At 34.7% G+C, this 72089-nt stretch overlaps 2 protein-coding genes across 8 annotated transcripts in view; one reads left to right on the forward strand and one right to left on the reverse strand.

Annotated features, from left to right (window-relative positions):
* The window catches only part of LOC141405295 (alpha-N-acetylgalactosaminidase), an 8871-nt gene extending 3856 nt beyond the window's left edge, over positions 1-5015 (forward strand). For all 6 annotated transcript variants that reach the window (XM_073989489.1, XM_073989484.1, XM_073989485.1 and 3 more), the window contains exons 3-10: positions 1173-1350; positions 1413-1682; positions 1753-1914; positions 2024-2163; positions 2223-2295; positions 2357-2509; positions 2579-2654; positions 4808-5015. In XM_073989489.1, coding sequence (XP_073845590.1) covers positions 1173-1350; positions 1413-1682; positions 1753-1914; positions 2024-2163; positions 2223-2295; positions 2357-2509; positions 2579-2654; positions 4808-4854 — 1099 coding nt within the window. In that variant the 3' untranslated portion in view covers positions 4855-5015. The remainder of the gene's footprint in view (positions 1-1172; positions 1351-1412; positions 1683-1752; positions 1915-2023; positions 2164-2222; positions 2296-2356; positions 2510-2578; positions 2655-4807) is intronic.
* A 21872-nt stretch (positions 5016-26887) lies between these two features.
* Positions 26888-54580, reverse strand: Hmgs (hydroxymethylglutaryl-CoA synthase). Of its 2 annotated transcripts, none has more exons than XM_073991988.1 (2): positions 54400-54580; positions 26888-29040 (listed from the first exon to the last, which is right to left on the reverse strand). In XM_073991988.1, exon 2 carries the CDS (start codon positions 28976-28978, stop codon positions 27593-27595), a length of 1386 nt encoding a protein of 461 aa, XP_073848089.1. In that variant the 5' UTR covers positions 28979-29040; positions 54400-54580; the 3' UTR covers positions 26888-27592. The 2 variants fall into 2 exon arrangements, with proteins under 2 accessions (XP_073848089.1, XP_073848091.1); XM_073991990.1 differs by lacking the exon at positions 54400-54580 and adding an exon at positions 43577-43754.
* Between the last annotated feature and the right edge of the window lie 17509 nt (positions 54581-72089).

Below are 72089 nucleotides of genomic sequence, written 5' to 3' on the forward strand. Positions count from 1 at the left end.
GCTAATGAGGTCATATCTAAATGGCCTATTAGTTATGTTATTATTCAAAAAAAAAAAAAAAATGTTTCAATCCATTCAGACCAATAGGTCTGTACGATAACTTCGCAAGTGAAAAGTACTTGCAAGTACTCAGCAAGTCCTCTCCACCAATTTTACTCTCTCGAAGCTAAAAATTTGCAGATTGTTATCGAACAGCAATTTGTAAAAACTTGCAAGAAGTCAGGTGATTTGAAGAAGAAGAAGAAGAAAATGTTGGCGGAAAAGATTAAATAAATAAATAATAAATTAAAAAAGTAGTCACCACAAACTACAAAATAAGTTATTTTATTACATTATCGTTTTCCAGAATTTATTTAATAATTTTCCCTTTTTAATTTCTATTTATTTTAATAACCAAACGTTTGTTTATGTTTTTGCCAAGAAGTCCGCCACAAAACATTCGAATTTAAATCAGCTGATCAATGTTGCAAGTTCTTACAAGAAAAATTTTCCTTGCAAAAACTTGTAAACAAAACTCTCCAAAATTCTCTCACTATTGTCTCCAAACTCTCTCTCTTTTACTATACAAGTCTGTTATCGACATGATGAAATTATAAGGTGGCGTAAAACGGCCAGCTGATTGGTTTCAATCTGTCAAATATTTTGTTATTGTGAATAAATTGTATGAAAACGTAAACAAACATTTTGACATATTGAAGAATTTTCGGCCAAAATAGAGTTGTTGTTGTGCTACTTACGTGACCTGTTAAATAGATCTTGGTTATCAAACAGCATTTTGCAAAAGTTTTTACAAATTTGTACAAACTTTTGGGTTATCGTACAGACCTAAGCTCTGTTCCTTTACGTTCAAGAATCTTCAAGTTTTACAACTTTTTACTCGAAAAGCGTTCCTTTACTTCAGACACAATACAATTCATATGAGAGCAGTTTTCAACTTATACTACTTTTGCCGGTTTAACCATTTTCAAGAGTAATGGGTACTTTACACGATATGTTTTTTACATATGAGTTGTCACTTTGCATATACATTTTGTATGGGAGAAGTGACAACTCATATGAAAAAACATATCGTGTAAAGTACCCATAAAGGAACAGACCACTAATGATTTACGCTTTTAAATTGCAATAAAGTGATGCCAACTCTTTTTATTTTATTTATTTTTATTCAACAGTGAAAACTTGTTTAAACGTGCCACCGATTTGTTGGTCGATGAAGGATACCTGGCAGCTGGTTATGAATATGTTATTATTGATGACTGCTGGTTGGAAAAGGAACGTGATAATGTTACCAACAAACTGGTCGAAGATCGTCAACGTTTTCCAAATGGTCTTAATCACTTGGCAGATTATGTAAGTTACCACACATTAAATAGCTGAAGAGTTGAAGAAAATAACCTATTTTCAAATTACAGATCCATCAAAAAGGTGTTAAATTCGGTTTATATCAAGATTATGGTACCAATACCTGTGCCGGTTATCCCGGTGTTATAAATCATATGGCCCTCGACGCCCAGACATTTGCCGACTGGGATGTAGATTATGTTAAATTAGATGGTTGTTATGCGGATATTAATCAAATGGATGAAGGTTATCCAGAATTTGGTAGATTATTAAACGGCACTGGACGCCCAATGGTATATTCTTGCAGTTGGCCAGTATATCAGGAATATGAAGGAAAATTGGTATGGTGCAGGAATAAAAAGACTACGAATTGATTTAAAATAATGACATCCGTTTTTTTTTAATTTTCAGCCAAACTATGAAGCTTTGAAGCAACATTGCAATTTATGGCGTAATTGGAATGATATTGATGACTCCTTTGAATCCGTGGCTCAAATTATGGATTATTTCTCTAAAAATCAAGATAGAATTCAACCACATGCTGGACCTGGTCATTGGAATGATCCCGATATGGTGAGTTGACATTTTGGCCGTTGATTGCTTAAGTGGCTAAACTAAGACATCGACTATATTTTTTAATTTAAATAATTCTTAAATTTTATAACAATTTTTATTATATCAGCTTATTCTTGGCAACTATGGCCTATCATATGATCAAAGCAAATTGCAAATGGCTGTTTGGTCTATTTTGGCTGCACCCTTAATTATGTCCAATGATTTGTCAGCAGTACGACCAGAAATCAAAGAAATTTTACAAAATAAGTAAGTCAGAAAGATAAGATTTTTAATGGGCCAAATATTTATGTACATTTCTTAATTAGGCATGTCATTGCTGTCGATCAAGATCCTTTGGGTATTCAAGGTAGACGCATTTTAATTAAAAATAAAATTGAGGTAAGGACATTTAATTCATTCAATAATTAAAAAAACAACATAATTTGAATATTTGGTTTAGGTATGGTCCAGACCTATTACACCTGTTCTCTCAAATGGTGAACATTCTTATGCTGTTGCTTTTGTTAGCCGTCGTGCCGATGGTGCACCCTACACAATTAAATTCAAGCTTTCCGAATTGAATTTGACAAATTCTCGTGGTTATTCCGTTACGGTAGGTTCAATTTTCAACAATGCTTAATGTTTAATGTATTAATGGTCTTGTTTTTTTTTCTTATATTAGGATCTTTTCGACAACAACAGATACCTTGGACACGTAAAGTCATCCACAGTGTTTGAGACACGTGTAAATCCTAATGGTAAGTTTAAATATCATTTCGTAGCATGAAGCGTTTTTTACATCTAAAAAGGCGTTTGCACTAGAGCTTTTTGCCGGGTTAATGGTTACTTTACACGATATGTATTTTACATATGGGTTGTCACTTTTTATATACAAAACGTATACGCAAAGTGACAACCCGTATGTAAAATACATATCGTGTAAAGTACCCATTAAACTTCTTTATGAGGACTTAGGCCATGTTTATATTATAGCCTTTTGCAGGGTTAACCTTCGTAACGAGGATTTATTTGACGCATACGCAAAATGCCTCGGCACATACGGCGCGTTGAGCGTTGCGTTACAACAACCACATGAAAACATGAAGAATAAACTTGGCATCACTTACACATTTTTCATGTGGTTGTTGTTTTCAACGCGCAACGCGTCGCACAACGGATCGTATGTATTTGGCTCAAAAGGAATTGACATTTAAAACCCAGTGGGTTTTTTAAATCCGGTTATATGTAAACGTACTATTATTTGACGTTTACGCTATGGGGTATAACAGGTTTTATAAAACATGTATCATTTAAGTTGTCAATTCCATGTAACATGTAAATGTCATATGACATGAAATTTTTTCCCGGTCCACACTAGCGTGAATTTCATTAAAAAATTTCATGAAATTAGGTGTTCTTAAATCGAATTCCCCACTACAGCAATTTTATGATTTTACTCTACTATGGACGTCGATCTAGAGACGCATAATGTCATATCAAAATTTCAGTGAAATTACTGTAGTGTGGCCCGGGACTAATATGTGCAATATTGGGGATTTTCCTTACACCATTTACTTTGTGCGTCCACACCAGCAAAATTGTAATAAAAGTACGTCTCCACATTGCCTGCGTGTGTAGATATGGACTGTTTTTATTTCGTGTCATATGACATTGCTAGATAGTGTAAACTACCTCCAATCCCATTATTCGTGTATGGAGAATAAGGATATGTTTACAATAGAATTTTTTGCTGGATTAAGTAAATCCAGATATATGTAAACCATGGCACAATTACCAAGGTAGTGGTGTCAAATTATCTGTTCGAATATTAATTGTCAAATCCCTTTATAACAAAATAAATTTTGTTGTAATTTCCACAACAACATAAAGAAATTTTTGATATAATAGTGCAATGATGTAAACGTACTGTAATACAATCAATTAACGTACGTTTACACCACCGCAAATCCATCATTATTTTCCTGACAGCTGTTTTCATAGATTTTGCGTCAAATAATATATAGTATATTTTGACAATAAACGCTACTGTAAAAATAGTTTTACTTCATTAAGTAATACTTATTATGTTTACATTGTGCTGAATTTAAGCGAGGTACACACGATCAGTTTTGACTGTCGATATTTCGGATATATCGATAAATGTCATGCTGTCCAGCAACCACAAAGTATTTTGTGGTTGCCTGATGACTGACAAAAATGAGCGGCCACACTGGCAAGCAACCGATTATTTGAGCAAAACTGACAGTCAAAACTGATCGTGTGTACCCCGCTTTTGTAAATACCATGGTGAAATAAGAAGGTGTTACATCGATAACAATAATCGGACCATTTATCAGACCAAACGTCAAAATTTGCGAACAAATGTTGACGTTTGGTGTGGTAAATGGCCCGATTATTGTTATCGATGTAACACCTTGTTATTCCGCCATGGCAAATACTGTGAATTAAAATTGTTGTTTCCATTGAACATTCGTCTAATAAGTCCTCAAGACGCATTTACACCAAAACAAAATTTTAATAAAATGACGTACTGGTTAAACTCTAATGTAAACATGCCATAATAATTTAACATTTTTATATGGTACGTTTGCATCGGGGCTTTTTATAATGCAAGAGTATGTTTTTAATTATTAACATAATGGTTATTACCATGATGATGGATACGTTTAATGGTAAAACGCGGTTTGGATTAGGGCTTTTTACCGGCTTAACTTTCTTTATAAGGATTTATTTGATTTATTTGACGTATACGTATTGACATTTGACACCCATTGGGTTTATTAACTACGGTCATATGCAAACCCACTATAATGGCTCAATCGTGACTTGAATGTACTCCTGAAATAAATAAATTTGTCTTCTAATCCCAAATTCTTTATTTTTCTTTCAGGTGTCATGTTCTACAAATTCACTGCTTTGCAAAATGGTAGAAAATAATTGACGTCTATGCAAATAATCTAAATACGAGTACATAAGTACATCATTATGTACTTTTATCCAAAGAATAAAGTAACCAAAAACATACATAATTAATTTATAGAAAAAGAATTTAGAATTGTTGTATAAATAAAAGTCAGCATTTTGCTTTTCATTTGAAATACGATTATTGTTTAATTTTTCAAGGTCATTGCAAAAAATGTAGTTGATCACTAAAATTTTTTGTTTACATTTGCTGAAATTTAATAACCTATTCCATCATATAGCTAAAGGCCTCGGCACATACGGTCCGTGGTGAGTCACGTCACGCGTCGAAAACAACAACCACATGAATAAAGTGTAAGTGTTGCCAAGTTTGTTTTTGAAGATTTCATGTGGTTGTTGTAACACGGCGCTCAACGGACCGTATGTACCGAGGACTTAAGTGTATGCCAAAAATATATGTATTTGACTGCACAAAGTAAAAACATGTTTACATTTAAGAAATCTAGGGCATTTCAACAGTCAATTGCATTGCATATTTTTCCCCTTTATTTATGCCAATTGGGAACATTGGATATCTACAGGTTCATGACAAATATTTTTTATTTCATTAAATGACACGTTTATTTTTGCGAACTTCGTTGTTAGCGTTCTTCGCCATGTATTCTTTGGAAGTCCACGTCTTCTGTTGCTTTGTGGATTCTATTCCAAATCAAATCTCGCAATCCTGTCGGTGATTTTACGAAGAGTATGGTCCACCTTCTTTTCATCAGTTGTTTGCCAATGGTTAGTTCTTTTGACTTCCTCCAGAGTTTGTTATTTGATATTGCATTAGGCCAGAATATACGCCAAATTATTCATAGGAATTTATTTAGTTGTGTTTGCAGTTTCCTAATTATTGAGTTGGACGTCATCCATGTTTCTGCCATCCACCCAGCAAAATTTTGAAGGAAGGGGTTCTTTGCGATGACGTGATCTTTTCATTAGGATTTGAACCAATGCAAAGGAAGTCGTGAAAGATCCGATCTTTTCATCAGCATTTGTACCCATTCCATCGATCCAATAGAGATGATGTTTGTGTTTTTATTTATTTATTTTCATTTTCGTATGTTCCAGTACTGCAAAAATCTACTAATTTTTACTATTTTTTCCGATAACATAAAGAAACAATTGTTATCGTAGTAAAAATTAGTAGATTCTTGCAGGTTCTGGAACAGACCAAAGTTGGTAGAAATGTCGTCGTGATGTTGTCTTACATTTCCTGCATATCAGACAACTAAAACTTCTAAACAATTGGTATTGTATGAAGCTCGAAATGTCTGCAATAAAAATGAAGTCCCAATCATCGAGCTAACCCTGCGTTTACAAATGACAGGACAGTTGACTTCATGTATTGATTGTCAAAATCCCACAACTTACATGTAGGCGTCCAGACAACTGCGAAAACAATTGTAAAATTATGAATGAAAATCACCGATTTCTTTTTGTTTTCCGTTCACATATTTTGTTTTGTACATATTCTTTTGTTTTCAGCACATTTGAATTATCATCTCACTTCTTTTTCACAAAAATGTCAAAAATTTGTCAACCCGGCTGTCTGTGAAAAACTGATGGACAGCTGAGAGACAAACGACAAATGTATGCATGTGTTATAGCTATATTACATTATGTGTATTTAATGTGTATGTTTTGCATTTTTTACATCTACATGTTGTACACATAGTGTGATCCATATAAAAAATTTCATCTATCAAAATGATGTGCGAACCCATGTGTAACTTTTTCGTTTTAGAGCCCTTCCTATTTTTGTATGTACAATAAATCGAAAACAGCTGATTTGTTTGTTTTGATGAAAGCAGGAATTTGCAAAATTTGCTGAAAGAAATAATTTCTTAACGAAACTTAAATAAATCGATTTGATAAAGGATTTGTTTACATTTATAGGTTATGTCACACAAAAAAAAAAACATATACTGGTGTAATAGCAAAAATTATAAATCATATGTAAAATGTCATTTTTCGCACACACAAAGAATTACACGAGGACAAAAAAATTCAAAACATACACATGAAATACACGTAATGTAATATAGCTATTAGTAAATCAGCCTAGTAAAAATAGAATCGGCTGCACACATTGCTATTTTAAAAGTTCCCTTATCTGTTCTAAATCTGACATAGAACGAAATCAATCAAATCTCGCTTCTTGGAATTTGGAAAAAGTCCGAAACGAAAAGGAACAATAATCTGAAAATAAAGAAGAAACGACTTTTGGAAGGAAACAATTAAAAATAAATTAATTAAGTCCCGGTCCACACTAGTATGAATTTCATTAAAAAATTTCATGAAAAGAGGCGTTCTTAGCTCGAATTCCCCACTACAGCATTTTTATGATTTTACTTTACTATGGAACTCGATCTAGAGACGCATAATTTCGTGTGAAAATTTCAGTGAAATTACTGTAGTGTGGCCCAGGACAAAGCATAAATGGTATTTTCCATAAAAAGTCTTTCCTCCCCGTTCGTTACATTTTGTTCTTAGAGATCCCTAAAGCAAGCCGGGTTGTAGATCCCTACATATTTCCGTCACTAAACAAAAGAGTATAAATATTCAAAATGTTGTTATAAAATAACAAAATTATAAAATAAAAGTAATTTACGAAATAAAAATACTTAAAGGAGTGCATTTGGAGTTAATGTCGAAATCTAAACTGGTGATGGGAAGATAATAGAAAAAACCTTTTGTAAGATGAAAGAATATCAGTTGCGGAGAACGGAGGAAGTAATCTTTTGCGTTGCAGCGGTGGCGATTACATTGCAATTTTGGATGTAAACTTTTTGCTGATCAATTAATTGTAGTTATTTCGTGAATTCGTTTGAATTAATAAAGAGTTTTGTTTGTCCTTATTTCAATAGAGCATTTCCATTTTCCAAACAAGACATGAAAATGTCATGCCAAGGGGTTGGTGAAAATTACATGTCAATGCATTGGTTAAAATGACATGCTTAGGATCCAAAAAAGAACGTCATCTTTTGGGGGTCGCGCTCATATAAAATTCATGAGTGAAAATGACAAAAAGATGACGTGCCAGATCACTTGCACCCATGATTCAACTCATGATTTTTCATCGAAGATTTTACTGGGTCAGTAATGTTCTTTTGACGCAGGCATTGAATATGCGTAGTTTAGTTTGGATGGGTATTTGCGGAGATCTACATATTTCAGTCAATCGTCTAAAGACCGATATAGCTTTGCCCAGCTTAAATTTCACATCATCCTCAACTCATCCTTGGGATGACATAATACATCCTAAAGGGGTGTTTACACTAGCCATCGATGCCATATGACCCGAAGTAAAAACATTCCATATCTGCCCGCACAGACAATGTGGAAACGTTATTTCACTGCATTTTTTTGGTGTGGACGCAAAAAGTAAATGCAGTAAGGAAAATTCACAATATTGCACTGATTAGCGATGGAAATTTTCAGGTCATATGCAAACTCTCCTTAAATAGTAGAATTGTTCCACAAAGACGATCTCTACATTATCTATATTTAATTTTCGAGTGTTGTTAGTGCTTTTATTTGCATGACTTTGGTTTAACGGATGTTGACGTCTAAGCCGATATATTTGCAGAGACCTGTAGTGCGATTCTGTAACTCCTTAACGACAGAATTAACGACGAATGTCGGTAGTTAACGATAATTTTCGGTAAGTGCTATTCTGTATACCAATTTTAACAATTTTTGTCGGTAAATTTTGTCGTTAATTACCGAAAATTATTGTTAAGTTAACAACCAAAAAAAAGTTGTTGTTAAGTCTTAACGACAGTACATTATTGCAATATTTTGCTGATTTCCTTTAAAAACTGCGTTTTTATATGAACATATGTTAAGTTAATAAGGAGGGTACACAAGGTAAATTCCGCCTTATTGAGAAAAATCTTCTTAAAGCGTTTACATAAGGGTTAACTATGTATGATAACATGAATCAGCTTCGCCACTATTGTGCTTTCGCCAGCGCAGATTTTATTGAAGCTGCACAAAGACCACCAAAGAGAAAGTTGTAGAACTTCGATTAACTCATAACTTTCCCTTGGAGGCTGCGTTGACCTTTGCCTTACTTATTAAAGAGGAAAATCGTAAGCTAACGCTTCAAAAGAACTCAAGTGTGGTACTGTTATGTAAGGCTTATACCAATTCCCTTAACACTATCTTTGTAAGAGGCGTTCGTTGGCTTTTATGCCGTGTTGAAGCCAAAATGCTATAAGTTCGGATTTCCGAACTATAGGTCATGAGAAATTCCATTTAATATGGGCGTGAAATGAATAAATGACTCAAATGGCGGTAACGTGGATCCACGAACGTCACCGAAGGAGCTTAATTATGTGAAACTTCAAAGTTGAATTTTTACATAGCTCTTCATATTATTGCGCTGTCCAAAATTACAGCGCTTTACATACAAATAGGAAGGATTTTACCAAATTTATAATTTTTAAATCATGCATTTATAAAATACAATTCACTACAGTAGGAAGTGACCTTTTGACCAATGACCCTTACATACATACATCTATTAAATATTTTATGCCAGTAATACGTTAAAAATATGAATCTGTTGTAAACATAAATAATGCAGCTTCTGTCGATTCACCTAAGACGGTGTAGATGCACACATGCATATTTATTTGTCTAAAAGACAGGTTCTTGTCCACTTCAAAACCGTAAATTGATAAATTGGGGATATTCTATATTTTGTTTCGCCGAGCTATTACGGTGGGGGCTAATGGTATATTTCTTCATATCCTGGAATAAAACCACCAAAATGTATGAAAATCGTGTATTGTTCCTTTACATCCTAGAAGTACTCACATACACACATGACGTTTTTGATGTTGTAGTTACTCCTGGGTTTCGCATTGCAAGTATCCCAACTTGCAGACACTAATTGTAGGCACCTTCCTTCCAAGAGAAGATATTTTTACTCCTTTGCGCGTTTTATATTCGTAATTGCGAAGAAATAATATTTTTAACTTATAAATACATTAATAAATACCAAAATATATTATTTGACAATTTGTCTTCCCATCGATATTCGTCGGTATGTGCTAACGATTTCTACAATCGGTAACATAAAGTTACAGAATACAACATTCGTTAACTCAACCGAATATTTTCGTTAACTACCGATGTCGGTTCGTTATTAAAAAAAGTTACAGAATCGCACCACTGTAGTGCGATTAACAACGAATGTCGGTAGTTAACGATAATTTTCGGTAAGTGCTATTCTGTAACATGGTACAAATACACAGGTAGCCGCATCGGCAATTGTTGGTAACATAAGATGTCAAAATTTGACATAAATTCAATGCAATTGACACATTATGTTACCATCAGCTGGCTTGATAATGCTACCTGTATTATTGTACCATGTTCTGTAACCAATTTTAACGATTTTTGTCTGTAAATTTTGTCGTTAATTACCGAAAATTATTGTTAAGTTAACAACCAAAAAAGTAGTCGTTAAGTCTTAACGACAGTACATTATTACAATATTTCGGTGATTTCTTTTAACAACGGCGTTTTATATGAACATATGTTATGTTAATAGGAAGGGTACACAAGGTCAATTCCGCCGTATTGAGAAAAATCTTCTTAAGGCATTTACATAAGGGTTAACTATGTAGGATAACAAGGGGCAGTTTCTCCACGGTTGTGCTTTCGCCAGCGCCGATATTATTGAAGCTACATAAGGATCACCAAAGAAAAAGTTTTAGATCCTCGATTTACTCATAACTTTCCATTGGACGATCTACATGTAGCATAAATTAAATCGGCGCTGGCGAAGGCGCAACAGTGGCGAAGATGCCCCATGCTACCCTACGTATGAAGACTGCGCTAACCTTTGTTTTACTTATTAAAGAGGAAAAACGTTAGCTAATGCTTAAAAGAACTCAAGTGTGGTACTGCTATGTAAGACCTATACCAATGACCTTAACACTATCTTTCTAGGAGGCTTTCGTTGGCTTTAATTTAGCATTGACGCCAACATGTGAATTGTATTACTATAACCTACTTTGTTCTGTGATAATCTTATAGATTTAAACTCAGCATCACTAACAATCAGAGTGCTAAAAATGGCCTATAAGCTTGGATTTTCGAACTTTTCATACTCTCCGCTATGAGAAATTTCATTTAATGTGGGCGTGAATTGAATATGTGAATATATAAACTCAAATGACGGTAACGTGGATCAACGATCAACGAAGGGGCTTAAGTCATGTCAAATATCAAAGCTGAATTTCCACACAGAGCATCACAACCCAAAATATGATCCCATCTTTTAATTAAAAAAAATACAACTGCGCTTTTAAAAAAGATTAATGATGGTTTTATCACTTTTATTACTTTTAAATCACACACACAATAAAAACATCTTAAGAAATCCTTCTTTACTGGCATCCGTAGTCATCCAAAAGACACACATTTGAGCCACATTCCTCTAAAAAGTCTGAATTGGTTCCTTCTTAAACGCGTTATGTTTTGTACTCGCGACGAAATAATGTTTTCAGCTTCAAAATATATTTCAATTAATATTAAAATATAATATTTGACATTTCCTTCCCATCGATTTTCGTCGGTATGAGTTAACGATTTCTACAATCGTTAACATAAACTTACAGAATAGCACATTCGTTAACTCAACCGAATATTTTCGTTAACTACCGATGTCGGTTCGTTATTAAAAAAAGTTACAGAATCGCACTACTGTTCGATAATTTCTACAAACTTTTACAAAATGCTGTTTGATAACAAATTTGTTCAATCAACGAGAACTGGGAGAACTTGCAAGTACTTTTTTACTTGCGAGGTTATCGTACAGACCAAGACACATTTATATAAGGTAGAACTGACAATCAGCTTTATTTTTACGTTCTTGTAAACTTGGTTTTCAAAGTGTAATAGGGTCTACTCATGAAATTTGTATCTTCGATATTTGTTACCTTAAAATAGATCTTTTTATGGTAAACGTGTAATAACAATGACCTACGACAATTCTGAATGTTTTATATTTACATTTTGATTCAAATTTGTTCTATTTTAGAGGATTTTCAAAATGTATTTATGATTTCCCTGAGAAATTTTTTAGAACGACCCCATTATTCAATATTTTCTTTGACATTAAATTTTAAATAACAACAATTTTGTTTTTGTGAATTTGTCAGTTGTTGTAATTCATGCATCTATCTTATATAAATATGCCCTTGGTACAGACGTATTGATTTTACTTTACATGTCGCTATGTTTGTGTAATATTAGGCATATATCGTCAGCAAAGTCTCAGTCTTCAAGATGAAGCTGAAATCCCATAAAATTCCCCTCATTCTCTTGCAGACTTCAACCATATAACAGTGTCAAGCACTAACGCAAACAATAGTGGGGATATAGGGCAACCTTGTTTCAGTCCGAAGTTTGTAGTAAACGTGTCGCTGCATATATTGTTGTGTGGAACTTTGGTTGATACATTCTCGTACATGGCTTTTATTATGTTAATTATTTTTTGTTGAACTCCATTATTTTGCAAAGCATTTCTATTACGCTGCGTTTTACCGAATTTAACACCAGGTATAGGGGCGCATGCCATTCGATGAATTGATCGATAAGTATTCGATTGGTCGATGCATCTGAGGTGGGGTCTAAATCCGGCTTGTTCGTTGTGTAATGAGCATAATGCTTGGTTTTCAGTTACGAAATCCACTCGATTTCAACTGTCAGTTCCTTTGCGTATACGTCAAATGAAAACTCATCTGAAATCCATTGGGTTTCATTTGACGTTTAAGCAATGGAATGAATTGACAGTTGAAATCGAGTGATTTCAAAATATCAATTCCACTGCTTAAACGTCAAATGAAATCTAATGGATTTCAGATGAGTGGATTTCGTAAATGTAAACCAAGCATAATATAGCATATCTGCTGGTATGCTGTATTCTCCCAATGATTTGTTTCTTTTAAGTGCCATAATCTTTTAAGTACCATATCGCCGTTTGTATCCTTGATTCCTCTGTTCTGGTTAAGTGATTGGTTAGATATTTAGTCAATCCTTTGGTATAATTTGCCCATACTGTGCGCGCCTGCTGCATGTCCTGCATTTTTTTGCCATTTCCTCTAGATATTTCCTTTTATCGATTTTCGGTGATGACCGCTTCACTTGTTTTGCGACGTGTTGTTACGTGATTGTATTTTAGGCGATTTCATTCCTGGATCAAGCTCCATGTATTGTCGGATATCCGATCTCCGTTATCATTTTCTGTTTCCATCCCCTGTTTGACCCTTATTTGTGTTATTCCTATGTGTTCCAAGTCAATTTTTGTATTGATGTCGCCAATGACTAGCAATATGTCCCGACTAGGGAACTTTGCTATAGCAGCGATCATTTGCCCATAGAACCAGTCTTTTTTATATTCTCAGGGTCTTATGTTGCTGCATAGCAGTGAACAATTGTAACTCATTTCCTCACTACAGTATTGAAGCGTGCCGTCGTAATCCGATCACTGATCGCTTCCCAAGATTTTAGTGCATGTTTAGTTTCTTTTGAGATACTCTCAACACCACCACCGACACCACTTTTCCGTCATTCCACTTTGCCGCTTAACAAAACTAGATTTTCTTTTGCTGTTATAAACTCCCCATTTTTAATCCTCTGCTTTTCACTTATCCCTAGGATTCCGATGTCAAAGATTTCCATTTGGGATTCAACCTTCGCACGTCTTGTAGAATCACTTAGGCCCATTATACATCCTTTCTGTAGTTAAATTTTTGCCGGTATCGGACAGATAACCTGTTTTTTGTTCTTACATGTTTCCTTTAATAATATGTGGCAATTAAAATAAAAGGAGGTTTGTGTTCCTTTTAAAAATTAAAGTGCGCCCGAGAGCATGCTTCGCCAAAAACAAGACAAATTTGAGAGCAAATCCAAATCAACCAATCAGATTTTAGTAAATTTAAGCTCTGTTCCTTTACATTCAAGAATCTTCAAGTTTTACCACTTTTTACTCGAAAAGCGTTCCTTTACTTTAGACACCATACAATTCATATGGCAGCAGTTTACAACTTTTACTACTTTTGCCCTTTTCAAAAGTAAAGGAACAGACCATTAATGTGTACAGTCTATTTTGCTTGATATTGCCATATTTTTACAAAATGTAACATTTATTTTAAATGACAGATATAATAAATCTCTGGTAATGCTAACATTTTCCCTACATTTCTAACAGTAGCGTACAACAAAAATGGACTTTAAAGACAAGATGTAAGAACGGGCCTTAGCGTTCTAACATTTTAAGTTGCTATTCATAAGTCCGTCTGGTTACTTTCCCAGCAAGAATTGTCCAGCAAGAACTTTCTCAGAGAGTAAGGGATTTTTATTCTTTTTTGCTAGAAAATTGTAAAAAGTAAACAGACACCTTCCCAGCAAAAACCAGAAAGCAATCAGCTGACTTGCCAAAACAGAACAATTTGTCCGCCAACAAAGGAAGCAAACACGTTGTATTTTATTAAAAATAAAAAAGAAAATGAAACAAAAAAGTATTTTTCCACTTTACCATGGTTTAATAAGAAAGGTTAGCCAAAGCTTTATGTCAATTTCATGGTATAAGTAAAGAGGTAGATTTAAATGAAAAAAATCTATAGAAACCTTGTTTTTCTTGAATTCCTAAAACTTCAAAATAAAAGCAACAAGTGGGTTTGTTTACAATGCATTTTTTGAGCATTTTATAAAAACCCCGAAAAATGAATGAAGAGTTAAGTTTTCTCCACATAATCGAGTTGTGAATACGATAAACTGATAGTTTCAATGCAAATCTCACCAATTTCTTCCATACAAATGGTCTAAAAACAATTTTAAAAATCATTGAATTCGATTGTTTTTAAAATTGTTTGGCATATTATTCAAACACCACACACACATACACAGTTTGTTTATATTGTTTTGAAGTTTTAGGCATACTCGATGTAGCAGATTAAGTAAATTCATAAAGAGGTAGGACAGATCTGCATTGTCATACTAATGGAATATTCCATACCCAGAAATACTATTGTTGTGCATTCATCACTCTCAAAACAAACCAATATATTCTCTTCATTCAGCTATGCATGGAGGAATCTAAGTGTTATATTTGATTGTAATATTACAAGAGCCAACTGTTATACTATCGAGTACAATGTATGGCATTTCATGTGGCTCTATTTTACAAGCCGTGGACAATTTTTTTTTAGTATGCAAATGTAGTCGCCAAAAACAATATGTAATGGTAGAAATCGTTTAACCACGACAAGACAAAGCTACAAAATTTAATAAAAAGAAAGACAAGAAAACCTGCTATGTTGCTAGGGTAATGAGGAATTTAATAATTCTGTTTCGATCTCTTCTATTCTGATCGTTGACCACTCAAGTTAAAACATTTTTCTAGTGGAACAGTATAATAAGCAACAAAAAAATAAAATATACTTTGAAAGAACTTTGAAATTAAATCATAAGCCTTGATAAACGATTTAAGTAACCAAAATACTGTTTTTGCAACGAACATTAAATAATTTAAAAGTACCGTGAAAATTATAAAGGAATTTTTATAAAAAAACTGGTATTTTCTATGGCTTAATTAATGCCAAATAATTCAGCGATAGTATAAAAGTTTACCCTTTTTTGGACAAGTGCATCATCCAACGTGGAAGCATCCAGGCTCTCCTTACCGTCTCGCTTGCATAGCGAATCTTCATAACCAACGCCCATCAGTAATTTGCCAATGGATACCCATAAGAGGGAGTGAGACATATTAATGGTGTTAATGGTGATTTCTAATGAGCTCTGCTGTTCCTGATATGTACAGTTTCTAAATAATGACAGCTTTTCGATGATTTTGATGATTTGCCGTCGGCTAAACAAAGCCAGCAATAATTTATAAAAAAAAACAACTTTTAATAAGTATTATTGTGAATTTTGTAATTTTTTTACGTGATTCTATTTTTGCCAATAATTAACTTAGCCTTCGCTAAATTTATTTTATCTTGATAATTAAAACATAAGAAACGGATCATACAATTTTGCTTAAAACAATGTGATTTTCACTTGTGTGAATGTTTCATTAATTAATTAATCTTAAAATGTTTAAAAATGTAATTATTTGTAAATAATTTCTATATAACTTGCATGTTAGAGTTTATTAAAGTAAATTCTTTTTATTGCACGGTTTACTCCGTGAATAAAAGGTATAATCAATGTAAGAATTTGCATCAAAATTGAGAAAAGAGGTTAGGGTTTGGATAGGTGTTAATTGTTTTTTTATATTTGCAGAATTATACAACACCGCATGTATTGAGCTCGATCCATCGGCAGTAAACCAAGGTAACATAACCTACAAATAATTCATCAAAACCTAAATCATCATCCTAACCTAATTTCATACCACTTCGTGTAAGTAGTCGTATAACATGCAGATTATATAATTTATGATAGACTTTGACTATTATCTTTAAATTAATCATTATTTGAGATATTTTTTTTTATAAAAAAAAATTATTTATAAGACACTAAAAGTGTAATCGATTTAAACAAACGATTTAATGAATTTCCTATTAATAAATGAATTGTATATTGTATTCAAAATGAACTAATTAGACCTTTTTATGGGAATTGTTGATAGTGATAACATGGCGGTTTAGTTGGTCTCATCAATGATTAGGGAAGTAGCTAACAGAATATCATGGACACTAGTTACTTATGTTTTATAGCGGGTGGGAACAATTTAAAAAGGTGTCCCAGCGAAAACATCACTCGCATACTCTTACAGTCTGTGATTCAAAAATTATAATATGTCAGGTACTAGTAACAAGTCTTGAAGTGGTTAATTTTTTTTTTCTCTTTGAACAGTTTAACATTACTGGTTTGGAAAGAACCTCCCCCAATCCGGCGAGCTCAGCCCGTTTCAATACCACTCAAGCACTCCAAACCGTAGTGGAAAATGCAAAAAAATTAACAATTATTCAAACAGACTGTTACAAAAAGAGAATGGCGCCCAACGAGATTGGCAAGTTTTAATAATTTGTTAATGTCGTATTTTATTTATTCATAAAAACGAATCCTCGTGATTATTAGTATTGGATTTAACGCAGTGCGTTCGTTTTTATATCTTTCATTGTTACTTACTTCAGGTCATATGTTTTTTTTTATGAATAAGAACATATTGTTGTTGTAGGTCTATTTCTTTTGCACATATACCTAAGTGTCTATGTATAGAATGAGTCTAGAACATCATATTTAAAACTGTTGATTTCTTTATAGCAATTCTTACGTGACATTTTTTTTTGCATAGCCTTAAACCATTAGTTGCAATAGTTTTTATTTGCAATTTATGTAAGTCATATATATACTGGATTGGAAATCTGGAGTATTATAGCGACATGAATTGCATATAAAATTTACAAATGAGGGGATTTTTGGAACACAGATTGTAATTTAGACCATACTATCCGTTTTTGTTTTAATTCACTATAAACAATTCCATATACATGAAAATTTATAGATTGATACGAGTAAAGCTCGCATTTAAATTTTCAGACTCAGTTTGAGTAATGCCAAGGAAAAGAAAAGTAGTTAGTTTGTCAGATAGCGAAGATCCACATAGTAGAAATACTGCATTAGAATATACTTTTGACGAAGATTCAGTAGTTCAGGCTACTAATAGACCTCGTTTTAATATAAGTCCTATTCGGACTAGATCTAGAGCTATATTATATCAGCAAAATCGTATAAATTATTCGGATATGTCGGAACAAAATAATCTACCGGGGACTTCCCAGCAATCGATTAATGCACCTTCCACAAACGGGGTAGCAGACTTAACTGCTCGTTTGGAAACTGTTTTCGTGACTGAGTTTACTGCTTTACGACAACTTTTAACCGAAAGTTTAAACGCAAATAGGAATCAGTCTGCAGGTAATGAAAATATAAACCTTCAAAGTAGAGAAACTATGTCTAATAATGATCCTTCATTAAACGAAAGTTTAAACACTTCTCGTTCAGGTGCACCTTCACCAAATATTTCTATCAAAGTTGATAAATGGAACATTTCATATGATGGAACTGAAGATGTGTCAGACTTTCTATTCAAGGTAGATACCTTAGCCAAACGTAGCAAATGTTCGGACGAAACTCTAATAGGCAGTTTTCACATTTTACTAAAAGGAAAGGCTGAAACATGGTTTTGGGCCTATTTGAGGCAAGTTCCAAATACCTCATTGCATGATTTAAAGAGAGCCATGAGGAAACAATTCGGTAGAGCAGAAAATGAATGCGATAAAATTGTTAAAATCATAGAGAGAAGACAATTACCAAAAGAGTCATTTGACGATTTCTTTACCGAGGTAATTACCATGAATTCTCGTTTATCTCAACCTATGAGTGATATGAAAATGATAGATTTGATTAAAAATAATGTGAAAGAGTCAATAGGGGCTTTATTATTTATGGATGATTCACTTGATCTGGATAGTTTGAGAGATGCAGGGAGGAAAGCAGAGAGATATGTAAAACGGCAATATCAGCATAAAAATCGCAAATTTGTATCTGAAATAGAAAACTCCACTGAATCTGAAACTGGTGATGATAATGATTGTGACGTAGAAGCATTTAAGTTTCATAAAAATTCCAGTTTTGGAAAAAAAGAGATGGATACCTCTCGATTTAAATGCTGGAATTGCGACCAGATGGGTCATTCTTATTATGAATGTCCATCCAATGTAAGAACTCTCTTTTGTTATAGATGTGGAGAGAAAAATGTAACGACTCCGCTGTGTCCAAAGAGACATCAGGAAAACAGAAAAGTGAACGAGTAAATGAGGGTACCTCGTTCCCAACTCTGTATCCCTCTATCGATATAGACTTAAAGGCAACAACATCAGCAACAAATTGTCACACTGACACAAAAACAAACAATTCGCAAGACTGTAAACATACAGCTAATCAAATAGATTCTCAATTATCGTTGCATGAGAGAAAGCTAAGGTACGAAGAAATAAGAAATCGGATTTTTAATAAAAAACCACTGTCTAAAAAAATAATAAAATGTCGTGAACGATTTCAGAAACGAAAAGCTTTTAATAAATTAGTAGCATCCACTTGCATAAATGAGAACCAAGACTCAAGGCCGTATGCCAAGATTAATTTGGGTGAAGTAGAGCTTTTCGGATTGTTGGATTCAGGGGCATCAATAAGTGTTTTGGGTAAAGGATGTCAAGACCTCTTAGAAAACTTAAAACTTGAGTTTACACCAATATTTAGCTCCCTGAAGACAGCAGATGGAGGTTCACAACGGGTTATTGGTTTTGTAGAAATTCCTGTTACTTTCAAAAACACCACTAAAAATATCGTATTTTACTTATCTACTTCTTTGCGACAACCAGTTTACCTGGGTGTTAATTTTTGGAAACGTTTTAATATAGCTCCAGAGATTTTTGTGTCCGAAGTATCTTTAGATAGCGAAGCTTTTATGACTTCTACTGAAAACATGCATACTTTAACCGATTTCCAATTATATGATTTGAAACGTGTCGTTGAACTGTTTCCATCTTTTCAAAAACTCGGTCTTGGTCGAACTTCGATGGAAATTCATAACATTGATACGGCAGATTCAGAACCTTTTAAAATTAAACATTATCCTCTTTCACCACCTCGACAAGAAGAGGCATATAAAGAGTTGGACCGAATGTTGTCATTAGGAGTAATAGAAGAGAGCAATAGTCCGTATTGTAGCCCGATAGTTTTGGTCAGAAAACCTGGAAAAATAAGACTTTGTCTCGACTCTAGGAAACTAAATTCCCTAACAAAAAAAGATGCGTACCCTCTCCCACATATCAATGGACTTCTGAGCCGATTACAGGATACTCATTTTATATCAGGTATTGACCTAAAAGATGCATATTGGCAAATACCTTTAGATGATGTATCCAAAGAGAAAACAGCCTTTGCAGTGCCTGGACGGCCATTGTATCATTTTACAGTAATGCCGTTCGGACTCTGCAACGCGGCTCAAAGAATGAGTAGACTGATGGATAAAGTTATCCCCAGTCGACTCAGAGAAAACGTGTTCATCTATTTAGATGATTTGTTGGTGTGCACATCGGATTTCAAAAGTCACCTTGAGATGTTGGAAGAGGTCGCAAAATGCTTGTCTAATGCCAATTTAACTATCAACGTCGAGAAAAGTCGTTTTTGTCAGAAAGAAATCAAATACTTAGGGTATATTGTTGGTCAGGGTTGTTTGCGTACAGATCCAAGTAAAGTTGAGGCTGTTGCCAAATTTCCAATACCAAAATCTCCACGTCAGATCAGACGATATATTGGTATGACTGGTTGGTACAGGCAATTTATAGCCAACTATGCTGATTTAGCTGCCCCACTGACCGATTGTCTGGAAAAGACTAAGCAATTCGCATTGACTGACGAAGCAAAACTTTCCTTTGAAAAATTAAAATATGCTTTAACGACAGCCCCTGTACTAGTTCAACCCAATTTTGACAAAATGTTCACGATACAATGCGATGCTTCTAGAGTAGCTGTAGGAGGAGTCTTAACACAACATGGTGATGACGATAAGGAACATCCGATTGCGTATGTTTCCCAAAAATTGAACAAGTGTCAAAAAAATTATACTGTCACGGAGTTAGAATGTTTGGCCGCGATAGTATGCTTAAAACGATTCCGACCGTATGTTGAAGGACTGCCATTCAAGATTGTTACTGACCATCATAGTTTGCGCTGGCTTATGTCGCAGAAAGATCTCTCAGGTCGACTTGGTAGATGGAGTTTGCTGTTACAAAGCTTTGATTTTGAGATAGAGTTTCGAAAAGGATCCACTAATATTGTTCCGGATGCCTTATCTAGGTTAGATGTAGACGAAGTTGGTATACCTGATGAATCAGTACCTATAGAAATAGATCTGGCGTCGGAATATTTCAAATCAACAGAATATTTGAAGCTTATATCAGTTTTCGAATCCGAACCCGAAAATTTTCCAGACACGATTGTTTCCGAAGGTTATATTTATCAACGAGTTAAGTTTAGAAAAGGTGTATTCGAGGACGAAGATTTATTGTGGAAATTGTGGCTTCCTTTGGAACTAAGAGCCGATTTGATTGAACGAGTCCATAATGTTGCATCCTGTCATGGAGGATTTAGTAAAAATTTGCACAGAATTAGGGAGAAATATTTCTGGCCAAATATGGCAAAAGATATTAAAAATTTTATTTCAAACTGTGAAATTTGTAAATCTGTTAAACCCACTAACCAAATATTGAGACCTCCTATGGGTAAGCAAATCCTAACCGAACGTCCTTTTCAACGAATCTATATGGATTTGTTAGGACCTTACCCTAGGACCAAATTGGGAAATTCGATGGTATTTGTAGCCATCGATCATTTTACAAAATATATATTTTTGAAACCTTTGAAAAAAGCGAATAGTGCTGCTATCATAAAATACTTAGAGGAGAATGTATTTCACCAATTCGGGGTACCCCAGTTTATACATTCCGATAATGGATGCCAATTCGTTTCAGCACAAATGTCCGAATTCTTGAAATCATATGGAGTCAAACATATTAAAACGGCCTTGTATAGCCCACAAGCCAATGCCTCAGAGCGAAGCAACAGAGAATTTATTATAAAATTGAGGATTTTATTAAAAGATAAACAAGACAAGTGGGATTTGCATGTATCTAAAATAGCCAGTATACTCCGAAGTGACTTTCATGAAGCAATAAAGTGCTCACCATACTTCGGTGCATTTGGATACAATATGGTGCTACATGGATCCTCTTATGCTGTAATGGACAAATTAGGGTGTATGACTGAGGGACAATTCAACTATACTTCAAACGATGTAAAACTTCAATTAGTACACGAAAAAATCAAAGAGAATCTCGTTATTGCTCACGAGAAAGCAACAAAAAGCTATAACACTCGAAGCAAAAATATACAGTACAAAGTTGGACAAGAAGTGTTTCGTAAAATGTTCCAACAATCAGATTTTAAAAAGGGAGTTAATGCTAATTTATTACCACCGTACTCTAAGTGTCGAATTAGGAAAAAGGTTGGCTCATCTTGTTACGAACTTGAGACGTTAAGTGGGAAATACATTGGCCTTTATCACGCTAAAGATCTGAAGCCATTTTAAATAGTTGCCCAGCTAACTTAATCTCAGGGTGTGGCCGTGTCCCACGTAAAATTTTAGCATTAATCTGTTTTCCTTATTTTCGTCTTCTTCCTACTCAGACTGCAAAGAAGGTTTGTAGCAGATTAAGTAAATTCATAAAGAGGTAGGACAGATCTGCATTGTCATACTAATGGAATATTCCATACCCAGAAATACTATTGTTGTGCATTCATCACTCTCAAAACAAACCAATATATTCTCTTCATTCAGCTATGCATGGAGGAATCTAAGTGTTATATTTGATTGTAATATTACAAGAGCCAACTGTTATACTATCGAGTACAATGTATGGCATTTCATGTGGCTCTATTTTACAAGCCGTGGACAATTTTTTTTTAGTATGCAAATGTAGTCGCCAAAAACAATATGTAATGGTAGAAATCGTTTAACCACGACAAGACAAAGCTACAAAATTTAATAAAAAGAAAGACAAGAAAACCTGCTATGTTGCTAGGGTAATGAGGAATTTAATAATTCTGTTTCGATCTCTTCTATTCTGATCGTTGACCACTCAAGTTAAAACATTTTTCTAGTGGAACAGTATAATAAGCAACAAAAAAATAAAATATACTTTGAAAGAACTTTGAAATTAAATCATAAGCCTTGATAAACGATTTAAGTAACCAAAATACTGTTTTTGCAACGAACATTAAATAATTTAAAAGTACCGTGAAAATTATAAAGGAATTTTTATAAAAAAACTGGTATTTTCTATGGCTTAATTAATGCCAAATAATTCAGCGATAGTATAAAAGTTTACCCTTTTTTGGACAAGTGCATCATCCAACGTGGAAGCATCCAGGCTCTCCTTACCGTCTCGCTTGCATAGCGAATCTTCATAACCAACGCCCATCAGTAATTTGCCAATGGATACCCATAAGAGGGAGTGAGACATATTAATGGTGTTAATGGTGATTTCTAATGAGCTCTGCTGTTCCTGATATGTACAGTTTCTAAATAATGACAGCTTTTCGATGATTTTGATGATTTGCCGTCGGCTAAACAAAGCCAGCAATAATTTATAAAAAAAAACAACTTTTAATAAGTATTATTGTGAATTTTGTAATTTTTTTACGTGATTCTATTTTTGCCAATAATTAACTTAGCCTTCGCTAAATTTATTTTATCTTGATAATTAAAACATAAGAAACGGATCATACAATTTTGCTTAAAACAATGTGATTTTCACTTGTGTGAATGTTTCATTAATTAATTAATCTTAAAATGTTTAAAAATGTAATTATTTGTAAATAATTTCTATATAACTTGCATGTTAGAGTTTATTAAAGTAAATTCTTTTTATTGCACGGTTTACTCCGTGAATAAAAGGTATAATCAATGTAAGAATTTGCATCAAAATTGAGAAAAGAGGTTAGGGTTTGGATAGGTGTTAATTGTTTTTTTATATTTGCAGAATTATACAACACCGCATGTATTGAGCTCGATCCATCGGCAGTAAACCAAGGTAACATAACCTACAAATAATTCATCAAAACCTAAATCATCATCCTAACCTAATTTCATACCACTTCGTGTAAGTAGTCGTATAACATGCAGATTATATAATTTATGATAGACTTTGACTATTATCTTTAAATTAATCATTATTTGAGATATTTTTTTTTATAAAAAAAAATTATTTATAAGACACTAAAAGTGTAATCGATTTAAACAAACGATTTAATGAATTTCCTATTAATAAATGAATTGTATATTGTATTCAAAATGAACTAATTAGACCTTTTTATGGGAATTGTTGATAGTGATAACATGGCGGTTTAGTTGGTCTCATCAATGATTAGGGAAGTAGCTAACAGAATATCATGGACACTAGTTACTTATGTTTTATAGCGGGTGGGAACAATTTAAAAAGGTGTCCCAGCGAAAACATCACTCGCATACTCTTACAGTCTGTGATTCAAAAATTATAATATGTCAGGTACTAGTAACAAGTCTTGAAGTGGTTAATTTTTTTTTTCTCTTTGAACAGTTTAACATTACTGGTTTGGAAAGAACCTCCCCCAATCCGGCGAGCTCAGCCCGTTTCAATACCACTCAAGCACTCCAAACCGTAGTGGAAAATGCAAAAAAATTAACAATTATTCAAACAGACTGTTACATCGAATGAAAAAATTTAAATTGACATACAGCTTTGGCTAACCTTTCTTATTAAACCATGGTCAATTTAAATTTTTTCATTCGAGTATGCCTAAAACTTCAAAACAATATAAACAAACTGTGTATGTGTGTGTGGTGTTTGAATAATATGCCAAACAATTTTAAAAACAATCGAATTCAATGATTTTTAAAATTGTTTTTAGTCCATTTGTATGGAAGAAATTGGTGAGATTTGCATTGAAACAGTTTATCATATTCACAACTCGATTATGTGGAGAAAACTTAACTCTTCATTCATTTTTCGCGTTTTTTTTATAAAATGATAAAAAAATGAATTGTAAACAAACCCACTTGTTGCTTTTATTTTGAAGTTTTAGGAATTCAAGAAAAACAAGGGTTCTATAGATTTTTTTCATTTAAATCTACCTCTTTACATATACCATGCACTTTACAAATTTGTTCTCCATAAAACAATACAATTAGACTATGCTATTTCCACAATAAAATTGTTTTTAATGTTCACAAACATAAATCAACAAAAAACTAAAAACATCTGATTGATTGTTTTCAGGAAGAAGAAGAGCTTGCAAGTGCTTGCTAGAAGAAATTTGTCCAGCAAGAATTTGCACACTCTCAGTGAAAGAACAGTCAAAATGTTTCTCTCGAATCGCTCTCTTTTGCTGGTTTTTTGTGTTAATAGCCCATTTAGATATGACTTCATTAGCCGGATTTAGCATATTATCAGGTTTTTGGTCTGTTCCTTTACTTTTGAAAGTGGTAAAACCGGCAAAAGTAGCAAAAGTTGTAAACTGCTCCCATATGAATTGTATGGTGTATGAAGTAAAGGAACGCTTTTCGAGTAAAAAGTGGTAAAACTTGAAGATTCTTGCACGTAAAGGAACAGAGCTTTTATTTGCTAAATCCAGCCAAAATCTACCACATTTCTCATACAAAAATAAATCCTCGTATTGAGTGGATTTGTTTTAAATCTGGCATAAATCCTCGTATACAACTATGTTTTTTGCAACATGTTGCTAGAAAATACAAAAGGTTGCAAGCTGGCACAAGAAACAAGGTAGATGCAGCGGTGAATTGCTACACTAAAAATAATTTAAAATGTAAAAATTTGTAAACAAGGCGGAAAAATTAAATTTGTTTTGATGTACAAAGTTGATTTTAATCAACCAAGACTAATATTTACGATGTCTAAACGATAAAATAATTCGTTTATTTATTTTAGATGGACAAACTGCGATAAAATAATTCTTTATTTGCTCTCTAGTTAGCATTAGTAGCATAATGTGCTAACATTTTCAGTATTAAACAATACATTTGTAATTTGACGTATGTTTTTGAGACGAATCCAATTTACAAAAAATTCTTTTGACGTTTCAAATTCGATCAGATGGGCTGATGCATCTACCTTGGTAATTGTGCTATGAACAAAAATCAGCTGACTGTCATTTAAATCCTCCAAAATGTATATCTAAAGTATAGTACACATTGACAAGCAAAACTGACAGTCATCGAGGTCTATTTCGTGAATATCAAAGCCTAATTGAAAAATTTCTTTTATAATCTCTAAATAATACCGTAAATATTGTATTTCAAACGTTTTTAGCTAAATAAAAGTTGTTATTTGCCGGAAAATTGTCCTTAAAGTACGTTGACTGTCAGTTTTGACTGTTAGTGTGTACTCCCCTTAAATGCAATGAGATTTGTACTGGATTTATTAAATCCAGTCGAGGATTTATGGCTAGTCTAAATGAGCTATAACAGACGACTTCCAGCAACAATTGGTACAAGTTGTTACAAATTTTAGGGTAACCAGACACAGCTCATGTCCTTTTACGTGTGCCAAAGTTCGTTAACGTTACGGCTGTTGTTGTTTCATTTCTTGTAGAGATTTCGAAAATCGATTATGTTTCAGGTAAGTGATTAATCCACTGTACCATAGAATGGTAGTAGGGCTGCCATCTCTAAGCCACCATTCTGGCTTCACTTGGTTTTTCACCCCGGGCCAATTATTCACCGTGTCCGTAACTCTTCCCCTGTAATCGCTAAGCTGTCCGCGACTGCTTATTTAATTCACAGCTACCTCAAGCTCAAACAACTCTGATTTTTATTGACATCAAAAAGGTCGAACAAAAACACAAAAATACCCAATATATCTATTGAGCTTTGCACTACCAGCAAACCGTGGACAAGTCCGTTAGCATTCAGCCATGCTTCCAAATAGGGGCGGATTTCCATTGTATACACGTCAATGAAATAGTCTTTGACATAACACTTCTTTGACAGATTGTATGCATATAAATATGTATGTATTTAGTTTGTATAAATGTCGTACGTGTTCATTGTGCGATATTTGGTCTGTTCCTTTACTTTTGAAAATGGTAAAACTGGCAAAAGTAGCAAAAGTTGTAATCTAATTCCATATGAGTTGAATAGTGTCTGAAGTTAAGGAACGCTTTTCGAGTAAAAAGTTGTAAAACTTGAAGATTCTTGCATGTAAAGGAACAGAGCTATTTATTTCCGTTGAAAATTTGTATATGATTGTTCAGAAACAATTACACCGTATAGCCTTATTTACATTAGCAGAATTCTTGGGATGTGAGGTCCGTGATTTAAGTGAATTACTGCAATTTCATTTACAAAACAACATTTGTTTTAGTTTTAGGTAAAATTAAATTTTATTTTTGTATAAATTAGACAAAAATAATCATAATTGTAATACGTTATTTCATAAGTAACCTAATTTCGATGAAAAAAATTGTTCATATTGAACTTAACTATGTATGTATGTAAAGGATGAAAAAGATAAGCGGAAAATAAAGTTTCAAAAAAAATAAATAATAATTTAGTTCATAGTATAAAGATTTGCATAGTTAAGTGAATGAAAGTATTCAGAAGTGGGTTCGTTTATTATAAATCATAATTCATTTAACTAAATATTTATTATCAGCAGCGCGCCTTCATTATTGTCAAGTACTTGTAGTTGTTTTGCTGGCTTTTGTATTGGTATTTCTTTTTAAGATTTTAAGCTTGATTTTATTAAATTATTAAAAATTGAAATAAATACATAGCTATATATGTAAATATATGTAATATATAAAATTGTATAGAAATCAACAGAATTTAAACTAAGTTAAACGTGCTCTCTTTTTGTTTTGTTTTTGCATTCGTATAAAACTTTTAAAGTTTTACTTAATGGAAAAAGTTTAGTTTTTTTTACGTTTCTTCCCCTCCATATATAGTACATTAATATTAACTAGATTAAGTTTAATTGTAGTTAAGTAAAGCTAAATTAGCTGGAGCTTTTCATTTCGGCTTCAATTTGTTGTTTTGTTTGTTCATAACACTTCCTTCTCAGTGCACACCATTTGAAATGGTGGGTGTACGTTCGTAGGTGCGCCGATGCATTTCATCAACACTCTTGAGGTAGTAGGTGCCCGGGAATAAAGCACTGATGCTGCCTGTGGGCGTATAGGGTGCAGCATGATTGTTCTTTTCACGAATTTCCATCAGTTCTGAGAACACTTCGGGAGCCACCTTTTCGCGAGAATTCAACAAAGGCATAACATAGTCTAGTTTTTCAACGAATTTCTTGAAGACATCGGAATTTGAGGTCACTTTAATAGAGTACATGGACGCTGCCAATCCAGATCCATATGAAAATACAGCAATACGTTTTCCCACTAGATTTTCAGGCTTTTCACTGACCAGCAGCGATACCAAACCTGAATATACCGAAGGTGTGTACATATTACCAACTTGGCTGGCCAGAAGCAACGACTTTTTGGTCTTTTCCTCAAAGACATTGGCAAATTGTGTCATGAATGCCTTTTCCACATCACGATCAAAGTAGGTGCTGGCCAATGTGTGGTTGTTAAATTTTTCCAAAGCGGGATATTTTTGGGCACGTTTTGTTTCGTCGGTAGTTAGCAAAAAATCATTGAAAACCAAACGAGCTACAGATTTTTGTACCAACTTGCAGAAGGGTGTGTGGAAGAGAATGGCATCAAAGTTGTCCAAACCTTCTTTTTCATTTTGAGGATTGATTTTTTCGAATTTCTTACGATACAATTGATAGCAGGTATCTAAGGCCGAGAGATAACATTGAATAGACAATTTGCCATCAACTGTGGGATATTCTGAACTTAAGTCTGGCTTATAGAAATCGTAGGCATGTTCCATGTGTGTTGCTCTGAGGCCTCTTTCGAAAACCAAAGGGGCATTTGGTCCCACCAGCATTGCAATGGCTCCAGCACCACCCGTTGGTCGGGCAGCACCCTTGGCATAAACAGCAATATCTGCACAAACGGCCAAAGCTAAACGTCCATCCCAGCTCGATGATTCAACCCAATTAATGGCATTGAACAAAGCAGCTGTACCACCATAACAGGCATTTGTTGTATCAATACCTTCCATGTCGGTATTACCACTGTCGGCAAACAGTTGCATGAGTACGGATTTTACAGATTTGGATTTATCTACAATAGTTTCGGTACCAACTTCAAGACGGCCAATATCGGCTGCTTTAATGTGATGTCTTTCCATAAGGCGGGTTACAACAGTCAGGCACAGGGAATTGACATCTTCACGATCCGAACAGAAACCCATTTTCGATTGACCCAAACCAATAGTATATTTACCGGCTGAGGCACCATCGAACTGTTCCAGTTCGGTTTGATCGACATATTGTGAGGGGAATAAAACCTCAATGGCTAGAATACCAACATTTTCGGGCCACATTTTTGTTTATTGACTATTTACAAACAGCCTTAAGAAGTTACGAAAGAAAATAAATGGTAAAACTGGAAAGAAAATAAGAAGAAAAAAATAAATGATTATATTATTATAAATAAATCTAGGGGGATAGTATTAAACTTAATCACTCTGTTATAATTTTAGCAAAATATCAAGAATAAGATAAATGGAATATGCCTGTCTGCAGACCTGCATTTAATTTTACCCTGACAGACGACTGTTTATGCATTTACCAAACAGCTGATTGCTGGTAAACAACTGTTTTGTTGTTGTTTGCAATGCAAATTGTGTTGTGCATAGCATGAATATGCTCTCTCTCTTACATGAATATCGGCTCTCTTTCACAGTATTGTCATATTGAAATACCTAAATTCACTTTGAATTCAGTTTGATTTTGCGCATTAAGAATGTGGATAATGCACGAGTTAATGTGAATTAAGGCAGTTAATATCCTTGGACACACTAGAGGGTTTCATTGCAACAATTTCATGAAACCAAGGGTTTCTGGGTCGAGTTCCATACCACAGTAATATGATGAAATTGCTGTAGTGGGCAACTCGATTTAAGAACACCTAAAAATTTCAATGAAACCACTCTAGTGTGACCTTCGACATTGCAAATTACGGCTTCCGTCCGTCTGTCTAGGGTAAAACATAGAACAAGAGTTTTATTAAATTAATCCGTTATGATCAGTTCCTAGTGTTTCCGGAAATGATCAACATAATATATAACCGTTTTCTATTTTTAAATATGTCTTTGTGTGATTCTTTTTCATTTTTGTAGCGAAATGCGTTAACATCGCACAGTGGATGCATTCCTTTAGGACAGTGCGATTAAAGATTTTGCGAATAAGGATTTTGATTAAAGTGAAAAAAAAATTTAGGAGGATATACCCGAAGGAATGGACGGATATATTCCATTTGTTAAGTGGATCTTATTGTGGGAGTTATTACTTTCGATAGATTTTGCAGCCACCAGTCATTGCAGTCGATAACCGTTTAATTTAGAGCCAATATACCAGGAAGCATGGACTTGCCCACGAAAAACATGATATCGCTGTAAACAGGATCAGAAGGACTACCTTCGGTAAAAATTTCTAAAGGATCCTCGAACAGACCGTAAACTGCACTTAAACAAAAATGTTGAACTTTTGTGAGGTAGGTACCCTAAGAAGTGGATCGATATGGCCTAGTTTCGAGTTTAAACTAAGTTTGGACAAAATATTACGAGATCCAACGTTTGGACCAAATCGGTTGCTCCATTTATGAGATATCGCGCGTTACATGTTATTGAATATTTTTGAACTTTAAAGGGGGAGGACCGGAAGGAGTGGACCGATATGTACCATCTTTGCTCTATCTAAGATTCGAAGAAATATTACGATATGCAATGTTTGGACCAAGGCAGTACCGAAAATTGTAGGGTTTTTTATACCCTCCACCATAGAATGGAGGTATATTAAGTTTGTCACTACGTTTGTAACTACTCGAAATAATCATTGTAGACCCCACAAACTATATATATTTCTGATCAGCGTGCAATTCTACATCGATAAAGCCATGTCCGTCCGTCTGTGGAAATCACTCTAGCGTCCTAACGGATTGACGTAGGTGGATGAAATTTTGGGAAAATCTATTATTTGTACGTAGGTGGATGAAAATTTGGGAAAATCTATTATTTGTACGTAGGACTTGTGGTATTGAAAGCGGGCTATGTAGGTCCACGCTTTCGTATAGCCCCCATACAAAATGACGCGTCGTCGTTTTAAGGAATTTTTGAGATATTTGTCCCATTTTACCACCGAATTGGATGTAATTTGGTATTTTGTGTCTCCAGAGGCCAAAAAACATTTCTACCAAAGTTGGTTTATATAGATCCACGTTTTGGTATAGCCCCCATATAACGCCCCATATAAAGTACGCGTCATTTTAATATATTTTGAATGTATTAGTCCCATTTGACAACAGAATAGGCTGCAACTTTGTATTTTGTGTTTCCAGAGGCTAAGCAACATTTCTACCATAAAATGTTTATATAGGTCCACGTTTTGATATAGCCCCCATAGGACGATATCTCACGATTTTCGGTATTTTAAAGGTTTTGACCTCATTATCACACCGAGATGGCTGAAATTTGGTATTTAGTCTTCGTTGGGGGTATAAAACTTCCCCCCAGAAATTTGTGGGTATAGGTCCGCGCCATCATAAAGCCCCCATAGAATGGTAACTTCCGATTTTCGGTATTTTGAAGGTTGTGGCTACATTAATCCACCGAAATGGCTGAAATTTGTGGTGGAGGGTATAAAAAGTTCGGCCCGACCGAACTTAACGCTTTTCCCACTTGTTTTTACAGATTTTGGGGCCTTTTCCAAATTCTTCATTTAGAGGTTATGTCACAAAATTGGTTACACAATGTTCATCCGCAAATTTCCGCAGCTAACCCAGCAAAACTTGACGGAAGGGGTTCTTTGCGATGACGTGATTTCATGTCATCTTTTGCATTGGTTCAAAGGAAGTCGTGAAAGATCCGATCTTTTCAATAGGATTTGAACCAATGCAAAGGAAGTCGTGAAAGATCCGATCTTTTAATCAGCATTTGTACCCATTCCATCGATCCAATAGAGATGATGTTTGTGTTGTTATTTACACACCTGTTTATTTTCATTTTGGTATGTTCCAGTACTGCAAAAATCTACTAATTTTTACTATTTTTTCCGATAACATAAAGGAAAAATTGTTATCGTAGTAAAAATAAGTAAATTCTTGCAGTTTCTGGAACAGACAAAAGTTGTTAGAACTGTCGTCGTGATGTTGTCTTACATTTCCTGCATATTAAACAACTAAAACTTCTAAACAATTGGTATTATATGAAGTCCCAACCATCGAGCTAAAAATAAAATCGGACTGCACACATTGCTATTTTAAAAGTTCCCTTGTCTGTTCTAAATCTGACATAGAATGAAATCAATCAAATGTCGCTTCTTGGAATTTGAAAAAAAAAGTCCGAAACGAAAAGGAACAAGAATCTGAAAATAAAGAAGAAACTACTTTTGGAAATAAACAATTAAAAATAAATTAATTAAGCATAAATGGTATTTTCTATAAAAAGTCTCTCCTCCCCGTTCGTTACATTTTGTTCTTAGAGATCCCTAAAGCAAGCCGGGTTGTAGATCCCTACATATTTCCGTCACTAAACAAAAGAGTATAAATTACCAAAATGTTGTTATAAAATAACAAAATTATAAAATAAAAGTAATTTACGAAATAAAAATACTTAAAGGAGTGCATTTGGAGTCCATGTTGAAATCTGAACTGGTGATGGCATGGTTTAATACCATGGGTGATGGGAAGATAATTGAAAAAACCTTTTGTAAGATGAAAGAATATCAGTTGCGGAGAACGGAGGAAGTAATCTTTTGCGATGCAGCGGTGGTGATTACATTGCAATTTTGGATGTAAACTTTTGAAAAACTAAACTGATAAATTAATTGTAGCTATTTCATGAATTCGTTTGAATTAATAAAGAGTTTTGTTTTTCATGAAAACCATATTTCAATACAGCATTTCCATTTTCCAAACAAGACATGAAAATTTCATGCCAAGGGGTTGGTGAAAATGACATGCCAAAGCATTGGTTAAAATGACATGTCAAAGCATTGGTGAAAATGACGTGTCAAAGCATTGGTGAAAATGACATGTCAAATCATTGGTGGAAATGACATGCCAAAGCATTGGTGGAAATGACATGTCAACGCATTGGTTAAGATGACATGTTTAGGATCCAGAAAAGAACGTCATCTTTTGGGGTCCACGCTCATATAAAATTCATCGATGAAGATGCTAAAAAGATGACATGCTAGATCACTTGCACCCATGATTGAATGTCATCTTTGCATCGAACATTTTGCTGGGTAACTTATACATTTTTTAAATCTTGACATCTAAAGCTAAAAAAAAATGCTAATGAGGCGGTAGCGATACTAGTTAAAAGCTTATGGGAAGTTAGTCAAAAAAGCAAAATGTTACATATTTTAACATATTTTGTTGGCTGTTATTATTAATATACAAGGATCACTATGCTCAGATGAAATGATATCGAAAATAAGCTCATATCTTGAATAACAACTTCCATTTTAGAAATCGCTATATATATTTGATTTCATTTATATTTTTGTTTTATTTGTAAAGCACTTTATTTTTTCCGTTTTCAACGCACTACTTTTAAGAATGAACACATATTTTTATGATGCTCCCATCAGATAATACCGTTATAAATTGTCAAAACATTGTTAGTACAGTGAATTTTGGTATGTTTATAACACTTTTACGCTCATAAAAGTGATATACGCAGACATAACATTTTTAATTTTTGTCCTATGGGCGCATCCACTGTGCATTAATGACAAACGAAATAATGAAATCTGGCAACGACCACTGCTTTATCATTTCGTCGTGTGTGGTTCATTCGTTCAATTTCATTAAGCCCGCGGCACACACGTTCCGTTGTGAGACGCGTTGAAAACAACAACCCAAGATCTATTTAACAGGTCACGTAAGTAGCACAACAACAACTCATTTTTGGCGGAAAATTCTTCAATATGTCAAAATGTTTGTTTACGTTTTCATACAATTTATTCACAATAACAAAAAATTTGACAGATTGAAACCAATCAGCTGGACGTTTTACGCCACCTTAATATTTCATCATGCAACAACCACATGAAAAATGTGAAACTGATGCCAAGTTTGTTCTTGAAGTTTTCATGTGATTGTTGTAACGCAACGCTCAACGCGCAACTAGTAACACACTAACGTACAATGTCAGAAAAAATTTAACAAGTATTTTTTTAATTGGTCCGTTTTGTTTGTTGTTTTTCCGGAAATTACAAAAATATCAAACGAAATCTTGTTTAATCTTGTAATATGTGTCTGTGATGCTTCTTCTTCTCCATATTTCGTGGTACAATGTATTCACATTGATGACAAACGAAGTAATGAAATCTGGCAACACCCATTGCTTCATCATTTTCGTCGTTGATCATTTATTGTTCGGTTGGCTCGGTTTTCATTGGTGTATTGTGAAATTATTTTATGATATAAAAAATGTTTTAAAATAAATTTTATTATTAAAAAACCAATTCAAAAATAATTACCATAAATTAATAATGGGTCGATAATGTAGACACTAAGTGAAATAATTGTAAAAAATATTTCGGCAAAGTGTTTGCGAATGGTAAAGAGAAAGGATTGACACTCCTTGCTTTGACGCGGAAATAACACAACAAAAAATGTGTAAACTTTTTAAAGCCATTATACGAAATTGAGGGCAAATATGAAATTAATAATAAAACTATTTTTTATAGAAAACAAGGAAATATTAAGCGGCGTTTTTTTAACTTTTTGACAACCGACGAAGTTGCATGCAAGAATGAATAAGAGACACATAGTAGAAAAGCATGTGCGCAAAGAATATTTTTTTCATATTTTCACAAGTTCATGCCAAATCAAAACGGGTATTGTAAATCATAAAACTATAAATGCCCCTAAAACAGGACTGCACAGATACATGGACATTATAACGTGGCGATGTTAAATCCTTAAAGGGTTAGCTCTATCACAAGTATTCTTTTCCGGTGAAAGTGAACAAAGTTGTTTTATATAAAAAAATAAAACATAAAATATTATTGTTGTGAAAACATTCCCATGAGTGACAATTTATTACAATTAAATAATATCGCTTTGTGGGCAAAATCAAACATGTATGTATTTTTTTTATTTATTTATTATTATTAATTTAACAAAAATTCAACAGTTGCAGTCCTTAGTTTAAAAGAAATAACGCTTGATTTCATTCTGAAAGGTCATCTCTTTGGGAGAGAGGCCAGATGAACGAAAAATGTTTCTCACTAGTTGTTTCTTCTATGAGGTATGTTCAGTGCTTTAAAATGCTTTATTGTTTTAAAGCTAATTGAATGAATGCAATTGCCACTGTGGTGCAATGGTATGCACGCCCGCCTTGCACGCTGAAGGTCGTGGGTTCGATTCCCCGCCCAGGCAACATCAAACGTTTTTCAGCGGTGGCAAAATACCCCTCAGTAATGTTGGCGATAAACAGTAGGTCCCATATCATTGAGCTAATATGAATCGGGGTGTACTCATTGATATGAGAGAAGTCTCCCTTGTCCCTTCAGGGATGTTTATGGAACAATTATTATTATAAGTGAATTTGAATCTATGTATTTCGTTTCCAAATCTATTTCGCTTCACTTGATGCTTAATTATGTAGCTCTTCTTCTTCTTCTGTGCATACATTCGCCGCCACATGTAACAAAACTGTCTTAGTTTAGTCTGTTAGTAAGTTTAAAATATGTAGCATACTTTTAGGCGAAACATATTTCATTTCTTCATATCAGTGTGGTCAATCGAAATGATATTTATAAAAGCGGCTATTTCTCAAAACACTGTGTGAATGATAAAAACGGTGTTTTTTATGTGGAAAAAATGGAATTTGGTGTTTTTACCATCTTAACGTGATTATCTGATTAAAATTAACATTAAAATAATCTTCTAATAGGCAAAATTTTCAATTAAAAATTTTAAATCTATATAAAGTGAGTGTAACGACTTCCAGAAAAAAATCTTCGTAAAGATCCACGTTTTCATATAGAACCCACAGAACCATACCGTCAAATTTTTGGTATTTTTGGCAGATTTAGTTTCAAAAATTCATATTACAAACAGCAGAAATTTGATCTTTATTTTTTCCTATATATAAAAGTCTAGTTATTGAACATTTTCGATAAAGATTCGCCTTTTTGTGTGATTTTGGACATTTCATAAGTTTAGCCAGCCTAACTAAGTACAATCTATTATAATAGAAGATTTTTATTTTTTAATATACTAGAGGGTGCAAAAAGTTCGGTCCGAATGCTTCTATCTAATATTTTTAACAAATGAACAGGCTTTCCAATACATTATTAAACATTTAACATATTGATTTAATGCCAAAACATGTCTTAATTTAAAAAGTAAAAAAATCGAAAACTATAAAAGCCACTTTCTCTGCGTTTCTGTTAATAAAAATGACCATGAATTAAATATAAATATGTAATTCTTCAATGGTTGTTGTAATTTGTTTTCTTTTCTGTTTATAATTTTCAAAACCCAAATCTTTCTGGCCTGGTTTAAAAACAAAACAGTAGATGTTAGTTTTATGATTGCGTTATTGACTGACTAGCCTCATCTTTTTTTGTTCGTTACCATGTAAACAAAACACAATGGGTAAATAAAATCATGAAGAGAGTAAATAAAATCAGATTGTTTGTATGTGGGGTTTTAATATGTTGATGTTGACAATATAAAGATTTCTCAATGGGGTTTTGTAATATTTGTATATGTAACACAGTCCATTGGAAATTTTGTAGGTGATTTCCGGTTTTTGATGATACAAACAACTAATTTTGTAAACATTCCAATTTAATATATAACGCTAATATACCAGCTAATCAAAAGACAGCTTCAAGCTTAATATTCTTATTGCTTTGGATGGATTTTCATCAGCACTGTTTGTTGCTTAAATGAAAACAACAACAAATCCTAAGCAAAACCAAATCTTTGGTTATTTTTATGCAATGAGGTAATATAACATTTCCACTAAAAGCCCATGCTCTGATCGCACACACACTTGTACACACCTCAACAACTTTCTCCTAAAACTGTAAAAGAAAACAATCTTTAAATCACAATGAGCTGCAATTTAAAAAACCATAACAGCATAATTTTTGTCGGTACCAGAGATATTAACCAAACATACATATTTTCTCTTTACAAAATGTTTGCTGCTGTGTTGTTGTTGTTGCTGGTAGAGTGCAGCAGTCTTCATTGTAAATGAAATAAGCCCGTCAGACTTTCTGACTGGAATATAAACGAGAAGTAAAACAGCGACGACGTTTGCGCATCGTTTGTCTGTTGTGTCATATAAAACACGGAAAGACCGGCACAAGCCTCACTCATTGGCTGTGTAGAAGACCCGACCACTTAAGCCAGTTTTATTGTAAACGAAATATTAAAAATATTTTACATATTACGAGGATGGCTAGAAAATTACCATAACATAAAGATGTGTGTTATTGTTGACAGAAAAAAAGGTGTGTGGATCAAAGTCAAGTTTTGACTCCAAGTATGCGGTCAGGTGATGACAATTTCGAAATACCAAACGATGCTGTTTTATGTGATAAATTACATATGTAAACGCCTAATAAGGGAATTAATTGTCAATTCAAATGAGGAATTTAACAAAAACTCATGTTATGTAATTGCACAATAAAATCTTGCAAAATATAGACAAGTTTTTTTTTTAACAAGATTTAGGTCAAAGTAATATTTAACTTAAACCGCCATAACTTAGCAAAAAACACTCTCTTTTTTAGCTTTAGGCATAAATCTATTTGACTAAATCATTCTGAACATAGTTTTTATTAAAAATCATTTAAAAAAAATAATAGAGAAATAAATGTTTTCAACACCCATGCCCACATAGGATCACTTTTCTTGTTCTTAAAGTCGTCCCCAATAAAAATACCAATTTATAAATATTTTGTAATAATTTCCTCATCAAATGCAAGGCATTTTAAAGAAGGTAAAAGTGCAATGGTATCCACCGTGGTGCAATGGTATGCACGCCCGCCTTGCACGCTGAAGGTCGTGGGTTCGATTCCCCGGCCAGGCAACATCAAACATTTTTTAGCGGTGGAAAAATACCCCTTAGTAATGTTGGCGACATTTCCTGATTATTTCAGCCATGTAAAACTTCTCTACAAACTGGTGTCTTAAGACACACCGTTCGGACTCGGCGATAAACAGTGGGTCCCTTATCATTGATCTAATATGAATCGGGGTGAACTCATTGATACGAGAGAAGTCTCCCTTGGCCCTTCAGGGATGTTTGTGAAACAATTATTATTATTATAGAAGTGATAAATATGTGAAGGAAGCGCTAAAATACAGACAGTTCCTAATAAATGAATACAATTATTAATATAATAATACTAATATAATACTCAATACTCCGGCAGACGGTTTAAGTAAAAACCATGCTGTAAAACTTTATATTTTTCTATCATTTTATATATCCATTTTCTATCATATAGAAGTGATAATCAGTTCGCATAGAAGTCGATATGTCTGATGATCTGCCTAAACCAACAGCGAAAACAGGTCACATAATTTGGTGGTTGCGTGGGTTCGAATCTTCGGGTTTCCTTTTTCACTTACAAAAAAATGATCTTGGCCCTAACAGGCAAAGTTTCAAAAATAAAAATGTAATTGTGTTTTTCCTAAGAACATTTCTTAAATGGCCCTATTAATTAATATTTACATTGAAGCTTTATTTTCTTGTTATAGAAATGTATTCTTTGAACTGTTCTTTACTATTGCTCTGTTCAAGAATATGCAAGAATCGATTTTTTTGAACTTATTGACAAATTTATAAAGGGAAAAATGTCAAAAATAATAAATGAAATTCTGAAGAATTCTTTATTTTAGTATAATTACAGATCTTACATAGTCGACATCATCAGTATTTTTTCCTTAAGAACCCCGAGGTGGCACTTGTGTGGCTAAATTCCGTCATAATAAATCATCACATCTCAGTTAAATTTTACACAAATATAGCTGACAGTAAGACCCTGTTTATATTATGGCCTTTTTGCAGGGTTAACTTCTTTATGAGGATTTGTTTGGTTTGTTTAAACCCGGTTATATATAAACGCACTATAAGGCTGACTTTGTAAAATTATTTAAAAATGCACACCGTTACAAAATCTACCTATTGCATCAGTTTCTACCTGATGCTTATTTTGTGTGTATTCTGCGTTTAAAATGAATAAAAGTTGATGTTTATATAGAAATATATATACATCGACTTAATTAAACCTTTTGTAATTCATTACAATTTTTGTTTTTCCCAAGAACATTGAATTTTCTTTCCCATTGCACTGAAATTTTCCAATGAGCAGAGTAAAATTATTTTCCGTTACACCAAAACATCAACCACCAATCTGACAACATCTTATCACATGACGTTTGCCAACACAGAAATTGCTCAGTTTTTGGCGGTGATTTTTTAATCAAAAGAAAAAAAAAGATAAATAATAAATTTTCCACAAAAATGTGAAGATAAGTCTTTACCATTGATAAACATATCTTTTGTTGAAAAAAACACAGTGAAATGATGGTTACAAATAATATTCACTATTGTGTCTTCCCGTCTTTTGTACTTTGAAGAAATAACAATCTCTTCATTTCATGTATGAATTTGTAGTTCTTCTTCTTCCTTTCAATCAGCAACGTATGAAGTACGTTCAGTGAATAATAAAATCGCGTTCAGTTTTGGCAATGTATAATTTTTCCGTTAATACATATGAATTGACAACCTGGCAACATTGCATTAAATGACGTTTAAAAACACTGTAATTACATAGTTTTTGGCGGTGATTTTCTTCGATCGGGTGCAAAAACGATTCTTGACAACTAACAAATCAAAATTAAAAAGAATAATAATTTTCTAAAAAAAGTGAAGATAAATTAGCATTTATAATTGATACATACATATGTATATATTTTTGTAAAAATGCAGAGAAATATTGACTTTAACGGCAAGATTTAGGTACAATGTCTTTGTAATATGCTGTTTATATTTGCAGGGTTAGCCTTGTTTATGAGGATTTATTTGACATATAGGCAAAATGACATCTGAAACCCAGTGGGCTTGTTAAATCCGTTTATATATAAACGTACTATAAGTCTTGTGTCAGACTATGAAAAATTTCATGAAAATGTTTTGAGCTTATGGGTAAGAAGGGAGAAAGGGAGCTCCTTCACCTCCGCTCTCTCCAAAAAGCTAAAAAATTTTCATGTGTTATATTCAGTGTCTGGCACAAGAGTTACTTTTATTGGTCTTTGTAACTTTCAATGGTGGAAATGCGACATTTAAAACTAGAAGTTGATTCAAATATTTATGAAATTTTTAAGAAATAGAAATCAAAAGAAAATAAATATCCTTATATATTTGCAAAACAAATTATTTTTCGTTTAATGTGCGAATTTGTAGTTCTTCTTCTTTTTTAATGAGGTACGTTCAATGAATAATCAAAATCACCTGTTACCCGTAAAGTGCGTTCAGTTTCGACAAAGTGCAGCTTAATTGCCAGCTTAAAAACAAATCAAATCCTCCGAATCCTCAAGAGTGAATTATTATAAAAATACATTAAACTTAATGCTACTTAAGTAAAATTGTATTCAAAGGTCATTGTTCATCATGTTTACTAAAGTGTGTCGCGCTGCAATTTTTTACATCGGAATGTGTTTTTCGCGAAGCTTAGTGTCGTTCTCTAATTTGTTTATCGAAATAGTTTGTGAAATGCAAGTGCGGGATATAGTTTAATACAACAAAACGTGATTTAATAAAAATGTTCGTTGTTTTTTTATATCTTACAAGAAATTGTCAGCTCTAATCCACAAATTGCTCCAAGTGTACTATTGAAGTTCTTGGTCTATGTTCAGTTAAATAATTTATTTGCAATTTCAAACTGAAAAACAAATCGGGAGTGATATTTATAAGGGACATTTACAATAGTTTGTTCAAACACTACAGTTAATTGTTTACAATGGAGGCTGGATTTTAAACCACAAGCTGTTCGTTTCATAGCGATGGGTGGCGGGCGGATCTTCGAATGCGCAAATATTGTCCTCTTCTGCTAAAGGTAAGAAAAACCTTATGTGTTTGATTTTTTTCAATTTTTGGCAATTTTAATTGGAACAGGTAAAAAAGTATTAGTCGGCTTTAATGACAGAGATAATACCCTCAGCCTGTGTATATTGAAACATTTTTTCCCAAAAAACGAATGTGTTTAGGGGATTTTAAAATTTTTGATTATTTATTAGGATTAATTATCAAACGTTTTGCGGAGGAGATACTAAAAAGAATGTATCTCCAGCCACTACATATGGTGCCATAGCGGGTTTTTTTACAACTTTCGGGCTGTTGTTTCAAGAAGTATGGACTTGCGCCTGAAAAAACTTTTACCATCGTAAATGAGGCAGCGAATGCAAGTTGCTTCAACAAAAATCAAAGTTATTCGATATCAGGTCTTAAAGTGAACTTATCCGAAATTTTGTGTGGGGGGTACAGGATGGAGTAGACAAATAGACTTCATATTCGAACCTGATCTATATCTGGTAGATATATTTGGATGTGTGAAGTATGAACCAAATCGGTCACTCACATCAAGCGTTACCGTACAAACAATTTTTCCGATCATTTTTGATCTATTGTGGGGGAGGTACCTGAAGGAGTGGACCGATCTTAAATAAAGATTGCTCAAAATATTACGAAGCCTACATTTTGAACCGAATAGGCAGATCCGTTCGAGAGTTATATTGTGCTCCAACCACTACACACGATTTCATTGGTTTTTTTTGCAACTTTCAGGCTATTTTCTCAGGAAGTATGGACTTGCCCCTTATGAAACTTGTACAGTCGTATGGGGACGGTGAATAAAAGTTGCTACAACAAAAATCAAAGCGATTCGAGAGATGGCCCTAAACTGAACTTTTCCGAAATTTTGTGTGGGAGGTACCCGAAGGAGTGGACCGATTGAGTCCATATTGAAACCATATCTAAGTCTGGTACACATTTCACGATGGGCAAAGTATGGACCAAATAGGTTACTCCCTTCAAGAGTTATCGTGCGCACAAAATTTCCGAACATTTTCGAACTTTTGTGGGGGAGTTACCAGAAGGAGTGGAACGATATAGCCCATCTTCGAACTTGAACTAAGTTTGGGCAAAATATTACGAAATCCAAAATTTGAACCGAATTGGTTCATCCGTTCGAGAGTTATCGTGCGCTCCAGCCGGGCAGACAGACAGACAGACGGACATGGCTAAATCGACTCCAAATTGTCTGAAACACATTTCGTCCAAACATAGTTAGGGATGATTTAAGACGAAAACTTTAAAGTTAATTTACCTGTTGACTTTAGGCTGAAAGAAGCGAAATCAACTCTAGAAAACATAAAAATGTTGTCCTGGTCCAAACTAGAGCGAGTTCATTGAAAACATTTCAAGAAATTAGATCAGGAAATTCACAAAAAGTCAACATAACTAGTAAATAGCGGATAACAGTTACTTCATTTTCGAACCATGTCGAGTACAAAATATGACACCAATTCAACATGACTGGAATACTCAGGAAATAAGCTCTAAAAATCCAACGGTGACCAGCTAAATCGGCTAGTTGGCATGATAAATATCGAAAGGAGTAACTAACATTGTAACAACTTTGCACATTGTAAATTTATTTCAAACCGAAATTAAATTCCTAGTTCCAATTTTTCATCAGATGTAGTTCCTGATATTCTTATAACAACTATAAAAGTTTTTTCCTTGACCCAAATGCTTTAGTCAATCCTACGGCTGGGGTTGTCACAAAAACTATCGTAAGAAATAACTCCTAAAGGTAGATCCAGTTCTAATACGGGCTTGGATAATGTTTTTACACTATCCAAATAATGTGGATAGTGTATCTAGTCCGTTTCTTCAGGTACTTAATCTGCAAAAATTCAACACTTTCGAGCTTTAATCCAGTTTAAGTCCATTTCTCGGATTTCTTTGTGATCATGTTGCCAAGCTTATTATCCACACTTCACTCAATAATAGACTGAATGAATGAATTCTTGCAATATAGAAGGATTGGGGCTATTAGTAGAATAACAAGGCTCACTGGTTACGATATCTGCACCATAATAATCAAAAATTTACACTGGAAACTTCTAAAACATCCTTTGTCACCTAAGGAAATGATGGTTACTTTCAAAATTGTCTGTTCGTAGTACATTAGGTCACCCACATTTAGATGTCGCCAAAGCCGATTGAACCATTTTTCCTTGTTCTTTCGATTCTTCATTCATTGTTCTCTAATATTGTCTTCCCATTGAGAATCTCATCAAGTTCCTAAATGTTATACTAACAACATCAAAAATCCTCGATTTATTACGAACACTTTCATAACCACCTCGTATTAGCACATTGTCTACATTCCAACACATATCAAAAAGACAAACAAAATACATAAGTACATATGTACAAACGTCTCAAGAGTTATGAGCATAATTTGTCCAAAACAAAATAGGGTGTTAATTAGCCAGGTAAACCCCGTGGGAATTTGGGTCATTACCAAAGCACTTCTTATTGCAGCAAACGAAGCGTAATTCGCCATATACATTAGCTACTACATGTTTAAATTAATTTTGGTATTGGAAAGTAACAACGTCAATTTTGCAATAATTACAAAAACAATGGGGGATTAGTCATCAGCGATCCATCGATCATTCACCATTGCATGGAGAAATACCCCACTTTTCTTTTTAATTTTTCAAAATTTGAAACAAAATATAAACAAACGTTGTTTGCTTCTTGGAATCAATTGTTTTCTTAATTTCAATAATCACGTCAATTGTTTTGTTTTTTTTTTTTGCTATTATTTAAAAATAAAATTAAGGATATTATTGGAAATTAATTTACTTTTTTTTGTTTAAAGCACAAATCCTTGTTAGCGTTTCCGATTTTGTTTTCACTTTTGTTTTGGTTTCACCAGTTTTTTTTTATTTTTTTTTTGTTAATTTGCGAGCACAACCAACCGTTTAAGTGAAAACCACTTGTATAACTGACAGACCGTCTGCCAATGAATTTGGTTAAACACTCACTGATCATCATCAGGCACAACCGCTACAACAACAACAACAACAACAACAACCAGCAACAAATAGAAACCTCAAAAAAATGTTTTTGAACGTAATACGACGTACACTATGAACTGAGCAATACAAGAATTTAGGCCCAATATGAATGATTTGGCTGGTTTGAATGGGCATTCAGTCATTCAGTCGTCCAGTCGTCCGTCTGTACGGAGAGAAGTGGCGCTATTGTTTATACATTAACTGATTGACGCTGCGCTGATTGTATGCATTAACGGCTGTTGTTGCTGCTGCTGCCGCCACTGAACTTTCGCACAGCAAGCACCACTGGAGGAACACCACACTCACTAAAGGTCTGGCGTGTGTAATCTCTTTTCTTTTTCGACAGAAAGAAAATAGTTGCGTCATAACAATAAAACTGTGAATATCTCACTTTGTTTATTTTCAATCGTTTACGACTTTGTACTTTGTCTTTTGTTTCAATGCGCGTTGCCATTGGAACTCTATGGGCTTTTCATCTTTCTATTTTAACTAATGCTAGGGGGGCCATCACACCTTAACTGTTCTGGAATTGTGCATAATAACTGTGACATTTGACAGCAACCACTTATTTGTTCCTTTGCTATTACCATGTGCAGCTTATCTATATGTTGGAATAGCTGATAAGTTTCAGACGTTAATAGTTTATTTTTATCAATTTATTGGATTATTTTATGTTTGTCCAATTGGTGGCTAGTTAATGGGAAATTTCGGAAAGTCATTTGATAAGATGTTCTAACTTTAGTTGGGTAGCTGAAGAAGGCGGTTGATGTTTTTGTTATTGGATAAAATTGTTTTATTTATTTTTTTTTTGTTTAAATTATTTCATAATTAATAATATTTTAAAATATCGCGTTCATATATCACCCCAGTGGCCTATTTGATTTGCTAATTCAAATATACATTTTGTGTTTTTTTGTCATCGTCCTCTCGAGCTGTTTTTTTTGTTATTTGAGTAGGCTATTTCCTCATTTTACAAATGGAAATTGCGAAAACTTTGAACCTCTTGTTTTTATAATTTGCAAAACAGTATCTGTGAATATAAATAAAAAAGCTTAAACTCAGCAATAATGCCAGAGGTGTCTTCCATTGCAACTAGGGCTTTGGGTTTTCCCAGTTTTTATCATTCCCGGGAAACGGGAATCACATATTCGCCATTCCCGGGAAATTTGTTAAGATACAAGCGTGGGTCAATTTTTCTTTGATTTTGCTGTCTTTCCACATAGTTATATGAAATACTACACCGGTTTCATCTAGTACCATTTTTTAAAGGCCCAGAGCTAAATTTTCAGTGACTTAAATTCCGGAAAATTTTTGCGGCGTTTTTTCTCTATCGAACAAAAACGAGAAACATTGTGGAAAATGCATGGATAGGATTACGAATTGGCGCCACATCCACCACGTTCTCCGGACTCAGCCCACAGTGACCAGTTCCATTATTCAAAGCTAAGGGAATCGCTCAAACAATGATATAATTAAAAAAAAACTCACATTTTGTGGACCTCCAAAATATTATGTTTTGGAATTGATCTTACTTACTTAGCTGGCCCATTACAGAACATTTGTTCCATATACCGAACTAAGAAAAGATCTCCAATTCTCTCTGTTTCGTGCTTTGCTTTTTGGAATACCGCGCCTTGTCATCTCTTCATCCATTTGTTTGCGCCATCTATTCTTTGGCCTGCCAATTCTGCGTGCACCGCCATGTGGCTCGAATTTATACGCCTTTTTAGCGGGTTCATCATCGCTATATGGCCTACTCAACGCAATCGAGGCATCTCGATACGTTTAACTATATTGATGTCGTTGTATAGCAGATACAGCTTGTGGTTCATACGACGTCGATATTCATCGTAAACGCAGATCGGTCCGTAGATCTTTCGAAGAATTTTTTCTCAAACACGCCAAGCACTGCCTTATTTGCTTGAGCAAGTACCCAGGCATCGGAACCATACATCAGCACGGGTAGTATCAGTGTTTTCTAAAGCGTTATTTTTGTTTGACGAGTTGTGGCTTTGTTTTTGCTTACTTACTTAAGCCAAAGTAGCATCTGTTGGCCAATACAATTCTTCTTTTTATTTCACAACTGATGTCGTTTGTTGTGTTTACGATGGTACAGAGGTATACGAAGTCTTTTACTACCTCAAAATTATAGGAACGAACCAACTTCAACAGTTGGTCCGATCTCAATGGACGCATTGCGAGTCGACACCATCAATTTGGTCTTCTCGCCGTTTAACGCCAGACCCACTTTAGCAGATTCTCCTTCGACATTCATAAAAGTATCGGTTACTTCTTTTACTGATCGTCCCATGATGTCTATATCATCAGCATAAGCAAGTAACATGTGACTATTGGTGTAGATTGTGTCACTTCATTTGACGTTTGTCTCTCGTATAACCTTTTCTAGCAGGATGTTAAAAAGATCACACGAAAGGCTGTCTCCTTGTCTGAAATCTCTTTTGATACAAAACTCTTCGGAGAGGTTCTTTCCTATTTTAACTGAAGATCTTGTGTCAGTTAGAGTCATTTTACAAAGCCGAATGAGCTTTGCGGGGATACCAAATTCAGACATGGCTTTAAATACCTTTGAACTTAGCGGGCTGTCGATGGCTGCTTTATAATCGACAAAAAGGTGGTAGGTGTCGATCTGCATCTCTTGGGTCTTCTCCAGGATTTGCCGCAGGGTAAATATGTATCTGGTCAATGGTGGACTTGCCAGATCTAAAGCCGCATTGGTATGGTCCAATTATTTCGTCGACCATGGGCTTTAGCCGTTCGCACAATATACCTGACACTATATTATAGGCGATAGCGGGAAGACTTATGCCCCTATAGTTGGAGCATAAAGTCTTATCTCCTTTCTTATGGACGGGACACAGGATGCTCAGGTTCCAATCGTCGGGTACGCGTTCTTCCTGCCAGATGGAGCTAACTAGCTGATGCATACACCTTATCAGCGTGTCGCCTCCGGTTTTAAACAGCTCGGCTGGTAGGCCATCAGTTTATTGCTGTCTTTACCTCATCTTGGCCGGGTGGTATACATTCAATACCATCTTCTGGGGTTGGATCTGTGGTATCTTCGTCGACTTCGCTACTATTGGATACCAACAGTTTGGAAAAAATGCTCTTTCCATATCCTTAGCACACTATCTGTATCAGTTACCAGATTACCTTGCTGGTCTCTACAGGAGGATGTGCCAGTTCCAAAGCCATCAGTTTGATGTTTCACTCTTTGGTAGAATTTACGGACTTCATTCTGTCTTCTGTACGTCTCGATTTGTTCACACTCCCGCTTTTCCATCTCTCTCTTTTTCCTGCGAAAAAGACGTTTCTCCTCTCTCCTTTTCTCACAATACCTCTACTACTGATTGTAAAGTAGCCCTTTTTTCTCTTCGGTAGCAGCACGACACTCCTGGTCATACCATGGATTCCTTGGTGGAGGTCGTATATCCAAGTACTGATTTTGCGGCTGTTTGCATGGAGTGGGCAATGTTTTGCCATTGTCCTGATATGTTATCGGGACGAGGAGTGCTTTGATTAAGCAGTTGGGCCAGTTGAGTGGAATATGCTGTGGCTATCTGTTGTGATTACAGCTTACCGATGTCTAACTTCCGTGTTGTGGCTGTTCGCACTTTGTTTGCTACGTTTAAGCGGGTTCGTACCTTTGCTGCAACCAGGTAGTGGTCCGAGTCTATGTTTGCACCTTGGAACGATCGTACATCCAACACGCTTAATGCATGTCTTCCATCTATCACAACGTGATCAATTTGATTTCTTGTTCTTTGTTCTGGCGACAGCCAGGTGCCCTTATGAATATGGAGATGCTTAAATCTGGTACTGCTAACTACCATGTTTCTTGCAGCTGCAAAGTCTATCAGCCTCACACCATTGTCAGATGTCTCACTGTGGAGACTGAATTTCCCGACTGTTGGGCCAAAGATATTCTCCTTTCCAATTTTAGCATTAAAATCGCCTAGTATAATTTTAATGTCATGGGCAGGGCAACGGTCATAAGTTTCTTTTAAGCGCTCGTAAAATATATCTTTGGTCTGTTCGTCCTTGATGTTGAAGAATTTTGCTTTTAATCGAATTGCAGCGAGTCTTTCATTCACTGGGGTGAAGCTGGAGACCAGATGTTTTAACCTCCGACCAACTACAAATCCGCAATCAAACTCATGCTTTGTGTCATGGCAGCTATAATACAGTGCGTCACCTTTAGGTGTTGTTGTGGCGCCTTTCCCGTTCCATCGTATTTCCTGTACGGCAGTAATGTCGGCTTTGTACTTTTCAAGTACATCTTAATGAAGGGAAATTTTGACTGGGATAAATAAATTATATGTCTGTTCCAGAATCTGCGAGAATATACAAATTTTTACAACGATAATAATTTTTCCTTTATTATATCGAAAATTAAAAAAATTAATAGATTCTTGTAGTTCTGGAACAGACCATATATTTCATATGATTACTCTGGAGTTGAAAAAGTAATGGAATTTTCCATCCACCCTAGTATTTTTATAAATAAAAACTTCAATAAAATTAAGTGTCATTATTGATCTGTTCCAGAACTGCAAGAACCTACTAATTTTTACTATTTTTTTTTGATATCGTTAAGGAAAAATTTTTATCGTAGCAAAAAATTTTAGATTCTTGCGGGTTCTGGAATAAAGCATATATGTTTTCTTTTGCTATTGGATATATTTGAAAACTCAAAATAAACCAATCTGTCGACATTAAAAACATTTATCGACATTTTCAAATTAAAAGTTAATGCCAAGAAGGTCCACCTTTAAATTTAATGATAACTTTTATATTTAAGTTAACAGCTATAAATCTGTTCTGAACATTCAAACTATAACAAAAGAAGACTTATAATAATGGGGGTAAAAGAGTCTCTCTTGTGTGTCGAAGGACACTTATATGAACCAGGACAAAGTTTTTGGCCCGGATCTTAACTTTTTTCCTGAAAAAAAACTTGTGGAATTAATTTATTTCCAAATCTTTTTTATTTCCTGAATATGTAAAATCATAATCGAATTCAGTTTCCATGGTATAAAAGAGACGGGCAGATACTTCCTGATTATAGGTTTTTAACTTTATTCATTCATTCCCGATTTCCCGGAAAATATGATTTTGTTTCCCGGGAAAATCCCGTAGCCAAAATACCCAGAAATCCCGGGAGTTCCCGGTGCGGGAAATCCCTACCCAAGCACCAGACACTAGCTGAAACGTTAGTTTAAAAAATATTTTCTGATGGTCGTGGATTTTTAGGAATATTTTCTGAGGGGCTTGGATTGTTTATGAATATTTTGTGAGGGTCGTAAAATATTTAAGAATATTTTCACAGGGTCTTTGATTTTTATGCTAACGAGCATTTATGCTAACGAGGATATATACACTTTCACACACCCACACCCCGGTACAAGTTTCATCAAGGGCAAGTCCATACTTCCTAAAAAATATCGTGAAATGTGAAAATGCAAGATAAGTCTCAAACGGATCTGCCCATTCGGTCCAAAATTTAGCCTTCGTAATATTTTGTCAAAACATAGTATAAGTGCGAAGATAAGCCATATCGGTCCACTTCTCAAGGTACCTCCCCTACAAAAGTTCAAATTGTTCAGAAAAATTTTTCGGACGATAACTCTTGAAGGGAGTGACTGATTTGGTCCAAACCTTACAAATCCTAATATATCTATCAGATATATATCAGGTTCGAATTTGGTATATATTTGTCCACTCCTTCGGGTACCTATCACACATCATTTCGGATAAGTTCACTTTAAGACCTGATTTTTTTGAAGCAACTTGCATTTGGTGCCTCAATTACGACGGTAACAGTTTTTTCAAGGGCAAGTCCATACTTCTTGAGAAAAGAGCCCGAAAGTTGTAAAAACCCCTATGGCACCATATGTAGTGGCTGGAGAGCACGATAACTCTCGAACTAATCAACCGATTTGGTGCAAAATTTAGCCTTTGTCATAGTTTCAGTTCGTAGATAGGCAATACCGGTCCACAACTTCCGGTAGTTCCCTCGAATATTTAAAAAACTGCGCAACACTTTTGAACTTTAATCCACATTTTGTCGGTTCAAATTTCCAGAAAGGGCCACAAATCTCTAAAGAGACCCTAAATACATTCGTTCTGTCCGTAGATGAAAGTTTCAATTCACATAGGCTGAGGGTATATCTCTGTCGGCAAAGCTGACTGATATTTTTTTACTTGTTTAAGAATATTTGTAAAGAGTCGCAAAGTTGTTAAGAATAATTTCCTAGATTCGTGTATTTTAAGAATATTTTCTGAGGGTCTTGAATTTTTAAGGGAATATTTTCTGAGGGTACTGAATTCTTTAATAATATTTTCTTTTCAAAATATTATTACTTTTTTAACGGAAAGAGAAACATTAACCTTTTTTGTAAGGGGATTTTCAATTTTACAATTTTTGGAAATTCAATATTTTTGTTTCCAGCGTTTTGGAAGTTTCCATACTTATTTCCCTGAAAGACACACAAAGACCAGAAGTACTACTAAACTTGCAGTCATAATCACAACAACTACCCGAAAAAATTTTAACACGATACGGGATATGGACTCGAAGTGGATTAAAGCGTAAGGGTGTTGAACTTTCGTGAAGGAATCGAGCGATATGGTCCATCTTAGCACTGGATCCAATTTTGAGAGTCATTCCTTCTGATAGTGATCGTGGCAACCAGTCATTTTATTCGCTTACCCTTTGATTTTTTAGAGCTTTAGGGACCTTATGTCCGCATGCATGGACTTACAAATTTTTTGCTAAATCATCGGATATTCAATTCGCAGGTTGTCATGATACCCAGTCCCTTCGAGAGTTATCGTGCTCTTAACATTTTATCGAAAATTTTGGATAAAGACCAAACCTCACACTAAATTTCGGAAAAGTGCAGTTTAACACTTGCTCTCGAATCGTTTTAAGTTGTTGGGCAAGTCCATGCTTCCTGAGAAAATTGTTCAAAAGCTTAAAAAACCCTACGGCAACCATGTGTAGCGGCTCGTGCGCACGACAACTTTGGGACCGGACAGTGCGTTGGTTCAAACTTGGCGTATCGTTATATGTCTGCGAATCTTAGATAAAGTTTGAAAATAACGCTTATCGGTCCACTCCTTCAGTGCGAAATTTATTTTCTTTACCAATTTTAGAGGTTTTTTATTTCCATATTTATTTCTAAAAAGGGAATATTTTTGTAGATTCGGCGAGAATATTCATAATTAAGCGATTATTGTAGTTTTTAAAGTTTTAAAATATTGATTTTAAAAGAATTTAACTTTTTAAAATGTATTTTCCTTGCGGAAAATTCCGATGGAAATATTCGTGATTGGCCTATATGTTTTTCCACGCTTCCTGACATAATGGTCCAAAAGCTCTTAATTATACAGTGAACAAATGCAATGACTGGTTCAATTCAATTCCTTCAGGTAGCTCCTTCGCAACACTTTTGAGGTTAAATTCATATCCCAATTTTTTGTCGTCAAGATTTACAAAATTCTGAAAATCCCATAAATGTTTGGAGAAAAGGGTTTTACCGACTTTTTAACTTATTTTGTTCTATCAAAATGTATATACCCTCGTTAGCCTAAAATTTGAGGTTATATAGGGGGAGGGGTTTATTTCGGTGTCCTTGTTTCAATAGTTTCTTTAAACGGTCCGGTTTTTTATAAAATCGCACAAAACATACAAAAGGCTGTCTTCAGATTTTCAGCTATGGACTGTGTCTAAAAATGGCTATGCGACCCAAAGTTTTTCTACATTAAAGTTTTCGCCCTGACTTTACATTTTAACCTCTAAATCATGTCAAAAACTGGTTAAGTAATTCGACATTTTCTAAATTCTAGTTGTACATTTTCGAAGGGGGCCTTTAACCGGAGCATGAACTCTCTCTTTTAATAATTCAGCTCAGTTACAAAACGACAACGCGATTTGATGTTTTACTGAATTTTCCTACCTTTAAATTGTCATTGGTAGTTCTGCTTGGTCTTAAGATTGGATAATGCAGTTTAGAAACTTTAACACAGTTGTAAAAATGTATTAATTTATGCCAATACTTCAAAAAATTGCCAAAAAAATCTTTGCTCCCCTGAAATTTTGCAATTTTCGATTTATGAAGTTTTCAGCAAAAACCGCAGAATTACAACCCGCTTAAAATCATTTGCAAATTGGAAATGCATATTACTGCATGCATGAAATGCAAAATTGAATTATGTACATATTACTATCACGGACCCGTATACATAATTTCTATAAGTTCACAAACAGGTTAGGTTTACAATAAAAATTCAAATGGAATTGCAGGTTTTGCACTAAATTTCAAACGATTGTAATAAATAAAAACTGTACACGCTTTATTAATATTAAACCAAATTAAGGTAATTGAACCTGAAATGTTAATTGAGACAAACATGCATGTTGATGATACAATTCTGAAAATGCAAGTTCGTTGTAAAAAACAATTTGCGGCATTTTGTATACACTTCCTTTCCCTTTGGTTTTATTGAAAACACAATTGGCTCACAATATTCTTCGCATTAATTTTAGAGGGGGATTCTTAATAGAGGACAAAGTGCAACTATCGGCCATAAACGTAGTGTAGATTTTTCAAAATTTCACCATACAAAAATAAATATGGATACTAGAATTAAATATTATATTCAAAATTCACATTGAAACGCAATTGCCGCACAAATTTCCTCCTTTGCATCATATTTATCGCTGTTTAATAACATAGAACAAAGTGCAACTGGCGGCTACGACCACTGAATGTAGGAGATATGATTTTATATACACAGTCTACACCGAATAAGTGATACAATTGATCAATTACGTTTCATTCAAATTGTTAAATCATTCAGATGACATAGCATGAAGTTGTATATTAACAATTTGAAAATAAGCACAATTAACCCAGACTGATGGGGGTTCATTTTTAAATCAAAACTATTTTGATTTTCATCAGTCTTGAAAAACTCAGACATACATTCTTAACTTTTCGAAAATTTACACATGGGGCCTGGTGGCTATAAATAACCACAATTCAATAAAATTCCAATTCGTGTTTTGAATAGGAGCTGGGTATCCAAGTGCTTTCTCATGGCTGGTAGGTTATCTGTTCAGATTACCGACAACAAAAAGGAAAATGTTACTCTGACCCAAATTTAGTTTTGCCAATATTGGACCAGTTATTTTTCCTTCAAAGGAGTCACACGCTATTCGACTTAGACATGCTAACCATTGCACCACAGTGGCTAACCACGATTAGTCTATGAATCAATCACATAACGTGGTATATGTCAATTCCAAATATTCCAAACTCCATTCAAACTAGATGTTTAAAATGATATGAAATTATGGGTAGAATATGCTCCTCGGAATTTACCACAGATATTGCTTTCCGTCCTGATTCTTTTAAATTATAATTTTCTTTTGCAATAGCCGGCCTTTGACCGGGTATTTAGGACTTTCTTTCTTTCCATAGGAGACTATGGACAGATGCAAGTCTCGGGATCGGGCACAAAATTGTCTTTTAAATTCAAATTTGTTCTAAATAGAAGTCCTTCAGCCGGGGACTTAAGACTTTCTCCTATGGACAAGTGAAAATCTAGGGAACGGAAACAAAACTTTAATTTAAATTATTAATTTTTATCTAGTTAGCCGGCCTTCAGCTACATATTTTAAGAACTTTAAAGGCCTATATCTCGGGAAGTATGGACTTCCCAGAGATGGCATATATATTTTTGTATTCAGGGCAACGAGACCTACCTGTGGTAAAAACGTCAAAAAAAGGGTGTGCGCGTGCATTCTTATGCCGAAAATTGTGTTCCTGTTCCCGAGATTTGCACCTGTCTCAACATCCCGGCCGAAGGCCCCCTTTAAAAGAAACATACGATAAAAAAATCGAACTGTCGGTAAAGGAAATTTGTTCCTGTTCCTCCTAAATGAATACCATATATTCAGAGTCAACTGTATATAAACAACAACAAAAACGTTTCCCATATCACACACCCGCATATACGCAAAGACACGAGATTGACAAACTCTTCACCATAGACACATGCAAGCATATTAACCAATCACAATTGGTTTTCAAGAACATGCTATTGGCAAAAACATAGTTTGGCTGTCTGGAACGAATCGAAGAAAATACAAATTGAGATTATGATGAATGAAAATTACAATATTGGTTAAAAATACAAACACTCTACTACATTACTCAGACATTATCCCATTGAAGACGACCCCCTCACAGAAACGATTAAACCTCCATTCATTCTTAAAATCCACTTCCTTTATCCGGTCAACACTTCATACACTTTACCATGACATGTTGCATTCACCAAATAAGGTGGTGGTGATAAGGAATTAATATGTCTCAAGGGGGTTATTACATCATGCCCCCTTTAGAGGTTGCGCCGCTATTTCACAAAATCCAATCAAGACTACGATGTAATCTAATACAACAACGCAACAAGAGAATGAACGAAAAAAACTTTCACTTATATTTTCTTTTTTCTCACTTCTTGTGTTGGACGGACGTTAATAGATGGTCAAGAGTTGCACTAAACACTAATTAAACTTACTTTGTTTTGATTTCTTTTTTGTTTGATAGCTTCGCTAAAGGCGGCTTTTCTGGTAGCACTTTCCAATAAAAGTTAATACAAAATTTTATTTAAAAATCCCTGGAAATTGTTCCCTGTTTTCTTTCTTCTTGCAAACACTCAACTTATTGACAGCCACACGACAATTGCCAAGATGGGGTATGTTCAGTGTTGAGAGTGGCATGGATTGTTTTGAACAGCTGTTGTTTACTTTTTCGTTAATAAAACTAAAAGGACGTACGGCGCATGGCGTAAAAACTATTTTAAAACGTAAAGTTTACTTGAATAGCTATTTTAAAATTAAATAATCACATTAATAATGATTCAAATTAATAACTAATTTTAATTAACATTTTATAATGATAAGAGAATCGTTGCAATTCAGTTCTAATGATGAAGAAAGATAAAGAAGGAAAAAAAATGGAAAATAAAAATATTTAAATCTTAGAAATAATGGCCTTTGGACAAAAAGGGAAAACATAAAAATTAGAGAAATGAATTACTTGTTAATTTGTAATAGATTGTTTATATTGTTACGAATGTAACTGATAGGTTTAAGTTAGTTTAGTTTAATTTCCGTTAATTTAAAAATTTGAATTGTAACGTAAAGTTTTTATTACGCAGTTACTTTGTTTAAGCAACAACAACTACCATGTAGAACCCTCTTCATCATTCTAGTCGTTACATTACCTTTTGTTAATGTTCTTTTGTTTGTTTTGTTTTGCAACAATAATGTAATTATCGTTTAGTTCCTACTTCTTGTATTTCGTGTAGTTGTTTGTTGTTGTAGTTACGTCATTACTGTGCTTGTATGTATGTGAGTATGGATGTTCGCTTAGTGCGAATGTGAGTCTGTGTGTTCGCTGCACAGATTCGAGTTGTTGCCATATTTCTAGATATTTCTAGACCAAGGAGATTTTGGGTATAAATAGAGTTACGAATGGCAACATTGAGTAGTTGTGTTTTAAGCGTTGAACTGAACAGATCGGTTAAATAAGAGCTGCGTGCTAACTAGAGACTTGCTGTGTGCTTTGTAATTAAAGTCGGTTCTGAATAAGTGTACTAAAGTAAATAAAGCATTGTAGAAACGTAATCTAAAACGAACCCTGTTTTATTTGGTACGAATCGTATCGGGGAATAAAACAACGTCTACGCGGAGATTAGTTAAATCTAATTCCGTAACAATATAATAAGTTTTTGACAGGTTAACCTTCTTTTCAAGGATTTATTTGAAGTGTACGCAATGATATTTGAAAACTTGTGTGAAAGGTGTGTCAAAAATAGTTCTAATCGAGCTATCGCCTCAAAATTTTAAGAATAGATTTATGACGAGCAAGAAAAAAAAAAAAAAAAAAAAAAATAGAAAAAACTTTAGTAGAAGTAGGTCCACATTTGCGTATAGTCCACATGTGAGCCAATATAAATCGGCGTGCACTCATTGATATGAGAGTAGTCTCCCTTGTCCCTTCTGGGATTTTGTGGGAACATATGTATGTAATGTTTTGTTCAAACTTAGTTTATGTTCGAGGTTATGTCACGGATGGTTTTGCATTTTTTACTGCAGGTTGTTCTTGAATAAATGGTCCAAAAGCTCTAAAAAGACTTGCCGCACCAAGTAAAATGCCTGATAAGCTTGATAATTTAAGAAGAGCATCGAATATGGCCCGAAATTCCTCATAGAAGTTAAAAATGTTCGTCTAAGTGCAGTTGGTTTGTTGGTGGTTTTAAGTCCGCCCCCTCTTTGAGCATAGTTTTGATTTGTATTGAAGGTACTCCTTGCGGGCACGTACGCAATGTGGTTTTCAGCTGCCCCCTCTACGAATTGAAAACAAATTCATACATTTGTTGAACATCTTGCTTCCAAAAATTCATATTTGGGCTCGTGGGCCTACTCGAAATGAATCTCTGTGCACATTGGTGACACTTTGTGGCCCAGTTTATAGATATGCTTCCTGACGTAATGGCCCACAAACTTTAGAAAATCCTATGGTTGGCTTGTGGGAGCGATTAAGGCCTGCGTACATAAGCTGCTCTGCCTGATTGCCTTGCTTTCCTGCTTCATTTTTGACATAATAAAGTCCCAATTTACATTGGGCGAGTTTATATGCGGCAATTGTCATTTTGTAGGAGAGAGAGGTGGGGCATATGGTAACCCTTTGCCTCTCAGCACCCTCTCTCACCTACAAACTGACAATTGCCGCAAGTAAACTCGCCTAATGTAAATTGGGACAAAGACAAAAGAATAAAGAAGGCCGAGGAAATTTCGAACTGGGTTGCCCTTTTCTTTTTTTATTCTTTTATCAGAAGTATGCAAGGTAAGCAGGCAAGGCAGCTTATGTACGCAGGCCTTTAGATGTGACTGACATTATTCCAAACTCTTCACATCGTAGTATTTCTTTAAAACTTAAATCAAGTTCGGTTATAAGGTTTGTTCGAGGATTGTCTTGAAATATGAATCGAAGGCAGACCTTGATTCTTATTACGATATAATTTTGTCCATGATACTTGACTTAATAAGCCAATAGCATTAAAAATCTTGCTACGACCAGCTAAAATGGCTGTTTGAAACGATAATTAGCAAAAGGATGACTCCTAAAAATTAGATCCACATCCAAAATAGATAGTACACTATTACCACTTTGGGCGAAATTCGTTTCAATTCAATTAAATATCTCTCAAAACACCTGTATTATGAATGTGCCAGTGTTACTAAAGTTTATTAATGCATTAACCCTTATTGAATCTATGACTCAATTAATTTATTTATTTTCGATTTCCATATACCTGCAGAAAAAATGAACTTTTTCCGAACTTGTTTGTTGACCTAATTCGATGAATGAGACGAATATAAAGCAGTAGCCAAACACATTTCTTCATTCAAATAACAAATTATTCTTCTGCTATTTAAAACATCTGCCTTAGCAATGGTCATTGTCCTTTAAATATTGAAACATGTGCGTTAATTAAGAGACGCAAATTATTCTACATTTACGAATAAAGAACTGTGTGCATAGAATGAATTGGAATCTTTTTTTTGCTTTTTAGATCAATATGTATAGCAAACAAATTAAAATGAGATATTACGTTTACATAAGCTGAAAATTTATAGAAAATTATATTAAATTTGTATTTGTTTCTTTCTTTGATAATAGTAAAAATAAAATTATATAATTTTTTGGGGATACTTAATACGAGGACTGAACGATAACTATCTGGCCTAACAATGAAAACGCGAATATTTACCATCAAAAACGGTTTTATTGTTTTCTTAGGTAGTCTTCAGCATGCTTTATACACTTTTTCGTGCCCTCAAACCTATTGGCGAAGCGCTTTTTCCACTCGGATTAAGACACCTTCAAAACATGGTTTTTGAACGCTTTTACAGCATCTTCAGGCGACAAAAATCGTTGACACTGCCTTTTTTCTTGATGTGCTGGAATCAAATGAAGTCATTGGATCCCCAGTCAGTGCTGTACTACGGATGACCCATCAATTCCAAGTTTTGTCCGGTCAAACAAGCGCTGGTTTCAATCGATGTGTGAGAGCTCGCATTGTCATGATGCAGAACGATTCGTCTTCTCTTGTTCGTTTTTCGAATTTCTCAGGAGACTTCAGGCAAACAAATTGTAGTGTAATACTCAGTATTAACCGTCCTACATTTCTCAAGCCGTATAGTCCCCACACGGTCAGTTTTGCCGAAGAAACAGGCGACAATTTGCTTCGAAGTGCTTCTTAGATGAACAACTTTCTTTAGATTTGGCTCGTTTTCGAAGAACCAGACGGCCGATTCCTGCTTTGTTTCGGGCTCCTAAGTATAGATCCTAGGTTCGTCGTCTGTGACGATCTCATAAACGTCGTTCGAAGCACCGTGATCGGTTTTATGCACAATTTCTTTGAAACAATCCACAAGAGCCTTTTTGGTAAGCGATTGTCCAATTTTGCTGGATTTAACGAGAAAAATCCATTTTTGCGGCCAGGTGTTTATGCAATTTCATCAAATGCTAGTTGATGGAGGAAATGCCCAAAGATGTCTCTATCTCACGGTATATAACTCGGCGATATCGCATTATCCGTTCACGCATATATACAACGATTTAATTTGATCGATGCATTCTTGTCGTGATTATCCACGTCGAAAGTTGTGAACAATCTTGAAAGAAAATGTTTACGAGTAAATTAAATTTTTTTGCAAAGTGATTTTTTCAAGTCACTGTAAACAACACATCACATGGTCGTACGACAGACTGTCCTGAGTACGCCTAGGCTAAAAACTGTCAAACTTTTTCGTGCAGCCCTCGTAAAGCATGGAAAATGAAAATCCTATTACTGTTCGATTCGATTTATTTTGTAATTTGCCTGTTCCAGAAACTGAAAGAATCTACACATTCGATAACAATCGAACAAAATAGTAAAAATTAGTAGATTCTTTAAATTCTTACAGTTCTAGATCAGACCAATAACTAGTTTTCGTTCAACTAGCTTTACAGAAAAAAATCCGAAATAACACTGCTGAAGCAGCTAAACTATAGACATAAGAATGCTCGTTCGGATTGAGTTTGTTGAAAAAAAACTTATTTAACAAATGCCAATAGATACAGTTGAACCTCTTTTATCCGGGCATCTATTATCCGGTTACATCGGTTTACCGGCATACTGGGTTTTTGATTTTGAACCTCTGTTAACCGTGCTATACCTCTATTAGCTCTGTCTGGTTACCCTAAAATTTGCAACAATTTGTATCAATTGTTGCTGGAAGTCGTCTGTTAACACAAAAAACCTCTTTTGCTGGTTTTCGAGAGAGACATTTTGACAGTTCTTCCACTGAGAGCTTGCAAATTCTTGCTGGACAAATTTCTTCTAGCAAGCACTTGCAAGCTCTTCTTCTTCCTGAAAACAATCAATCAGCTGTTTTTAGTTTTTTGTTGATTTATGTTTGTGAACATTAAAAACAATTTTATTGTGGAAAAAACATAGTCCAATTGTATTGTTTTATGGAGAACAAATTTGTAAAGTGGAAAAAATACTTTTTTGTTTCATTTTCTTTTTTATTTTTAATAAAATACAACGTGTTTGCTTCCTTTGTTGGCGGACAAATTGTTCTGTTTTGGCAAGTCAGCTGATTGCTTGCTGGTTTTTGCTGGGAAGGTGTCTGTTTACTTTTTAAAATTTTCTAGCAAAAGAGAATAAAAACCCCTTACTCTCTGAGAAAGTTCTTGCTGGACAATTCTTGCTGGGAAAGTAACCAGACAGACTTATTAACAGTGCATAAAATAAGTTTATATAATTTTGGGAATCCCCTTTTTATTTTGAGTTTAAGCGCTATGCAACGTTCACTTTTTGTTCTCAGTGAGTTTACATTTTAGGGTATTTTACGCCCATTGAGAGAGAAAAGGGGTGAGTACCAATTTAAACAAACGTCTGTGATTGAAAGTTGATTCGTAAAGGTGTTTGTTCCAAAATGGCTCGGTCAACAAAAAGACAAGAAGAGGACGCAAAGTTCTTTCGATTGAGGAAAAATTAGAACTGATTAAAGACCACAGTAAAAACATTTCGACATTTCAGAAAAATATGGTGTTGGAAAACAAACGGTCCGTGATTTAATAAAAAGGAAACAATTTTATTATTTGCCCCTAGAAGTGAATCTGTGGATGGCTTGAAAAAAAATACATACGCTAAGAAAATCCGAAAATCCAAAACTTGATTTCGCAACATACGAATGGTTTCGGCAAGAAAGATTCAAGGGAACTCCGATCTCTGGTGAGTTGACACCAATTTAAAGATTTTATGGCCTGGCATAAAATTCGATTATGAATTTCAGGCGAAATGATTACTGAAAAGACAAAATATTTTCATGAAAACTAAACCTAAATTCATGCAAGTACACAAGTGGTTGGCTAGACAAACGACATGGAATTCGTAGGCTGAAAGCAATAGGCGAAAAAGAATGTGCTGATTATGAATCAGCCACTCTGTTTGTAGAAGACTTACGCGAATATATTGAGACTGAAAATCTGTCAGCGGAACAAATTTATAACGCCGACGAAACAAGCCTATTTTGGAAGTGATTACCACAAACTTCGCTAGTTACTGGTAAAGAATTATGCATCGAAGGGTACAAGACATCCAAGGAGAGAATAACAGCCTTGATTTAAGCAAATGCAGCCGGGACACACAAATGCAAATTGATGGTTATAGAAACAAGCTCAAATCCAAGAGCATTAACTTTTTGCAATCTTCCAGTAATTTATAAATCTAATAAGAGAGCCTGGGTACCACAAGACCCTTTTTTCGAGTGGTTCAAAAATAACTTTGTGCCAGAAGTAAGAGAACATCTACAACACATTGGCTTTGATAAGAAGTGCAAAGTGCTTTTGCTTCTAGATAATTGTTCAGCACATCCTGATGAACATGTTCTGACATCTGAAAACGTAACAGTGAAATTTCTTCCACCAAATTGCACATGTTTAATTCAGCCTATGGATCAAGGGGCAATTCGAAGCTTCAAGTGTAAGTATCGTAAATTAATCGTCTAATAACGTTTGGCTGCCACTAGCTATGTAATAGAATATAAAGACAGCTTTGTGAACAGCTGGTATATCTTGGGACAATGTAACACCACAAGTTCTTCGTAATGTTTGGAACAACCTACTATCCCAAGATGACGAAAATGAGAATTGCAATGCTGTTATACAATCGAAGATTGTAATACTGCCTGGATGTTCAATTGATGACCTCTCAAAGTGGATGGAATGCATGATGATATCGCATCCTGTGCCATTGTATCTGATGCCGACATAATACAAATGGCTAACCAAAGTAACGAAAACGAGACTGAAGGAGATTTCGAAGAATCAGACGAAGACAATCCAATTGAACCAGAAATGCCCTCATTAGCTCAAGCAATAGAAGGATGCAATGTTCTATTGCAATTTCTTGAAAACAATAATATTCCAGAAATTTTCGAGCCAGATGTAATGCAGTTCCATCGAAGACACACTAATCTACTCAAAAAAAAGAAGACACACAAAAAACAAACAAAATTACACAATTACTTTATGACTTAAGACATATTATAAAAATGTATTTTTATGTTAATCTATATGAAATCTTAAAAACCCTGTAAAATATTGATACAAATCAATAAAAACATCAAAATTAATGATATTTAATAAACCTCTATTAACCGTGTTTTTCGATTATCCGTGGTCACCTCGGTCCCGAGCGAGGCGGATAAAAAAAGCTACAACTGTATAATTATGCATTTATGCTAACGAGGGTATATACACTTTCATACGGGCAAAATGTGCCACATCGAAATAATGGTTTTAGACCCCAAGTATGTTTGGACGAAATCCGTTTCAGACAATTTGGAGTTGATTTAGCCATGTCCGCCCGTCTGTCTGACGATAACTCTCGAACGGATCAACCGATTAGGTCCAAAATTTGGCTTTCGTAATATTTTGTCCAAACTAAGTACCTCCCCCACAAAAGTTCGGAAAATTTGTGAAAAAATAGCCTTAAAGTTGCAAAACGCCTCTATGACCCAGTGTGTAGTGGTTGGAGCGCAAGATAGTTCTCGAACGGATCTGTAGATTAGATTAGTTATATCGGATCACTCCTTCAGGTACCTCCCTCACAAAAGTTCGAAAATGTCCGCTAAAAAGGTACTAGCGATATCTCATATACGCAGCAACCGATTTGGTCCAAACTTTGGATCTCTAAATATTTTGTCTAAATTTCGTTTATGCTCAAATGTCGGCCCTATCGGTCCAATCCTTGGGGTACTACCCACACAAATGTTCAACATTTTTGTGTGGTTAAATGTCTGTTCGAGGATCCTTTGCAAATTTTTACCGAAGGTTTTAATAGTGGCCCTGTTTACAGCGGTATTATGTTTTTAGTAGGCAAGTATGGTACAAAAACCCTATCCATCGATATTCCCAGCAAATTTTTGAGCTTTAATCCAATCCATATTTTTGTCGGTTCCTACGCCCAAAATTTTGGAAACCCCAATAAATACATAAGTATTCTTCTTTTTTTTTGTTTTGGAGAAAAAGTGTTTTACTCCGCACAGGCTGAGGGTATATCTCTGTTGGCAAAGCTGACTGATACTTTTTTACTTGTTTTATAAACATTTTGTTCTGATAAAATTCTTTAGGGGTTAATTTTAGAATCTATATCCTCAGATAAAATCGTCTTCGTCTATAAAGTATTTTGTCTATGACTAAACAATACCGAAAAGCTCTGTCAAGAGAACAAGAACTAATTTAGAGGAAAATATTAATAACTATCAACTTCAAAGACTCAATCCTTTAAGGCGATTTGGCCAGCATTTATGCTAAATAGGGTATATACACCTTCATACGGACAAAATATGCCTCATCGAAATTATGGTTTTAGACCTCAAGTATGTTTGCACGAAATCCGTTTCAGAGCTGGAGCGCACGATCACTCTCAAACGAAACAGCCGATTCAGTCCATAATTTGGTCTTCGTAATATTTTTTCCAAACTTAGTTTAAGTTTGAAGATAAGCCATTTGAAGATAAGCCATATTTTGTCCAAACTTAGTTTAAGTTCGAAAATGGGCAATATTGGTCCGCAATTTCAGTTACCTTCCCCAAAAATTAAAAAACATATGTCACTTAAATGGTACATGATTGTTTAAGTCTGGAGTTTCCCCCATTGGCTTAACTTCATCACTTTCCTCTTTGCAGAGAAAAATGTTTACAAAACGCACTGACAGCTTGCAAAATTTACTGATCGCTACCAATATCATGATTTCATCCCGGCGAAGGGAATTATCAATTGGCTTTTCAACATGCTATATCTGTTAAAAGGAATAACCGATTTGGTCCAAACTTTGGATCTCCTAATATTTTGTCCATATTCGAAAATGGCTCTCGGCCTCCTCCTTGGGGTACCTCCCCCACAAAAGTTCAAAATTTTTGTGTAAGTGCTCGAAGTATTCGAAGATTGGAAATTTATACCAATGCTACTCGTTGTGGTCCTGTTTACAGCGATATTATGTTTTTCGTGGGCAAGTCCATGCTTCCTGACATAGTGGTCCAAACGCTATAAGTTATACGGAGCCCAACTAAAAGCAATGATTCCAAAATAAGATCCACTTCCAAAATGAACTATGTCGAACAATTCCTTCATGTACCTCCTCCGCAGCACTTTTGAGCATTAATCCTAATCCACATTTCGATCGTATTCCATTATGATTCGATCTGTCCGTAGATGAAAGCTTCAATTCACATACGCTGAGGGTATATCTCTGTCGACAAAGCCGAATGATACTCTTTTACTTGTTCATAAATATTTTACAGAAATCTACCAAACTTTCTTAGAAGATTTTGTTTTCATCTGAAAGGTTCTACCTTGAGCTACTTCTGATTTTTTTTTTTTTTTTTTTGCTGAAAGACTGTGCAACACGTTCTGACAACGAATCAGCACATGTTTTGTGGGATTACTAAGAACCTAATAATCTTGTCCTTAAGCGAAACGGAATAAAAAAAATTTAAAAAAAATTGTGAATTCTCAAAATCGTAATTTCGATTTTACTTAAAAAATTGATATTTTTTGCCATAAATCCGTCCAAAAATTTATTTAAAAGACTCTCGCTTGAGGACAAGCTTTTGTATGTGTATATTAATACCACAAAAACATATGAAGATGTGATCTACCGTTTTCGAGTTACAATGGGCATCCATTTCAAAAATGCCATTTCGAGAAAACCTCGTTTAAAACATAGATGTTACATACAAATCACAATAAATTGTTCCTTTATAACGATAATATTTCAGCGAATTTTTGTTCGATCGACTCGAAATTTTTTTCCCAACATATTCTATTCTACCTGTACTTTAAAAAGAGCCAATAAAATTTTTTCGATTAATATAATACGAGTATACGTTTTATTCTCCCCCTCAGAATATATCAATATTTGTCATTACTGTCGTCTTTTGTAGTTTAACCCCCAGTTTTTGTAAAAAATGTTATTCTTCTCACACGAATTGTCAAATTTTGTAGATCGATTTACTCGCTTTAGCGCAAATGTAGAGCGCTGATTTTTAAATGAGGAATCCTTAATGATATATGGAACGGGTATACGAAAAATTGGATGTGTTTGTCATCTGGAGCTGAGCTATGAATGCCTAAATTATTACGAATATAGACGAACGAAAAAAAAAAAAATAAGTTACAAAAACTGGGGGTAAGAATTTCATTTAAAAAAATGAAACTATTTCCATGGTATAAATAGAAAGGTATAACAAAGCTCACATCTGATTTCAATTTTTTTTTCTGAGGCTGACCGACTTTTGTCAATGTGAAGTTTATATTTTGTTTGTGTATGTGTTTGTTTTGAAAAATATTAAAAATGTTTTCAAAATAGATTCAAATTTAATTGCAATGAAATCGTTAATTACAGAGCCGTTGTAGAATATATTTATCAAACTAAGTTGAAAATAATTTTTTGACCGTGTTTCGATGTATATGTGAAAACAAATATTTATTTTTCATTCATTTTCGCGCTATTTTGACGAATTGGATAAAATGGCAAAAAATATCAAACAAACAATGGCAACCTGTTGCATATGCCAGTATAACAATTCCGACAGAAAGCGGGCATACGTGTAGGGTTGAATTTCTATCGTTTTTTCGAACCTGTTCTACCTTCCTTATTGTACCATGACTATTTCCAAGCTTGTATTTAAAAAAAAATAAAATGTTTCAGGGGAGATAAAAAAACGATAATTTTTTGATACATCGTGGTTAGGGTAAAAGTTTAAATGCAATTATTAGATAATTAGATGTACTCAATTTTCTAATAATTGTATTTAAACTTACACGGCGATTATATTATAGATTTTTGCAGGGTTAACCTTCTTTATGAGGATTTAGTTGAAGTATAAGCAATGGAAATGACAGCTGAAACCCAAACCCACTGGGTTAATCCGATTATATGTAAACGGGGTATTAAAAAATAAATCTTTTTTTATCTCTCCTAAAAATGCTATTTTTAAGATACGAGGTTGAAGAACTGAAGCATAGACATAGACAAATAAAATTATAGACGAAGAAATACTCAATGTTGCCGCTGTCAAGTTACTCAAATCCGAAAACTCAAAAAAGTTCGAAGGCGTTTTTTGGGGAAAATGACAATATTTTCTTGGATATTTTTGTCTAAGGATATTGTTCCCATCAAAAACTAACCCCATGTAGCCTTTTGCCAGAACAAAATATTTATTAACTTGTATTTTTTGGCATTTTATTTTGAGTTTCTTTTTCAGCACACTCAATTCGAACAATAACAATTCGATAAACTAACACAAAACCAATTTTTTCAAACATACATACAAAAAACAAAAAAATCAATGCTGTAAATCGGGGTATTAGTGTATTCTAGAATTAAGCGAAGACAATGTAAAGAAAGCATATACGAAATTCGATGTTGTCTAAAAGGTGTTGGTCTGTACTAAAAAGTATAAATTTGTTTAATTGCACCCTTTTTTTTATCAAAAACATTGCAATGAATTAGTTGTGACACCCTGTTCACAATAGTAGTCGCTCATCTTCAACATAGACGTGCGACAACAGTCACCAATGAAGCATTTCCTACAATTTGCATTGCTTCTCTTATAGTACGTTTATATTTGTGAAATCCACTGGATTTCAAATATCAATTTCATTCCGTATACAACGAATAAATATTCGTCATAAATGTAGGTATTGAAATAGAGATTTGAAATCGAGTGGATTTCGTAAATCTATCTTGAGTTGAACACAAAACATACAAAATAAAATCGGAATACCTATGATTATAGACACATGTAATAGAAGCATGAAGACGTCGAAACATTTTCCCTAAGCTTGTCTTATGATAGGGTCCATAGGGTGCGGTGCTCAGTGGTTCAGAATTGTTTTTTCCTGGTCAAAACTCTATAACTGTTGAACGGCTAGAGATAATTGCATAATTCTTTCTTTATTCGACAGATAACACTTTTAGCTTTTAAAAGCCACCAAATTCGTTGTAGCGGTTGCGAAGGAAATCAAGGTCGAAGTAAAAATGTTTATGTTTATGTTTTTTTTTTTTTATATTTGCATGAAAACATGAGTGTTTTCGAGTTTTTCATATGTTCTAACTATTTAAAAAAAGTCAAATACCAATAAACAACCCATACAAATACAAAAAATTAAAAAAAATGTGGAATTTTTTTTTTCAAAAAATTTAAATTTTTTCCAAAATTGAAAAAAAATACTCCTTGGGTTTTCATAAAACTCCTATAACTCTTATAAAAACTCATATATTGAAAAAAATTCCATTTGTGTAAAAAAGCTATAATTTATATGAGAAACGATATGGGAAAAACACACATTTTTATCCATGTAATTTAAAAAAAATTTAAAAAGTGTTAAACGGACGGAAGGGGCTGATACAAAAGTATATATGGGCTGAAAGTGGACACTCTTGGGCATCATTTTGTTGAAACGAAACTTTGTTCCAAGCTGTTCCCTAAAAGTTCTAGTCCAGTAAACTTAGAATTTCACTCAAATTTAGTACCTGAGGAAAAATAAAATGGCTCACTTCGTGTAAACGCTACGGTAATTTATTAAAACAACACTTAAAGGCAACGATCCTACCTAAAAAAACAACAACAATGAACACAACATCTGTTATAGTTTCTGAGAAATAGTCGTTTATTTCTCCAGAAATTTGCAAAAATTACGTATTTTCCAAAATTGGGAAATATTTTTCGTTTTTAGCAGCACGCCACGCCCACACCTTCCAATATTTGATCTAATTTTTGCCTCTCCTTATTGTCAATATGTTTGCTATCAAATCCCATATAGAAATTAAAAATCAGTGACAACAAAAAATGCGGTGGCAGCTTCTGACAATACCCTTCTGGAACCATTGATATTTTGGGACACTTTCCAGCGCTGCTACACGTGAATAATATTCATCTCCTCATGCAGATGACATGAGGGGGAACCTTGATGCATAACAGGTTTGAATATTGACCTCTGGCGTTGAACTTAGGGTTGCCGATCACACAGTCGCCGCATAGCTTACGACAGACCGACCTATCGCTTTATATGTGGCCAACAAGATTTCTTTGTCTGGACTCCAAGTGCTGCCGGCTAGGGACTTGAGGACCTCGTTTCTACAACTCAGTTTATCGCAGATAGCTGCAGAATGAGCGGACGACGTGAACCTACTGTCGATCGGTCACAAATTTCTAAAATTTCTTAATTTATTCTCTTTCGAGTTGAGCTGCAATGACCGAAGTCCCACAGATCCAACCACTATTCTACGTTTCACCGGAGGTAATGTCCGATCTTCAGGCATATATGGTACCTTAAAGAGGTAACCGATATAGTCCATATTCGAACTTGATCCATATCTAGTAGAAATATTACGATGTGCAAAGTATGGATCAAATTGGAAAGTCCCTTCGAGAGTTCTTTTTGCGAACAATTTTGAACTTTTGTGGGTGTGGAACCCTAGAGTTTGGATCGATACAGTCCATGTTGACTTCTCATCTATATCAGGTATAACGACGTGAAAAGTATGGACCAAATTGGTTACTCTCTTTAAGTGTTATCGTGCGCATAATTTTTGCGAACAATTTAGAACTTTTGTGGGGAAGGTACCCGAGGGAGTGGACCGATATGGACCATCTTTCAACTTAAACTAAGTTTGGACAAAATATTAGAAAAGCCAAACTTTGTACCAAATCGGTTCATCCGTTCCAGAGTTGTAGTGCGCTCCAGCTAGCCAGACAGACGGACGCGGTCCCCTCCTTAGAGTTGCTCCCACACAAAATTCGGAAAAAGTGAAGTTTAAGATCTCCTCTCGGATCGTTTTGATCCGAAGGAAAAAACCGATTTGGTTCAAATGCTGTACATCGTATTATTTCTTGCAGCCTGGAATTATGACCGAATATTGACTACATTAAATCACCTTTCCTGCCCTAGTCAAGACAGTAAATTTTTTTCAGAGACTAGTCCATACTTCCTGGGAAATTGACCCAAACCTCAAAAAGCCCCTATTGACGTAGGAAGTATTGTTTTTGCTTCTTTTATTTATGTCTGCCGGCACAGCTGACTGATAATTTCTTATTTGTTCATATCTCAGAAAATTGAAAGTGAAACTATTTCCAACATTTTATATGGCAGGGTATTTCCCATTTCATGTGACCACACGTTATTTCTGGTCACTGCGCTTCAGATACATAAAGCTGAGAAAAAACTTGTTTTTTGAATAGCTGCAGCTACGCCACATGTGTACCTCCTACCTACCTCACCTTCCATCGGCAACACGTAATGCATTCAAAGTTGTTGTTCTCTTCGCCGAGTTTATGCATCAGACATTTTGTCAAGATCAACAGTGCTGGCTGGAGTCACTACTGCTGCTGCCGAAACAAGAATTCCCAAGACAAATTCCAAGTAATAATTTTTTATTGCTTTTAAAAAAACTTGTTTTCGATTCAAGCTTAGTAGATGGCTGAATGGCGATGATGCAGTCTTGACTTGGCCTAACCACTAAACCAAACTATGTATGTGGCCTGTCGCATTGTGTCACGATTTCCATGCAAATGGAAAATGGTTCAATCATGCCGAACGACCAACCGACCGACCAACCGACTTGGCTTAAATTATTAATAATATTTACATTTTTTACATTGACAACAACAACAATAATATCGGCAACAACTTTCTCAGACTTTAAATGCAATTCATTAGATTGAGACAAACAAACAAACAAAACATTAAGAAATAAATTAATTAATATTTTTGTTTTGTTTTTTAGACAAATAAGAAAAAGTGTGAGGCTACAATGTGATGTGTGATTTGGTAGACCAACCGACTAACTTGACTGACTCATCATTGCTTCTAGGAAATCAAGCAACAACACTGTTTAGTTTCAAAACCAATCAATGTTGTTACTCTTGTCGATAAAATGTTTGCAACAGCCTTTAATTGTTTCCAATTGTGTTGTTGTTATGTTTAGCAAACGTTTTTAGTTTGTTTTTTTTCTTGTTTGTTTTTAGTTAGGCACAATGGGTTGTATAGTTGAGATAAGTTTTAAAAAACAACTCAAAAACATTTGTAAAGTCAATTGATAACTTTTTTTCAGCAATAAACATTACGTTAAAAACTCATCAGAATGCATATATCGCTGTAAAGGGCTAAAGTTAAGGCAGTTAGGAGCTGGGCTGAGAAGGCGAGTCATTTTACCCTCAGCATTTATGCTAACGAGGGTATATCCACTTTCATACGTTTAAAATATGTCTCATCGAAATAATGATTTAGACCCCAAGTATGTTTGGACGAAATGTGTTTCAGACAATTTGGAGTTGATTTAGCCATGTCCGTCCTCTCGAAAGGATCAACTGATTTGGTCCAATATTTGGCTTTCGTAATATTTTGTCCAAACTTAGTTTAAGTTCGAAGATGGGTCATATCGGTCCATTCCTTTGGGTACCTCCCCCACAAAAGTTCGAAAATATTCTGCACGCAACAGCTCTTGAAGGAAGTAACCGATTTGGTACATATCTTACACATCGTGAAATTTGTACCAGTCATTGATGAGGTTCCCATATGGAATCTATTGGTCCACTCCTTTAAGACCTCCTCTCGAATCGTTTTGATTTTTGCTGTAACAACTTGTATTCGCTGCCCCCATTACGACGCTACAATTTTTTCAGGGGCAAGTCCATATTTCCTGAGAAAATTGGCCGAAAGCTGTAAAAGTAGTACCTGGAGTGGACGATAACTATCGAACCAAATACTGCGTTGGCCCACACATTGCATATTGTAATATTTCTTCGAATAGTAGACAACATTCGAAGGTGGTGCTTATAAGTCAACTCCTTCCGGTACCTCGCCTACAACAGTTCGAAAATATTTACTATAATGGTCCAATGTTTGGATCTCGAAATATTTTTCCAAACTTAGTTTATGTTCAAAAGTGTTCCTTATTGGTCCACTCCTTGGGGTACCACTCAAACAAATGTTCAAATTTTAAAATGGTCTATGTCCGTCTGTCCGTTTCCTTCCCTTTCTTTCAGAAATGGTGCTTCGATAGACCCTTTCTGAAAGAAAGGGTGCTTCGGTAGATTCTTTCTGAAAGAAAAGGCGTTTCGATAGATCCTTTCTCAAAAAATGGGTGATTCGATAGACCCGTTCTCAAAGAAATGATGCTTCGATAGACCCTTTCTCAAACAAAGGGTGCTTTGATAGACCTTTTCTGAATGAAAGCGTAATTCGATGGACCCCTTCTGAAGGAAAGGGTGCTTCGATGTACCCCTTCTGAAAGAAAGGGTGCCTCTGTAGAGTCTTTCTGAAAGAAAGAGTGATCCGATAGGCTCTTTCTGAATGAAAGGGTGCTTCGGTAGATTCTTTCTGAAAGAAAGGGTGCTTCGATAGACCCTTTCTCTAAGAAAGGGTGTTTTGATAGACCCTTTCTCTAGGAAAGGATGTTTTGATATACCCTTTTTCAAAGAAAGGGTTCTTAGATAGACACTTTCTCAAAGAAATTGTGCTTCGACAGCCTCTTTCTGAAAGAAAGGGTGTTTCCATACAGCCTTTTTAAGGGTGCTTCGACAGACCCTTTCTGAAAGAAAGTTTGCTTCGATAGACTCTGAAAGAAGTGGTGCTTCGATTGACCATTTCTGAAAGCAAGGGTGCTTCGATAGACCCTTGTCAAAGAAAGGGTGCTTCGATAGACCCTTGTCAAAGAAAGGGTGCTTCGATAGACCCTTGTCAAAGAAAGGGTGCTTCGATAGACCCTTGTCAAAGAAAGGGTGCTTCGATAGACCCTTTCTCTAAGAAAGGGTGTTTTGATAGACCCTTTCTCTAAGAAAGGGTGTTTTGATAGACCATTTCTCTAGGAAAGGATGTTTTGATATACCCTTTTTCAAAGAAAGGGTTCTTAGATAGACACTTTCTCAAAGAAATTGTGCTTCGACAGCCTCTTTCTGAAAGAAAGGGTGTTTCCATACAGCCTTTTTAAGGGTGCTTCGACAGACCCTTTCTGAAAGAAAGGGTGCTTCGATAGACTCTGAAAGAAGTGGTGCTTCGATTGACCATTTCTGAAAGCAAGGGTGCTTCGATAGACCCTTGTCAAAGAAAGGGGGTTTCGATAGACCCTTTCTGAAAAAAGGGTGCCTCGATAGACCTTTTCTTAAAGGAAGGGTGCTTCGATAGACCCTTTCTTAAAGGAAGGGTGCTTCGATAGACCCTTTCTGAAAGGAAGGGTGCTTCGATATACCCTTCCTGAAAGGAAGAGTGCTTCGATATACCCTTTCTGAGAGAAGGGATGCTTCGATAGACCCTTTCTGAAAGGAAGGGTGCTTCGATATACCCTTGGTGAAAGATGGGGTGCTTCGATATACCCTTTCTGAAAGAAGGGGTGCTACGATAGACCCTTTCTGAAAGAAAGGGTTCTTCGGTAGGCCCTTTCTGAATAAAAGGGTGCTTCGATTTACTCCTTCTGAAAGAAAGGGTGCTACGATAGACCCTTTCTCAAAGAAAGAGTGCTTCGATAGGCCCTTTCTCTAAGAAAGGGTACTTCTATACATCCTTTCTCTAAGAAAGGGTACTTCGATACATCCTTTCTCTAAGAAAGGCTGCTTCGGTAGATTCTTTCTGAATGAAAGGG

Source organism: Musca autumnalis, unplaced genomic scaffold, assembly GCF_047663935.1.
Source record: "Musca autumnalis isolate F117 unplaced genomic scaffold, ASM4766393v1 scaffold_5, whole genome shotgun sequence".
NCBI classification, from domain to species: Eukaryota; Metazoa; Arthropoda; class Insecta; order Diptera; family Muscidae; genus Musca; species Musca autumnalis.

Bases quoted from the DNA above. Each gene is read 5' to 3' on its own strand.
- Hmgs (XM_073991988.1), bottom strand. From the start codon at position 28,978: ATGTGGCCCGAAAATGTTGGTATTCTAGCCATTGAGGTTTTATTCCCC.